General features: G+C 42.0%; 2 protein-coding genes across 3 annotated transcripts; both read left to right on the top strand.

Moving 5' to 3' along the window:
- Positions 1–13,417: 13,417 nt before the first annotated feature.
- Positions 13,418–24,722, top strand: LOC308437233 (nephrocan; the record flags this gene model as incomplete). The annotated part of the gene is made up of 3 exons (XM_080938315.1): positions 13,418–13,615; positions 20,450–21,351; positions 24,275–24,722. The coding sequence occupies 3 exons, from the start codon at positions 13,418–13,420 to the stop codon at positions 24,720–24,722; spliced, it is 1,548 nt and encodes a 515-aa protein (XP_080794441.1).
- Positions 24,723–36,233: 11,511 nt separating this feature from the next.
- On the top strand, positions 36,234–58,100 carry NUS1 (NUS1 dehydrodolichyl diphosphate synthase subunit). Of its 2 annotated transcripts, XR_013975534.1 has the most exons (6): positions 36,234–36,759; positions 47,512–47,637; positions 48,336–48,485; positions 52,474–52,573; positions 55,502–55,663; positions 56,421–58,100. XR_013975534.1 is itself a non-coding variant. In XM_080937629.1 (5 exons), exons 1-5 carry the CDS (start codon positions 36,345–36,347, stop codon positions 55,590–55,592), a joined length of 882 nt encoding a protein of 293 aa, XP_080793755.1. In that variant the 5' UTR covers positions 36,234–36,344; the 3' UTR covers positions 55,593–58,100. The 2 variants fall into 2 exon arrangements, 1 of the variants encoding a protein (XP_080793755.1); XM_080937629.1 differs by having other exon boundaries at positions 55,502–58,100.
- Positions 58,101–64,786: the final 6,686 nt, after the last annotated feature.

Raw genomic sequence — 64,786 nt, 5'->3', positions numbered from 1 at the left:
ATTTCTGGATCTTTTATTCTATTCCATTTATTCATGTGCCTATCTCTGTACCAGTACCATGTGGTTTTTAAGATGATTGCCTTCTGGGGTTGTAACTGATACAACCACTCTGGAAATCAGTCTGGTGGTTCCTCAGAAAAATGGACATAGTACTACCTGAAGACCCAGTTATTCCACTTCTGGGCATTTACCCCAGAGATGCTCCAACATACAACAAAGATACATGCACCACAATGTTCATTGCAGCTCTATTTATAATAGCCAGAAGCTGGAAAGAACCCAGATGTCCTTCAGTAGATGAATGAATACAAAAATTGTGGTACATTTACACAATGGAGTACTACTCATCTATCAGAAACAATGGCCTAATGAAATTCTCAAGAAAATGGATGCATCTAGAGAATACCATCCTGAGTGAGATAACCCAGTCACAAAAGAACAGACATAATATGCAGTCACTAGTAATTGGATGCTAACCCCAGAAAGCTCTGAACACCCCAGAAACAACCCACAGACTGTGTGAAGTTCAAGAAAAAAAGAAAAAAAAGAATATATTTTAATTAAAATAGAACTGTATCACATCCTCCTTTCCTTCCTACAGTCCCTCCCAGTTTCTCTCCTATCTCCTCAAATTAATAACCTCTTTTCCTATATTATTGTTACATATATACATATGTGTATGTATATTTACCCACAAATAATTAATTACAACCTTATAAAATGTATTTGTATACTTTTATGCAAAAATGCTTAAAAATCTGTACATTTATCTTTGTTTTTTAAAAAAAGTTTAAAAAAAAAGAAAAAGAAAAGACAATTGCCTTGTAATATAGCTTGAGGTCAGGGGTGGTGATTCCCACAGATGTTTACTTGTTGTTGAGGATGGATTTCGCTATTTTAGTTTTTTTGTTATTCCAGATGAAATTGCACATTGACCTTTCCAACTCTATGAAGAATTGAGTTGGATTTTGATGGGGATTGCATTGAATCTGAGATTCCTTATGGTAGATGGCCATTTTTACAATGTTGATCCTTCCAATCCATGAGCATGGGAGATCTTTCCATCTTCTGAGATCTTCCTTGATTTCCTTCTTTAGAGATTTGAAGTTCTTGTCATACATGTCCTTCACTTGCTTAGTTAGTGTCACACCAAGGTATTTCATATTGTTTGTGACTATTGTAAAGGGTACCTTTTCCCTAATTTCTTTCTCCACATGTTTGTCCTTTGAGTAGAGGAAGACTACTGATTTGTTTGAGTTGATTTTATATCCAGCCACTTTGCTGAACTTGTTTATCAGCTTTAGAAGTTCTCTGGTGGAATTTTTGGGGTCACTTACGTACACTATCAAGTCATCTGCAAATAGTGATATTTTAAATTCTTCCTTTCCAATTTGTGTCCCTTTGATTTCCTTTTGCTGTCTAGCTTCTCCGGCCAGGACTTCCAGTACTATGTTGAATAGGTAGGGGGAGAGTGGGCAGCCTTGTGTGGTCCCTGATTATAGTGGGATTGCTTCAAGTTTCTCACCGTTAAGGTAGATGTTGGCTGTTGGTTTGCTGTATATTGCTTTTATTATGTTTAGGTATGGCCTTGGATTCCTGTTCTTTCCAAGACTTTTAACATGAGGGGTGTTGAATTTTGTCAAATGCTTTCTCAGCATCTAGTGAGATGACGATGTGGTTTTTTTCTATGAGTTTGTTTATATGGTGGATTAGGCTGATGGATTTCTGTATATTAAACCATTCCTGCATCCCAAGGATGAAGCCTACTTTATCATGGTGAATGATCATTTTGATGTGTTTTTGGATTTGGTTTGCAACAATTTTGTTGAGTATTTTTGCATCAATGTTCATAAGTGAGATTGGACTGAAGTTTTCTTTCCTTGTAGGGTCTTTGTGTGGTTCAGGAATGAGTGTTATTGTGGCCTCGAAAAATGAGTTAGGTAGTGTTCCATCTGACTCTATTTTGTGGAATAGTTTGGAGAGTATTGGTATTAGGTTGTCAATAAATGTCTGATAAAATTCTGCAATGAACCCATCTGGACCTGGGCTTTTTTTAGTTGGGAGGCTTTTGATGACTGCTTCTATTTCTTTAGGTGTTATAGGATTATTTAGATGGTTTACTTGGTCCTGATTTAACTTCAGTTTCTGGTATCTGTCTAGAAATTCATCCATTTCCTCCAGATTTTCCAGCTTTGTTGAGTATAGCCTTTTGTAGTAGGATCTGATGATTTCTTAAATTTCTTCAGTTTCAGTTGTTATGACTTCACTTTCCTTTCTGATTTTGTTAATTTGGGTACTCTCTCTTTGCCCTCTATTTAGTCTGGCTAAGGGTTTATCAATCTTATTAATTTTCTCAAAGAACCAGCTCTTGGTTTTGTTGATTCTTTCAATGGTTCTTTTTGTTTCTATTTGGTCAATTTCTGCTCTGAGTTTGATTATTTCTTGCTGTCTACTCTTCTTGGGTGTATCTGCTTCCTTTTGTTCTAGAGCTTTCAACTGTGCTGTCCAGTTGCTAGTGTATGCTCTCTGCACTTCTTTTTGGAAGCACTCAGAGCTAAGAGTTTTCCTTTCAGTACTGATTTCATTGCATCCCATGGGTTTGGATAAGTTGTGTTTTCATTTTCAATAACTTCTAGAAAATTCTTAATTTCTTTCTTTATTTCTTCTTTGACCATGCTATCGTTTAATAGAGCATTGTTCAATTTTTATGTGTGTATGGGCTTTTTGTTGTCTTTGTTGTTATTAAAAACCAGCCTTCCAGTTGCATATGAAGCAGAGAACAGCATTGTCTGGTCTCAGTGAGAGAAGAGGCCTTTGTTCCAGTGAAGGCGTATTTTCCCTGTGTAGGGGAATGCCAAGGCACTGAGGTGGAATGGGTGATTGCGAGAGGGAGCAACTTTATGGAAGCAAGTGGAGGGGAGGGCGAATAGGAGGGGGCACGAAAGGGGGGATAACATTTGAAATGTATATACATAGAATTTTCAATAATATTAAAAAAACCAAACAGCCTTAGTCCATGGTGATCTGATAGGATGCATGGGAGTATTTCAATCTTCTTATATTTATTAAGGCTTGTTTCGTGACTGATTATATGGTCAGTTTTGGAGAAGGTGCCGTGAAGTGCTGAGAAGAAGGTGTATTCTTTTGTTTTAGGATGAAATGATCTGTAGATGTCTATTAATTTCAATTGGTTCATAACCTCTGCTAGTTTCACTGTGTCCTTGTTCAGTTTCTGCTTCCATGATCTGTCCATTAATGAGAGTGGAATGTTGAGGTCTCCCGCTATTATTGTGTGGGGTGCAATGTATTTTTTGAGCTTTAGTAGGGTTTCTTTTATGAATATGGGTGCTCTTGTATTTGGAGCATATATGTTAAGGATTGAGAGTTCATCCAGATAAATTTTTCCTGTAATGAGTAAAAAGTGTTCTTCATTATCTTTTTTGATAACTTTTGGTTGAAAATCTACTTTATTCGATATTAGAATGGCTAGGATGATATTTTCTAGTTTGCTTGCAAAGCTCAGGAAGTCCTTGTTCTTAATAGCTGAGCAGTATTCCATTGTGTAAATGAACCATATTTTCTGTATCCATTCTACTGTCATGAGATATCTGGGTTGTTTCCAGCTTCTGGCTATCACAAATAAGGCCACTGTGAACATAGCAGAACACCGGCTCCTGTGGCATGGTGAGGCATCATTTGGGTATATTCCCAACAGTGGTATTGCTGAGTTGTTAGGTAGATCTATTTCCAATTTTCTGAGAAACCTTCAAATTGATTTCCAGAGTGGTTGTACCAGTTTGCAATCCCACCAGCAATGGAGGAGTGTTCCTCTCTCCACATTCTTACTAATATGTATTGTTTCCTGAGTTTCTGGTCTAGCCATTCTTACTGGTGTAAGGAGTAATCTGGGGGTCATTTTGATTTGCATTTCTCTGATCACTTAGGACTTTGAACATTTCTTTAGGTGCTTCTCAGACATTCGAGATTCTTTTGTTATGAATTTTCTGTTTAGCTCTATACCCCATTTTTTGATTGGAATGTTTGGTTTTTTTGGTGGTTAGGTTCTTGAGTTCTTTACATCTTTTAGATGTTAGCCCTCTTTTGGATATGGGGTTTATGAAGATTTTTTTTTCCAATCTGTAGGTTGTCTAATTGACTATGTCCTTTGCCTTACAAAAGCTTTTCAGTTTCACGAGGTCCCATTTATCAATTCTTGATTTTAGAGCATAAGCCATTGGAGTTTTGTTTAGGGAATTTCCCCCTGTGCCTGTTGCAGTAAATATGTTCCTGAGAAAGAAATAAGAAAAACAACTCCCTTCACAATAGCCACAAATAATATAAAATATCTTGGGGTAACTCTAATTAAACAAGTGAAAGATCTATATGATAATAACTTTAAGCCTTTCAAGAAAGAAATAGAAGATCTCAGAAAATGGAGATATCTTCCATGCTCAGGGACTGGCAGAATTAACAGTAAAAATGGCCATCCTACCAAAGGTAATCTACAGATTCAATGCTATCCTCATCAAAATCACAACACAATTCTTCAAAGACATGGAAAAAGCAATTCTCAAATTCATCTGGAAAGACAAAAAACTCAGAATATCAAAAATAATCCTTAACAATAAAAGAACTGCTGGAGGAATGATGACCCTTGACCTCAAGCTCTGCTACAGAGCAATACTGATAAAAACTGCATGGCATTGGTACAGAGACAGACAGGTTGATCAATGGAATACAATTGAAGATCATTCGTAGAAAGGAAGGCTATTGATTTATTTTAGTTAACTTTATTTTTTTAATATTTTTATTTCATTATTATATTTATATTTAAGTACACTGTAGCTGTCTTCAGACACACTAGAAAACATCAGATCTCATTACAGATGGTTGTGAACCACCATGTGGTTGCTGGGATTTGAACTCAGGACCTCTGGAAGAGCAGTCAATGCTCTTAACCACTGAGCCATCTCTTCAGCCCTTGAGTTAACTTTATATTGGCCACTTTACTGAAGTTGTTTGTCAGCTGGAGAAGTTCTATGCTGATTGAGAGTTTTGCTGGGTATAGTAACCTGGGCTCGCATTTGTGTTCTCTTAGAGTCTGCATGACCTCTGACCAGGTTCTTCTGGCTTTCATAGTCTATGTTGAGAAGTCTGGTGTAATTCTGATAGGTCTACCTTTGTATGTTTCTTGGCCCCTTTCCCTTGAAGCTTTTAATATTTGTTCTTTGTTCTGTGTGCTTAGTGTTTTGATTATTATGTGACAAGAAGATTTTCTTTTCTGATCCCATTTGTTTGGTGTTCTATAGGCTTCTTGTACCTTTATGTTCATCTCTTTCTTTAGGTGGGGGAAGTTTTCTTCTATGATTTTGTTGAAGACGTTTTCAGGCCCTTTGAGCTGGGAATCTTTCTTCTCCTCTATTCTAGTTGTTCTTAGATTTGATCTTTTCATTGTATCCTGAGTTTCCTGGATGTTTTGGGTTAGGAGTTATTTTTTTGTTTTGAATTTTTTTGACAGTCTTGTCAATCTCTTCTAAGGTATCTTTTATAACTGAGATTCTCTCTTCTATCTATTGTATTCTGTTGATGATACATAATTTCTGACCTTTTTCTTTGGTTTTCCATTTTCAGGGTTGCCTCCATTTTGTTTTCTTTATTGTTTTTACTTGTACTTTTAGGTCTTGGACCACTTAATGCAATTCCTTCACCTGTTTGATTGTGTTTTCCTGTGTTTCTTTAAGGGATTTCTTTAAGTGATTGATTTGTTTCCTCTCTAAGGGCTTTTACCCGTTTACCTGTGTTTTCCTGTATTTCTTTCATTGAGTTATTTATATCTTCCTTAATGGTCTCTATTATCTTCATGACATAGGATTTTAGCTCAGCTTTCTGATTTTCAGGTGTGTTGGTGTGTTCAGGGCTTGCTGTGCTCGGAGAACTGGATTGTGATGATGCCCACATATATTGGCTTCTGTTGCTTATGGTCTTGTGCTTGCCTCTTGATATCTGGTTATCCCTGGTGTTTACTGGTCTGGGTGACTCAGACTGGAGTCTGCCTCTTTTTTTCCTGGGTTGCTTCAGGTCTCATGGTAGGCCTGCAGCTCCGGCTGCAGCAGATCTCTTGTGGGGCCTTCCACCTGGAGGATCTTCAGAGGAGCAGAGAAGCTGCTGATCTGTTGCCCTGGCTGCAGTAGATCTTCTGGGAGGCCTTCAGACTGCTGGGTCTTCAGAGGAGCAGTCGAGCTGTTGTCCTGTGTGAAGCTGTTCTCCAGTGGAGCCTATGCACTGTGGTTTCTGTTTCCCTGTGTGCAGCAGAACTCCAGAAAGGCTTTCAGTCTTTTGGGTCAGTTGCCCTGCATGCCACATAGCCTCCTGAGAGATCTTCAGACTGCGGTGTCAGTTGCCCATTTGCTCTCTGTACAGAAGAACTTCCGGAGTGGTTCAAGGTGTAGTGTCCTGAGTACAATAAATCTCCTGGGATGTTTCAGCGTATGGTGTCTTCTGGATAGCAGACTAGCTAGCGGTCTGTCCTAGCAGAAAGGACTGGGCAGCAGGGCAAAATTTCTTTTAAAATATCAAATTTACTACTAATTACGTGAGAGATTCTGAAGTATATTTTGTTCTTATCTGACCATTATTCTTATGGCTGGTGAATATCCTAATTTCGAGCATGAAAGAACCCAGCTTTGTTTCTGTCACAGCCTTCACAACTTCAAGTCATGTCTCAGGTTAGTTCTATGTCACACGGCCCCTTCCCATTATTATGTTACATAGCAGCTGCCATATCCTATGGGCTCATTATCTTGATGTTCAGTGATGACTTGAAATGCACACGAGGTTTCCTAATAGAACATTTCGCCTACTTTAATCCGGGATTTTGCAGTTGCAGAAGTCTCGATAAAACTCACCCGTGGAGGAAGAGGCTCAGTGGTCAAGTGCTGCCATCTGTTGACTGTGTGCTCTTTCTGCATCTGTTGCTTTGTCTTCGCTGGAATTTGGACCTGGATGTTTGGTACTTGTGACACTTGTTTTCACATGACTTAAAAAAACGACTGTTGGGTTGGGAAATACTTCCAACTCATAAATCATGCTTGTGTGATTTAAAATAAGACAATCTAACTAAAACTAGTCTGGCTTTAATACGTCGTTGTTTTGAGACAGGGTCTTGCTATGTATCTCTGGCTGGTTGGGATCTTGTTCATAGACTGGGGTGGGGGTTGGGAGAAATCGGTGGCCTAAAACCTCTAACAATCATCCTGTCTCTGCCCCCAACTGCTGAGATTCAGAAACTCTAGTTTAAGGAAACCAGAGAAAGAGGGAAGAAGCTGGCATAACCTCTGGTAGTTAGTTGGCAGCTGTGAAGTTAGTGAATGGTGTAGAGATTCCTCTAATGCTCCACCAATCGCAATGACACTGGGAACTATGGAAAACCTGCCTTGTACAGGCTAGTGAGACTATTAGTTTTAAGCTATGCTTGTCCCAAGTTTTATACTAAGCATCCTATGTTCCCATTTATTTCCTGCATCCCTGCCTAAGAGAAGAGATTAGGTCCTCTGGATTGTTTTAAACAGTTGTATGATGACTTAAATCCTGGGAAAGTCTATTCCCATTTTCTTTTAACAATGTAGGAAAAATATTGTACTTATTTTAGTCACTGCATCACATGAAATTACTATGATTTATAAATTTGAGAAATCCATACAAAGGATGTAAATTGTGCATTTTTCAGTGACTTATTGAGCCTCGTTCTTCCTGTTCTTTTAATAAATATGGAGAAACTGGTTGTTGTCTTATTAGAAATGTGAGAATTTTGGTGGAGTGACTTAGGACTAGCTCAGCCACCTGCCTTCCTCACGTGAAGCTATGGATTCCCTCCCCACTTAGGTTTCTGTAAGTGTCTGCTATGGTGGGAGCCATGAAGCCCCTTAGGAGGTAAGCCCTAAGCTGGAACCTGCTTATATTGAAATCTCAGGTGCTGACCTGGAGATGGCTCAGCAAATAAAGTGTTTGATGTCTAAGAATGAAGGCCTGAGCTGGGACCCTTAACACACTCATGAAGGAAGCCATTTGTGGTGGTCTGCCCCTATGGTCTCAGTGCTTGAGACAGGAGGGGTCTGGGGTCTTGCTGGTCAGTGCATCCAGATGAATCAATGAGTTCTAGTTTCAGTGAGAGACCCTGCTTCAAAAACTAAATCGTAGAATTACAAAAGACACTTAAGGTCACCCCCTGGCCTCTTTCTTTGTATGAACATGTGTGCTTTCGAAAGCACGCATGTGCACACACAAATTTTCTAAAATTAAATCCCAAAATCTATGGACTATGGGAGAAATGCTGTAACTGGATGACTTTGATGGTTAAGATAGTCCAGTGTTGGGCTGGAGAGATGGCTCAGTGGTTAAGAGCACTGTCTGCTCTTCCAAAGGTTCTGAGTTCAGTTCCCAGCAACCACATGGTGACTCACAACCATCTGTAATGGGACTGGATGTCCTTTTCTGGAGTGTCTGAAGACAGCTACAGTGTACTCATGGACATAAAATAAATAAATCTTAAAAAAATATAATCCACTATTTACCTAGGAAATTCTAAAAGCAGTTGCTTTTGAAACACCTTTGTTACGTGCAGCAGAGCATATATAAATAGATTTTTATACTAAGGGAGAGTAGACATATTTCTAAAATACATATTAGTCTTTAAAATTTAAATAACATATTTCCAACATAGAAAGGTTTATTTAGCAATGTTCTGTCTTATTTATTAAGCCCAACACAATTTAAGCTTTAAAAATTGTTCCCCCTGTTCCACAATTGAAGGGTCTCAGATGCTCTATTTTGTATGGTGAATGCAGACTTAGAGCAGGACCAACGTTTTCATTTCTGCATCTGTACCCTTGGCACCGTTAAACTAACTGTGGTTAGTCTTGAAGCTTAGTCCACACTGCCCATGGCCTTCCCCCCACGGCTCATCATCTTTCCATCAGGGGCTATCAGCGTTTACCGGTCATTGATTCTCCTTATTCACTGTCAACTTACTGTTTACTTCCCAGACTGTCACAGATCACACACGTACTCCCCTCATTAACCTCCTGCATTTAGGTTTCCAATAGATCACTTCTGTAAGACCCCCCCAGAGATACATTCCTAACACATCATCATTTCCTTGTACTTCGGTTTTTAGAATACAAGAACGCGTAGACAGAACTATTTATGACACTTGCTTTGTAGCTCAGGCTCCCTCTTCTACCTCAGCCTCCTGAGTGTTGGAGCTGGGTGTGCGCCCCACTATTCCCAGCTATCTTCTTCTACCTCAGCCTCCTGAGTGTTGGAGCTGGGTGTATGCCCCACTATTCCTAGCTATCTTCATCTACCTCAGCCTTCTGAGTGTTGGAGCTGGGTGTATGCCCCACTATTCCTAGCTATCCTCATCTTATAGGAGGAAACAAAACAAAAATAAAAATGAAATGTATTCTCTTCAGGTTTACTTTAGCTCCTGTATTCAACGTTTCAGAATAAACAATTTTGAAAGAATTGTGTGTTTATTTTAAAAAAATCCTTGAAGTATTTTTTAACCTGAGAAGTCTATGTGTTTTGTTTGTGAAAAGCTTTCTGTTAACTGCTGTGAGTTTATCGTCAGACCACGAACCAGATCAGGCCTGATTGAGAAAGCCAATTTCTTTTCTGGACTTTACTTTTCTATGGATAGTAGGAAAGAGGTTGAGAATATTATCTCTAAGCTAGCTCTCATGTGGTCATCCTGTGACACTAATTAAAATTCATCAAAATGTCAGAAATAAGAGCTAAGTCCTCCATTTAAAACATTAGGAACACTGATTTAAAAGCAATTCCTACAGTTCTTCATGGTGCCTTTTGTGATAATGTCTCCAAAAATATAATTTCAGAGCACATGCCAATTACTTTTGATCCTTGATTTTTAATAAATCAGAAAAAGTCAATATTCATTTGTGTCTCCTGTAGTTTTTCTGTTTTCCAACAATGACAACACTGACATCCTGGACTGTAAGAATTCCTTCCAATGGGTGACATCAATCCCTTCCTCTATAGCTCCTGTTTGGCAGGGCATCTCTGCCTGTTACCCACTAGAAGCCAATGACACCATCCCTCCCCCTATAGTTTCATGACAATCAGAAATGTTTTACTTTGCAGGCTGTTCCAGGAAGACCCATATGCTGTTTGCTCTTGATTCTGATCATAACTTAAGGAAAACTTTCACACCAAGCCTGGAGCCCTTGAAATCCTATAAACAAAGGAGGAGGAATTCCTTGCAGCAGGAATCCACCTAGGTGACACCTAGACAGAGCAATCACATCTATAAAGGAGAAGTGATGTTCTCTATGTCAGAAATCTGAATGGGACCTGGAGAAGCTGCTGCTGCTGCTGGACACTCAAACCATTGTTGCCCATGAGAACTCTGCCACTGTGAGGCTCGTCTCTTCTAGGAACATTGGCCAGTGAGTACTGAAACTCACTAACTGCCACCGAAGCCATTCCTGTTGCTGGTGGCTTCATTCCTAGGCCCTTCATTAACCCTATTCAAGCAACTTTCCAGGACATCAGTCTTCTAGTGGTGAAAGGTCCCAAGATGGACCAGCAACCCCTCACAGAGGCATCTTCTGTACATAGATTCTCATCTGCAATTTGAACATGGCCATTTCATGCAGCAAAAGAGCTCCCTCGGCTGCAGTGATGTGGTGAATGTTGGCTCGGGACAATCCGTGTGTGCACAGCACCATCTTCTGTAAGCACTCCTGAGAAGTCTTACATACCTCATGCAGATGATAAGGAGAGGGAAGGGGCTGCGATAAGGCTGTGATCAAGGAGAAAGGCCAGGGAGTGTAGGGTCTGTGTCAGTTCCTAAGTTTACTGTGGCTCATGCTGAGGTGGAAGACTGGTCGGCTAAGGCACTGGGGACTGGCTACTGAGTACTGGTCTATAACTCTCACTACTCAGGCCACTAGGTGACTTGGAACAACCATGAATTGGATGCAAGCTGCTCTGCAGACACTTAAGCAAAATAGAAAGATAATACGTCAGGAAGAAGCCTGGCTTGAGAAGCTGAACCAAAACCTAGTCCAAGCCCATTTCAAATCTGAAGACAATTGGTTCCTTGAGAATGTTGTTTGCTGTGCACAATGATTAAACCTAGATTTTGGTCTGCACATTGAGTAGAGCCGTTGGGTAAATCACTGTGTTTCTGTGCTTGGGAAATACATCATATCCCTTTACAAGCATTTCCTTCCCCCCAGGAAACCAGGTGAAAACATCAGAAGTGCATGGAATGAACTATAGGCCTTATTCTTGGTTTTAGGAACTCAAGTTCAATTACTAGAAATGTGAAACATAGGCTGGAGGGATGTCTCAGTGGTTAAGAGTGCTGACTGCTCTTCTAAAGGTCCTGAGTTCAATTCCCAGCAACTATGTGGTGGCTCACAACTATCTGTAATGGGAAGGATCTGATGCCCTCTTCTGGTGTATCTGAAGACAGCTACAGTGTACTTATATATAATAAATAAAAATCTTAAAAAAAAAAAAACTGAAACAAATATGGCTAGCCCTTAGTCGGCATACAGAAGCCCCAGATGTCAGCGGAAAGGAGCTGAGAAGCAGGGAGCTTTATGTGGCTATTTCTTTTTTCTTTTTGACAGAGTTTTCCTTTATAGAATACACTTACCTAAGAACTCACAGTCCTCCTGCCCCACTCTCCTGAGTTGAGATTATGGTGCTCCACCACGCCAGGTCTACAGCTACTTCATAGCACAATAAATACGGAAGCCAGCCCTTAAGTTCCAGATTAGATACTACAAAACCTGAAAGTAACTTAAAGTCATCTTTTTAGCAATATCCAGATGCACACAAAATGTGAGGTTGTTTCCCCCCCCCCCAAAGCCTAAGCATAGAAAAGGGCTAGAAAAACAATGTTTAACTTTGTGATACGACCAAAGCTGACTTCCCTGCTTTCTTCCTATCTTTCTCTAAGTTTTATTACATTTTGGTGTGTGTGTGTGTGTGTGTGTGTGTGTGTGTGTGTGAGGGGGGGGGGGAGGGGGAAGGGAAAGAGGGGGAAGGGAGGACACTTGGAAGTCAGAGGACAGCTCTTGAAAGTCAGCTCTCACCATGGAGCTTAGGTATTGAACTCAGATCATCAGGGTTGTAGGATTTGCCTAAAGAGCCACCTTGATTGCTCCTTTTCATTTTCTTCCAAATTATTAAAGTCAGTTATATACTTTGATATTGGGAAATTTAAAAAACTTAAAAAGTAACTATTATTAGACAAGAGCAACAAGGTATTTAAAATATTAATGAAAAGATTTTGTTATTCTTCGTCTCTGATAAAATAAAATAAAACCTAGCAAATAGAAAAAAAAAAAAAAAAAAAAAAAAAAAAAAAAAAAAAAAAAAAAAAAAAAAAACCAGAGAGATGCATAGGTACCAGTATCCTGAAAATCAAATCAGTTGGTTACTAAGTCAATGACACTGGTTTCAAGTGGCAATGGTGTCAAATGAGCTGGGGGTTGCTGAAGGAGCTTCTCTACAGCAGAGGCTTTGGAGCACTTGTAGAGGCTGAGCAGCACAGCAGAGCTCAGGTCCCTGTTAAACACTTCCAAAGGCCCCGGCACAGATGCCCGTGCAGGACAGAAAGCCACCCTGTCTAAAATGACCCTGTCCATTTACATCTTCACAAGATTTCACCTTCAGCAAATCTTCATGATGAATATAAAGAACCTTTGTACCATTGTTATGAGAAATTAAATGGGGCCATTCAGTGTTTTGTTTTTTAATAGACTTAACATTTTTGAATGAGAAAGATATTTTCCCAAAGATTGAATTTGGGTGAATTAAGAGATAGATAAACTAAACTCCTTATCTGTGACTCTAAATATTTTTCATTGCAACCCATTGTTTCATCTAGCAATAAAATGTCACCCAAACAGTAACAAATAGAGAACCTGCCTATTTCACCCTTAATAATTAATGTGAGAAGAAAACACCTGCTTGCTTAGGTCCTACAAAAATGGTTTTAATATAGGGTCACAGAAAATGCAAAGGTTTTATGGCCCACTATAAAACAGCTCTTTGTCTTTTCCCACTCATTCCTTAGTGTCACGTTTAACAAAACTGAGGAAACTCCAGATAATAGAAGTGTTTGCAATTCTTGCTAGCCATAAATAACATAGGGTTTTGTTCGCCTAGAGATATTAAGGCAGCTTATCAATGTTTACGCCCTTCCTCTTTGTAATGATTGTTAACCCAGACAAATGGAGCAAGTGAAGTTTTTTCCCCCCTCCCTGTCTTTTTACATGGACAAAGTACACATTCAAAAGAATCTGTTATCAGAGTCCCTGGTATAAAAAGTAAGGTGTCAGCCAAACAGTCACTTGCTACCTGCAGACCTCTGTGCTGGACGATGTACCTACTTTGGGCTTTTCTCTTTGGGCTTTTCTCTTTTGGCCTTAGCAATGGTCTCAGTGCACACTGTCCAGGACGATGCAGCTGTGACTCTGTGCAGTCCGTACAGTGCTACAGGCTCATGGAAGTCCCGTCAGGCATTCCTTCCACCACCAAGAGACTCTACATCAGCCACAGCAGAATCCAGCGCCTTCAGGTAACCATGCCGTTCCGCTATTGAAGCTGCTACAGTTTTATTCTTGGGGCCGGGTGTGGGATGAGTGTGGGAATTTTAAACTTGAATCATCCTAACTGAAAAGTGCTAATTCTCAAGTTAAGCTGTTGTACTTCCTGCTTACTGGGCATCACTGAGATGTTCTGTGCCTCTAGATATATATTTTTTGGGGACTTAGCCACATATACCTGGCCCTGAAAGTCAGTATTTTGTTTCAATTTCCATTCAACAATTTAAAAACGAAGCTGTGAGAACATACACACAATAACTAAGCTCTTTCTTCAGGAGCCCAATCGCCCTGCATGGGAAACAAATCATACCAAAGGAAAAGCTTTTGTTTTACCCCATAGGTAGAAGAACAGAGTGTCATAAGCCTGTTAAGATGACCTGGCTGAGCAGACCCATTCATTCAAATCCACATCCAGTCAGGTGCCTGATCTGTCTGAGAACCTAGATGAAGATACGAGGTTTTAAATTTGTCAAGTTCCTGGCAGTTCTTAGAACTTGAGCTATGCCTTGAATTACAACTTTGGTTGTCTTCCATATCCAGAGGACACTGGAAACAGTGCTCCTGATTTTTCTGACATGTACAAGTAAAAAGCAATTTACTTTTGATCGCTGGTGTTTGGGAAGGCGTCAGGAGACAAGGGTTTCTTTCTATCTTGATACACAACCATCTTAGACAAGCTACTAGCAGGTCTCCGTGTCTCACTTTTTATATTCCTGATGATGTGAGATGTTTTCTAAATAGAAAAGTCTACGATGGTTCTGTTTCCCTTTCAATATTCACTGCTATTGGCTCAGAGGTCCAAGCCCCGAGATAAGGAAGTAGCTCTCTAAAAACTAGAGAGCCAGCCTCTCTCTTCTGAGAGGCTTTAGGTTAAGCTATCTCGCTTCCAAACAGAGGCACCCATGCACTGCCATTCGGTCGATAATTTATCACTGGTGTCTTAGTTTAACATAAATGGCATGGTGTTCCTATCGAGGCTCAACAAGTAGGATCATCTCTGTTTGCTTTCCCCTTCTACTCTAATGGCACCTAATACCAGAGAGCAAATCTGACCTTGCCTATTCGGTCTTAGCATTTAAACAAGGCAGCTGGGTAAATGGGAGACAATTAAATATTTGTTCTGGGACCTAAGCTGCCTGCAGACTCTGGTAATAATCCTGTCCTGCCACTGGTTGTGAATTGATGACTTGTCAAATTCCGTTATTGAACGAGTCAATTTGTCAGCTGTTTGGGCTTATCAAAACAGAAGTATTAAAACTTCCAGGACTTTAACTTCTGTCAGCTGTCTCTTAGAAGGGCAGGTCACAGCAGAAAGACTGGTCAAAGAAGTTGTTTTGTTGAAGAAACAAAAAAACTCCAGGGGCCCATATTTCACTTGTATAGAGTGGATACAATGTATATTCTACAGTGGATACAATGTATATTCTACAGTAGATACAATGTATATTCTACATTTTTAGTTTGGATTTAACAGAACCAATGCCCATATATAAAAACAAATTATCTTTGGGGGAAGCCTCAGGTTATTAGTAACACAAATTTTATATGACTTAATGATAAACACTAGTATAAGCAGCACTTTAATAGATTTATGACTTGTTCATAAAAATTTAACTGTTTAGGATTACAAACGTCATTCTTGAGTGTTTCTGCCTTTAGGATTAGAGGACTTTTTTTAAAGAATTTTTTTTTTAAAACAGATTTGCTGTAAAAATTCCCACATCTCTGAGATTCATGGTTTTGGCCCATAATTGTCTATCTCTTCCTTTTCCCCACTTAACACTCTGTGTCTGGCCTCTTCCCTACTAGCTCATTGCCTTTCCCTCCATCCTAAGTCCTGTATCTTCTTGGATGTCTTTGGTCATTAGGCAGATGCCTAGTCTAATGGGGCAGCCGCATGCTTCCTTGTTTTCACAACGGATCTCTGTTCAACTCCACTTTACCTCAGGCATCTTAGTCACATCACTTGAATCTATGAAAAACTTGTCTCTTACCTCCTGTTACCACTGTGACCTTCTCCACTGAGAAAACCTTAACCTCGTCTCCACTTAGCTGCCTTTCTTTTTAACTTGTGCAGACACAGAGCCCTAAGTTTACAAAGCGTGCTCTCCCAGACACGCAGTTTATTTCCTGTCGTCCCTCTTTCTGTACCTCTTCCCTCCTTATCCTACATTAATTATCTAAACACCCTTCCAGAAAAGCCTCCATGTTAAAGGAGGGTGCTAATTCTCTTCTGTTTCTCCTATACCTCGACAAGTTGGTGCTGCTGCAGAGGGCCACACCACTGGATGGCTTGGAGCCACTGTGAATAGAGGTCTCTAGCCGTGTCTGCGTCTGCGTCTTGCTCATCCTTTTCTTCTTTGTGCTCAGGTCCCGCCCTCATTCTTCTAGTGTGGTTTGGGCTTGCTGGTCTCTCTACTACCTCATTTTCAGCAGACGCTGGTCTTGGGCTCTGCTGATAGATCAAGGTGAAACTCTTTTTCTTCATTCCTGCTCAGCGGGTGCTAACACTGCATCCTTCTCACCCCTCTCCAGGCCTTGCTTTGGTGTTCCCTTTTGTTTCAATAGTTAAGTCCCCATATTTCTGCTCCTCTTCTCCCTATGACCCTCTGTGAGTTTTCTAGACTCTGCTCGCATCAACGTTCTTGTTTATTGTTTAATTCACTGCTGTCTGACTCCTTCCCACTCTGTATAACTAAAATTCTAAATCCACATGGCTCTTTTTTTATTCTTTTGTTTATTTATTTTTCTCCACAGTTCTCCCTCCCCTTCGTTCTTTTTGGAGTTTCTCAATAAAGTACTAAACAATGCTCTTAAGTGACCTCAGTGTATCTCAGTGATGACAGCTCCTCTATCCAAATTTTTAATACACTGCTCCCCCAGATTTCAGATTTAGTCAGTTGCCATTAGGTTTCTTCACTTAAATACCAAGAAGGATCTCAAAACAATATGTTTCACGCTGAATTCAATCCTCCACCCTATACTTACAGTCTTCTGTGACTGGCTTCTTTCACTCAAGGTTCATCTATACTACACCCTATGTCAGGATTTCCTTTAAAAGGCTGTTTGGGTTTTACTCTATATATGATATATATTATATATACATATATATGATAGGCTGCTATTCACTATAGCCATCAGACAGTTGGATTGTTTCTTATTGTGAGCACAGAAGTTTTTATAGGGAACTAGACTGTCCCATTTCTTTGATATCTATATAGGAAGAATGTTTTTTCTTAAAATGGGGACTCTGCTGCCATTTTGAAGAGCTGTTGTCCTGTCTTCCACAGTGGATGCAGGAGTTTGCACTCCTGTAGGAAATTTGATGCTTTCAGCTTCTCCATATTCTCATCAACAGTCATTCTCTCTCTGTCTCTGTCTCTCTCTGTCTCTCACGATCTCACTCCTCTCGCTCTCTCTTAATGGATTCTAGGCAGTAGCTCACCGCAATTTTGATTTGTGCTTCCCCACTGGCTAATAACATTGAACGTTTTTTTAAAAATTTGCTTGCTGGTCGTTTGTATATTGTTTTTAGAGAGGCATAAATGCAGATGCTTTGTTTATTTTTAATTTAGATTACTTGTATCTTAATTATCACATTGTAAGCATTCTTTCAATATTCCAAACACAGGTCTCTTATTAGAGATATTACTTGCAAATGTTTTCTGCCAGTCTGTGGAATTAATTTTTTTTTTTTTTGGTAGTATCCTTTCAACACAGAAGTTTTTAGCTTTATATGAGTCTGGTTTCTTTTGTGTCTGTGCGTGTGTGTGTGTGTGTGTGTGTGTGTGTGTGTGTGTGTGATTCATCTGTGCCTCCAGTCTCATATCTAAGATGAATTACCTAAATCAAGGCCATGAGTATTTATGCCTATAATTTTCTCTGGGAGTTTGAAGTTTTGGCTTTTCCATTTTGGTCTACAGTCTATATCCAGTTAATTTTTACACGTGGGATGAGAAATGAGTTCTTTGTTCTATTTCTATTCTATTCAGCAACAGAGCTAAATTTACTTTACCATCGTCATTCAATACAAGTGTACAAGCCCAAGTGATGTATGTTCTTCTGTCAAGGGTCAAACGTGAATACAATCGCAGTAGTAAATTAAAATTATTCTAATGCACATTACTGCATATGTGTGTGTTTGTGTATGTAAGAGAAGTTATGTTGATTTTTACTGGGTAACTTTATAGTGAGATTACAGGCTATTTTCGTTATCTTTCTGTATTTCCCAGAGCTCTAAGGCAGTTTTTAGAGACTGAACGTTCCTTTCTTAATCAGAGAGGAATGTCATGATTGCGTTAGAAACTACGTGCTGCTTGCTTCATACAGGTCAGAAGCCGTCTCACTTTGGGGTTGACAGTTTTGTCATCTGTTGGACCTATAAAGAGTCCTAGAAGAGTTGTGTGTGGGTCCCTGAGGTTTGGACCTTAGCCTGCCCCAGACAGAAACCAGAAGCAAAGCCTCCAGGGAAGACAGTGGAAGCAAACCTGCAGCACACCTCGCCACTTCCTTTGTGTCATTAAGAAACCCTAATGAGCTGCCCTCCATGCCAAGGTTAGCTCTAGGGCAGAAGTGTCTCTGTTACCTTTGTGAGCACATTCTTGCTAAGGTCATGGACAGGGGACATCCAGTCAGGCAGCTTTGTTTTTTTCCATTGTCAGCTCAGCAACCCCATCCCCGGTGTTCAAAACCAGTGGACGTCTTCTTTACTGTAGGCATCAGAATTCTCCATTCTCTTCTTAAATGCACGTTATAGCCATGAGGTTCATGAAATATATGCTTGAATGAGAAACCTGTACTGGTATCTTTTCTACTTGCTGGCAACATATGCTTGGGTAGGCCATTTTACCTTATCTTGACCTATCTCGCTCTATTCATTTGTTTATTTTGAGATAGTTTCTCTGTGTAGCCTTGGCTGTCCTAGAACTCACTCTGTTGACCAGGCTGGCTTCAAACCCACAGAGATCCACCTGCCTCTGCCACCCTAGTGCTGGGATTAAAGACATGCGCTACCACTGCCAGGAAAGAAATTTCAATTTCTTAAGCCTGGCTTTCTTTCCTCACTGAAGAGTCAATAATCATACTTTGTAAAAAATTAAGCAGTAATTTTTAAAAAAAACTTGTGGCTATTTTAATTAATAGCCATTAGAACCAACCCTTGCTAACTCGGACAAAAAAACAAAAAAAGAATAAGAAAATATTTTCCATACTTACTACTGGGGAAAAGGCTATCTACTAGGTTCGGTTAGGATACAGCAGCATCTGCCTCTTATGCAGACAACTCTCTGCACTTCATAAGTAGAAATAAAAACAAAGAGAAACTTTGACAATGTGCTTTGTCTTGTCCCAAAATGAATAACCCATCTGGATCTATGCCATTCTTTAGACGACTCTTACAGAGTCATCAGGGTTTGTGGCCATTCTGGATGAGTGAACGTCTTAGTGACATCAGGTCTTCTTTTGGGGACTCTTGACTTCTTTAACAAGTCAGGAAGTGAAGGTCCGTGGATATTTTCAACTCGGCCTAAAAGATAAATACCTAGAATAGGTCATTTCGAATGTCAGATACAAATAAAACGGACTGTTTCTCTTTTGGGGGAGGCATTACTGAAATTTACCACTGAAATGGGAGACCAGGACAAGACCAGGACAAATATTTATAAAATACCCATGTTCTCCTAACAGTGAGTTGTTTTGTGTCCAGGTCTTGTTCTTTTTGGAACATATTGCTTATAGGCCAAACATGAGAAAAATGGTGTAGCTGAGGAAGGGCAGGCTTTGGAGGCCATAGGCCTTGGGGAACTTTCACTTTCTCCTTCCCAGTTTCCTCACCTTGATACCAATACTGGCAATCACAAACTTAAAGTGTTTTTGGGAGGTTCCTGAGAATATCTAAGAAAGTGTGTGGTAGTTGGAAATACTGAGCCAATACAACAAAAACCATGCTGGGAGGATTAGGACTAGTTAGTGTAGCAGATAGATCATTGAGAACTATCAGTGGAGATACATACCTCCGTGTCAATGTGTACTGTGAGGACACACGGACCAATCCATCTCTTCGGGAATCTTTCTCATTAGTCCAAGGTAAATTGGGGATAGAAAATAGTTAGGCTTATTTTCCAAATTCTGGCACAACTGAAAATATCTCAAGTAATATTTCAATGCCTGAAGAATCTATGACATTCAAGTTTTCACTTTTCATGGTTTTTCCTTTTTGTAATGTTAGTTTTTAGGGTTAGAAACTTTTCACAGTATGGTGAGACATTTGTAGGTTGTTTAATTTCTGTTGCAACACAACCAAAGAACACTCTAGGGTATGGAGCATTGTGCAATTTGTAAGCTCTACTTCCTAGACAGGAATTTTCTAGGTCAGAAATAAAAATGTGGTAAGAGTTGACTAATACTATATATCTGCCGGCAGTGTGTGAAAGAGCAGTGTGAATGTCCTCCACTGATGGGCGTCAGGTTTCTCAAGTCCTGAGTTGGGAGGCAGATGTGAAGGGGAACCCACAGAATCCACAGAGTTGGGGAGGGAGAAGGGAGGGGTGGTGATGATCTGAAAACATTATAAATTCCATTATAATGGAATTACCAAAGAAGCTTAAACATTATCTAGACTTGATTTTAAGGCATCCTTCTAAAAGGTAACTTTGAAAAGAATCTAAAGGGAAGTTTGAAATATTAGTATGATAATGATAATGTGGTTTCTTTTTTTTTTTTTTTTACAGAATCTTAATTTATTTTTCTCTTGTCTTGCTCACCCCCTCCTCTTTGTCCTTTCTTCTGTTCTTGTTGCTGTTTTGTAGCTCTCTAACCTCACCGGGTTGTTGGCTCTGGAAGATTTTATTCTGCTGGCCAGTGGAACAGAGTCTATTGAAAATGACACCTTCAAAACTCTGAGCACGTTAAAGACGCTAGAACTTTGGAAAAATAAATTGAGACGAGTCCCCACTGCCCTCCCAACCAACCTTGAGGTGTTGAAATTAAATGATAATTCCATATGTGTTCTACATGGATCAGATTTTGAAGGACTGAAGAACTTGAAAGTCCTTGAACTTAAAAACAACTTGATCTCATCCCTGTCTCCTAGCACGCTCTCCTCGCTCATCAGTTTGCAAAGTCTGATGGTGGACGGCAATAGCATAGAGTCTGTGGCTGGACCACTGAGCCTCCCGCATCTCAAGTACCTGAGTATGGAGAACAACAAACTCCACCTCATCCCAGGGAATGTCTTCACTTCTCTGCAGAATTTGCAGTTCCTCAGTTTCAGTGGTAACTTTCTGACTAAAATTCCTATAAACCTACCCAAATCCTTGCTATCCTTAAAGATGGAGAGAAACCAGCTCAAAGTGGTTAGGTTTCGAGATATGAGACACTTGGAGAACTTGTCCCATCTTTACCTGTCAGAGAACATCCTGTCTTCCATAGATGGGGCACAGCTGCTGACCAATTTAACAACTCTGGAGGTTTCCCAAAACAGGCTTCAAATGTTGCCTCCCAGGCTACCACCGAGGTTACAGAAGCTTGACTGTAGCGGTAACTTCATCCAGAGAGTCACAGCACCAGAATTCCAGGACCTCCGAGAGCTGAAACATTTGTTTCTAGACAACAATGTTGTCAGCTTGTTTGAGGCTGGGGCCCTTCAGAAGTGTTCTCAGCTGTCCAACCTGGCCCTGGAGCAGAATCTGCTGTTGTCCATCCCTCTGAGGTGAGTGTGCAGTGTCATTTACTGTAGACACCGGAAGTACCTGCCAGGCTCTGGGACACATCAGCTGCTTATGTGGAATTATCAGTCAGAAAGTAAAACTAGGGGTTAGGGACAGAAGCTTCAGTCAGTGGTTTAGAATTCCCAGCCTGCAAACCAAATCCATAGGAAATGACTTCTGGTGATGGAACAATACATACATGTAATGTCTACACTGACAAGCACAGTCTGAATACACGGTAAAAAGTATGTCTTGATTTCTAAGTATGCAAAACTGATGGACTGGGCGTGGGCAGCCACTGGGAGGAAACATCAATGAGGAAAATTTGGTCTGATACTTTTGTCTTAGAAAGTATCAAAGTCATACTTATATAGAGAAAATTGAATATATAATGTATTTACTTATTAGGGAGTCTCATATTCTTCCCAGAGCTATGACCTAACGGCTTAAGCAGGCTCTGCAAATCCATCAATGTCTATATGAGGGGGCACGTCCATCCTCAGCCTTGGTCTTACTGTCTGTTTTCAGCTAAGTATCTGCTTTTTTCCCATTATTTTGTCCTCTCTTCTTCTGGCCCCTCCCCTTCCTCCCTCTCCTTTCCTCTCTCTTCAACTCTTCCTTTCCCCTCCTTCTATTTTCCTCTTTCTCTTCCTCTCCACTCACCACTCACACTCCACAGTTCCCTCCCTCCATGCACAATGCACTTCACCTGTTTTCCTAACTACTCACCTGTCCCTTCACTACTCACCTGTCCCTTCACTACTCACCTGTTCCCTTCACTACTCACCTGTCCCTTCACTACTCACCTGTCCCTTCACTACTCACCTTTCCCTTCACTACTCACCTGTCCCTTCACTACTCACCTGTCCCCTTTACTACTCAACTGTCCCCTTCACTACTCACCTGTCCCTTTACTACTCACCTGTCCCTTTACTACTCAACTGTCCCTTTACTACTCAACTGTCCCTTTACTACTCAACTGTCCCTTCACTACTCAACTGTCCCTTTACTACTCAACTGTCCCTTTACTACTCAACTGTCCTCTTCACTACTCACCTGTCCCTTCACTACTCACCTGTCCCCTTCACTACTCACCTGTCCCTTTACTACTCACCTGTTCCTTTACTACTCAACCGTCCCTTCACTACTCAACTGTCCCTTTACTACTCAACTGTCCCTTTACTACTCAACTGTCCCTTTACTACTCAACTGTCCCTTTACTACTCAACTGTCCCTTCACTACTCACCTGTCCCTTCACTACTCACTTGTCCCTTCACTACTCACCTGTCCCCTTCACTACTCACCTGTCCCTTCACTACTCACCTGTCCCTTCACTACTCACCTGTCCCTTCACTACTCACCTGTCCCCTTCACTACTCACCTGTCCCTTCACTACTCACCTGTCCCTTTACTACTCACCTGTCCCTTTACTACTCACCTGTCCCTTCACTACTCACCTGTCCCTTCACTTTCAACTGTCCCCTTCACTACTCTACTGTCCCCTTAACAATCATCCCCTTAACTACTTAACCATCCCCTTAACTACTTGTGATCTCGTCATAGGTTTACATCTGTGCGCATGGTTGTCTAGGGCACGTGCCAAGGCTCCTGCATGGAGGTCAGAGAACAACTTGCCAGAGTTGGTTCTCCCCCTTCCATCATGTGAGTCCTGGGAATTGAATTCATCTTCACTGGCTGAGCCATCTTTCTGGCTTTCCATTAATTGACTTTTAAGAGATATCATGTTGTTTAAAAAAGTCTTAGAATCTTTCTAGCACTTCCTCTAAACACCAAACAAAACAGAAGGCTTTTATTGTCACCTGCATTATCTCTATCACGTTTCTTATAATTAACACACTTGCTTCTGGCTTCCATACATGTGCAAGGCTCCCACATTACCAATTCATTGTCGGTTACAGTGACAGTCAGAAAGGAAGAATTACCTCGGATATGCACAGTTTTATTTTTTTTCCTAACTGTGAAGGAACTTTTTATTGTATCAAAAACTGACCCCCCTCACGCATGCACAGAGAAGCTGACATTTATAATATAGTGATTTGAGAAGTGAACTTTTGTTTATTTTTTCCTGTCCAGTTTCTATGTTGTTTTAAAACTGGCCATGGCATAGCTGCCCTTCTTCTGTCTTCTGACTTTAAACATGCCTTTTGCCATACAAATTCTTACAAATCTATTTTATGAATGTGGATATTTCGTCTGCATGTACATCTATCTATTTGAACACCAGGAGTGGTCATATAATTCCATGAGGCTACAGTGATAGATGGTTGTGAGCCACCAAGTAGGTGCTGGGAATTGAATTCAGGACCTTCTGTTCAGGCTGAATAGAAGCCAGTGCTATTAACCACTGCACCGTCTCTCTATCCCTATACAAATATGTCTAAATGTATTGATTTATCAGTTTTTAATAGCTTCTAGATTTTTGAGTCATGGAAGCTCTTATAAAATAGAATTAACATTTTAAAATTTTTGATATTTTTATAATCATATTATAGCTCATTGTTTTATAGTTTTTAAAATATTGGACATTAGTGTTGTATTGCATTTTGCATTTATATTTCAAAATATTACAAATACTTGCAAATAAGTCTTTACTCATTTTTCATATTATTTCCCAACAGTAGTCATGGCTTTATTTAAATTTGCTACATATCATTACATTGTTTCTGAAATGGGACCAGCTGATGATTATTCAACATTTTCCTTTATACCTCTGGGAAAGGAACACTTTAAAGCTTAAAACCAAATCATTTTGTAATTCCATACATCAGATCACACAGCTTGTTTCCCACCCTGTGAGGGGAAGGGGCTCTATGGAGAAGCAGACGCTGAGTGTTGCACAGAAGGTTTGGAATGATGGCTCAGGGTCGCTGCCTTCCCTTTCATGCTGTTTCTTAACTTTGTAGGCTCCCTAAGACCCTGGCCAGGCTGGACCTTAAGGGCAACGCCATCCAGGACATGGCTGAAAGGGAGCTCAGGGACCTCAAACAGCTCCAGGTCCTCAACCTGAGGAACAACAAGATCTCTGCCTTAGACCTCAAGGCACTGGAGGGTCTGCCTCGGCTCAGGCATCTGTACCTGGATGGGAACCCCTGGAACTGCACTTGCAGTCTTCTGCGAGCCAGGGAAGTCCTGAAGGCCAAGGGCACGGATGTGAAAGGGGGACAGTGCGCAGCCCCAGCAGAGCGACAGGGGGAGAGCTGGATGTCCTCCAAGAAGATCCTGAGGCAGTGTGAGCATCACTTACAGCAGAATGAGAAAAGCAAAGAGACCAAGAAGAAGCCAAAGCCGGAAGACTCTCCCAGCATCAGACTCAACATGGACGACGACGATGATGATTATGAGATAGATTAGAGGTGAACTTTGTTTCTAGTTTAGACAATGATTTTTAATGTTCTCCCTCTTAAGCAGAAATACATTATCATTTAGATATTGTAAGCTTTTTTTAAAAAAGTGATTCTTGTTATTTTTGAAGATAAAATAAGGGTTAAGGATTAGTTAAAATGCGTGAGGAAAAAAATGTAGATGTGTTTACCAGTTTGATACTATTTGTGTTTTAGTCGGAAACGTAGGCAAATAACAATGCCAAATAAAATTATCATTTAAATCAAATTCCCACAAATAGAATATTTCATTTAACTAAATAGTTGACATTTTTATACAAAGCTGTTCTTAATGGCCTACCTTACAAACTTCTATAATGAACGAGAACAGACTGAGCAGGTGTGAAACAACTTGCTAGAACAATTCACAGTAATTCACAGAATCAAAGAAAACGCTGGAGAGTCGTTGAGAACTGTGTGTTCCCTTTCTAACCGATCAGCAGGGAAGACTTCATCTGGCTAATGGGTTTCAGAGACATTGGTGCACAGTTGTTGGATGGCAGCATATAGTGGAGGCCTTGTTCACCTCACGGTGACAGAAACGGAGACAGGGGGATGACTAACCTGATATAGCTTTAAACTAATCCCCCATCACCTGACTTCCTCCAACTAGTCTCTCCAGCTTGGGCATTCCATTTCAACAGTGTCTCGGGTGGGGGTAGGTGGGGAGCTCATGAGCCATTTCTGGTTCAAAGATGGGAGCCAGGAATGAGAACTACTTGAGGGCCTCACACAATGCAGTGCAGGCAATGGAGAAGCACTTTGTTTGTCCAGGGCTGTCCTCTCTGGAGAATAAAGTGCCTTCTAGCTTTTAGAGTCTGTGTTCCTCACCTCAAGATTCTACCCTTGGTGGTGGTGGGGAGGGAAGACATTTTGCCTAGTTTGACTTATCTGTTTGCCTCGGGACAGAAGGTCTTGCCCTTCTTATGAAAACCAAAAAGAAAAGTAAGAGAGAACGTGTACATTAGCACTGTGTTATCTATCGTCAAGATGTTTATGAAAACTGAAATTCTTTGAGAAGAGCCCCAGGTGTCTTTTGGTTTCTGAGACTCCTAGGTTTACCTTTATTCTAGGTGTATCTGTTTTTGAAAAGGAGTAACTCATATGCCAGGTTTTTCTCTTTTTATATCTAAGGCAAAGTATTATTTTGATACGCTCTCTAATCTCTTACTGGTTTCTTTGGAACTCAGTAGAGAGGATTTGATGTCATAGTCATTATGCAGATTTCCAAGTAGTCAGCTCAAGTGGATTGAAAATTGTGCAGGAGATTAAACCCCGGCCATGTCTGTGGGCATTTTGAAGAAGAATTAACTGGAGAGATTCACCCTGGATGTGGACCGCACCATCTCTAAGGCTTGGACCCAGACCCCCAAAAAGATCAAGTCAGGGCACCCTCTTTTCTGATCCTGAGCAAATAGCTCCCCTCTTGCACCAGCTGCTGTGCCTTCCCCACCACGAGGGAACACGGTCACAGCCGAAGTAAACGCTTTCGTAGATCCATGCCTAAGCTGTTTCTTATCAGGTACCCAGTAACAGAAAGAAGAGAAATAACTAAGACTGTCAGGGACAAATGTCTTTACAAGGCGGTGTTCATACCGGGTCTAATGTGGATTCAGAAAATGCTTTATGGTCATTCAGCTGCAACCATTTCCTTCCCAGGACCCTCCATCCCCCGTCCTGGACTGGGTCATGCTTTGTACAGCTACTCATTTCTGCTCGGCCACTTTTATTATGCATGTTTTCGTGATGGGGACTGAGCTCAAGGCCTTGTGCAAATCGGGCAGGTGGTCCACATCTGAGCTAACCCCTCAGCACCAATTTCTTTTAATAATCTCCGGAGTCACTGAAAATTACTTGACGACTCTGTGTCCGAGAGTTATCTAAAATGTAGCCCTTGTGAATAATGACTCACTGGAAATATAGTGAGATTCCAAAATAGGCGCTCTATCTTATGGGCTGTGTATTGCTAACTTTAAGTGATCAAAGGTTCTTTTTATTTAATTAATTGGTTTTAGGTATCATACAAATGAATGGGTTCCACTGTGAAGTTTTCATACACATCTGTTACTATACTTTGGTGCAGTGTCTACCTCTCTCCTGGCCCCTCCACCCTTCTTGTTGGACCTATTATCCCATCAAAGGCCCTCCTGCCTCCATGTTATTTGCACTTTGTCACCTTCTCTGTCACCTCTTTTCTTTCAGACCTTTTCTTCTTCTCCATGGTTCCCTATGGCTATATTTCACAAGAAAGTTCTCTCCTCCCACTGATGTATTAATTCCTAAGGAGTGAATTCTAGGCTGTTTCCCCATCATTTCCTTTGTTTAGGGGGCCTTTAAAAATGCAAAGACTGTAAGGACTCACCGTGATACTATTGCGTTTTATGGCTTACATATGTTGCATATGTCATTGTGATAAAATATAATTTAAGAGTTTTCATGGGGCTGGGGAGACTGCTCAGTGATTAAGAACACTGACTGCTCTTCCAAAGATCCTGAGTTTAATTCCCAGCAAACACATGGTGGCTCACCACCATCTGTGATAGGCTCAGATGCCCCTGTTCTGGTGTGTCTGAAAACAGCTACAGTGTGCTCATATAAAATAAATAAATCTTTAAAAAAGTTTTCATGAACTTATCTTCCTAGCAACTCCGTTTCTGGGAATGTATCCTATACTCAGCTGCATAAGAAACAAGCTACACATAGAGATATTCTTGTGATATTTGTAATAAAATAAAAACAATTTATCCACAGAAAACTAAACACATTTGTATACAGTGGGATTAATTAAAAAAAACAAGTTGTAAAGTATGTGAATGATGATTCTGTTACACACAAACACATAGACACACTAGACACAGACATACACACAGTCATATACACACAGAGAGACACAAGACACACAGAAACACCATACAAACATACACAGTCAGGCATTCACACACACACACACACACACACACACCCCTCTTTAAGTAGCTTACTTTCCCTCTCTATCCTGCCCTTCCAACCTACCCTATTTAACCTTCCCTGATCTGTTCTTCTTCATCCTTCCACATCCCCTGTTGGTATCTTACTAGTTTCTTGCCTACTATGGGTTTAAATGAGTTCCCCTATAACTGGAGGAATAATGCCACCCCCAGACACTATAGGTTATTGTATTTGTTTAAATGAGAGAAGCTCTCTACAGGGTCAGGTATTTGACTATGTGGTCCCCACTCGGTGGAGCTGTTTGGGGAGCTGGTACAGGCTTGCTGGAGGAAGTACATCACTTGGGGTGGGCATTGAGGGATAGCTTCTCATGGCATGCCTCTGTGCCATGCTGGATTATTCTCTCTCTGGAACCATAAGACATACTCTTTCCTCCATAAAGTTGCCTTGGTCATGGTATCTTATCACAGCAGTGTAGTCAAACTTAATTAACACAGCTATTAAATACAAAGCTCAATATCCGGTATGGAGTACCTCTTTTCAAGTTATTGATCAGCAGGGTTTCACAGACCTGCCCCGCCCCCATTACACGTTGTTGCTGTTACTCTTGGTTACCCATTGCTGGCGACTCCACAGACCTGAGTCCCAGGACGGAAGGACCACAGGCCCTAGGGGAGAAGCCAGTCCTGCGACTCTGCTAAACGGACACAGTGCTAAATCACCCTCGACGTTCTTATCTTTATACCTAGACTAGCGCATCTCTCAACCATACAAGAGAAGCTCTCTTATGCAGTAGATGGCAGTTAATACAGGGAGCCATATCTCTCCACTGTGGAAAGACAGAGAGACAGTGGAGTGCTCAACTCCAAAGGGAACATCTATACCACACTCTCCTCCACAAGGCTCAGGAACCATGGCAGAGGAGGGGACAGAAGGATTGTAAGAGCCAAAGGGAGTGGACATTTGCAAAATGGTGTTTTCCAGCCACAGTGAAATTGCACACACAAACTCACAATGGCTGGGGCTGCAGGCACGAGCCTTAGATGAAGGAGAGGGGAAATGATTCCATTTGTCCTTCTCTGGAGCGATGTATGTTTTTGCTTCATTTCCTTTTTGAGGCAGTGTCTCACGTATCCCAGGCTGGCCTTGGACTTAACCTTGCTATGTAGTTAAGGGGACTGTGACCTTTTGTTCTTCCTCTTTCTCTCTCCTGAGTGCTTGATTACAAGTGTGTCTGCTACACCCTGTTAATGCGCTGTGGTATCAATGTATGGGTTCATGCATGCCGGGCAGCCTACCAACTGAGTTACATCCCTACCCACCCTGGCATGGTTTTTCCTTTTTAATTTTTTTTTTATGCCCCCAAAGCCATTCTCTCCCACAGTTAGAAACTTTTGGTTTCAGCAAGGACAGACGATTAACAAAAATCTTTCTGTCAAAACACGGAGCTCATCCTTGGGACAAACTTTAGGAGTGGTTGAGATTTGACCCAAACCACAATGTTTATTCCATATCTACTAGTGGAGATTTTTTTTTCTACCAAATGTTTAGGAAACAAGTTATATTAATTTTCCACAATATTATTCAGCAGAAATAATCTTTCCTAACTCATCCTATGAAAGCAGAATTTCCCTTAACCTAGAACCAAATAGGACATTGTAAGAAAATTATAGTTTGGGGGGCTGGCTAGTGGCTTATCAGTTAAGTGCACTGGCTACTCTGCCAGAGCACCTAGGTTCAGTTACCAGCACCAAAATAGTGGCTCACAACCATGTCTCATTCTAGTTCCAGGAATATGATGCCCATTTCTGGTCTCTGTAGGCACCATGGATACTACATATGGTGTACAGACAAACATGCAGGCAAAACTTCCATACATAAGATAATAAAAAATTGAAAAAAAATATTGGCTAACATCTCTCATTAACGAAGATGTAAAATATTCACATCAGCAAGTCAAATAGAAGAATGTGAATAAAGAATCATAGGTCTTGATCATGTAAGACTTTCCCCAGGAGGCAGTTTGTTTAGAATTCAAAGATGAACGAATGGGCCAGGTGTAGTGACGTGCCAAGGGCCGTGCAGGAAATGGCAAATGGCTGTAGAAATCACAGACCGCAGCCCACTGGTTAGCACTGCCTCGATGGATGTGTCTCAGTGAGGCATGAGTCTGAGGACCACGCATCCTGAGGCTTCCTGCTGCTGTGGAGCTCTGCTGGCTGCCCTCACACCCCTCTGAATCCAGAGCTTGTATGGAAAGTCTAAGGGGGCTCCCAGCCTCTCACTGGGCAGTATCTCTGGCATTCACAAGAATAGTGCTTGATCTCTCTTTCAGGCCTTGCTGCTGGAGCAGGCTCATGATTCAATCACCACCCTAGGAAACACTGAGAAATGTAGATCGTCAGCAGTCACCACCACCCTTAGAAAATAAGGTTGTTAGCGAAGCTAGTTTAAAATGCTTCGTTATTTCAATATTCTTCATTGTATTTATTTGTTTGTTTTTATTCTTCAAGATCCGGAAGATGGGCCCTACCTCTCTATTTTATTTTATTTTATTTTATTTTTTCAGAGTGGAAATTTTTCTATCAACTAGTCTCAGCAAGAAAACAAGGGAATACGTAGGAACATGAACAGTGTTTCCAGGAACAGTGGGGAGGGGAGGGAGGATAAAGGGAAGCCTGTGGCCTTTACCCCTTTGTCAAAGCAGAACAGGACCCCAAAGAAAGGGCCCACTTCCCTCTATGCAGCTGGGAGCCGAGAGACCGCACTCATGTGAGTACAGGACAGCAGCTGAGGGCAGGGTGGAGGCAGCCAAAGGCTCGGCCAGAGCAGGGGAGGGCAGGAGTCCAGGAACCAACCTGTCAAGGTGTGGGAGCTGAGGACTCTGCAGAAAGGATGTCACCAAGGCATAAAGACACTCAGCGTATGTTCAGTGTCCTTGAAGTTCGGGGAGTCAGCAGAGCTAATGGAGGAACAGAAGATGGCCACCCAAGCACAGCACTTCAGCTTGAGCACAAGGCCTCTTGCAAGATTCAAGTAGTGGGGAAAGTCACAGGGCACCAATGTTGTAAAAAGATGACGTCCCGGGTTTTGGCACCAATGTTAGGGGAAGGATGAAGAGAGTGGGGGGCACATGGCCCATGGAGGTGCGGTGAGGCCTGGGGGCAAGGGAGATGCCTCTGGGGGCCCATGCTAGGAATCTCTTCCTCCTGAGGGACCAGCCACACGATGGTATAGTACAGAATAGAGTTTATTCGGGTCATGGGAGAGTTAAGAGGGTGGTATAGGCAGAGAGGGAGAGAGATAGAGAGGAATAGAGGAGTAGAGGCCGGCCATGAGCACATGGAGGGAGAGGGGGGAAGGGAAGGGAAAAAGAGGGGTAGGGGGTGGGAGAGTAAGAGAGGCAAGAGAAAGAGGAGGGGTCAAGCACCCCTTTATAGTGTCAGGTCACTGGGGTGGAGCAGACCTGGCTGTTGCTAGGTAACTGAGGGGTGGGGTTCACAGAATCCTCACAGTGGGGACGACCAATGCCAGGGTCACGGGGTGTGCAGCTCTGCACGACTTTGGTGGGCCTCCGTGGGTCTGGTCGGACATATTGTGGGGGGAAAGAGGGAGCTGGAGACCGTGCCGCGCCTCTTTTGTTACTCCTGCCTCTTTAGTTTTACTGATAGGGTTTTATCACTTAGTGGGAGGTAAAAAAATTATGTTAAAGATTATTTGTAGTTCAGCCATAAGGTTACAATTCTCTATAATAGAAATTCTCTCTCTCCCTTTCCCCCTCCCCCCTCTCTTTCTCCAGCCATTTACATTACTGAGAACTCACCTTAGATCAGATACAGGAAGCATCCCCAGCACACCACTGATTTAGTTCTTATAACAATCTGAAGAAGCCAGGGACAACAGTTACCAGGAACCCAGGAACATCATTAGGAACCACCACTGCGCTATCTCCACTCTGATGGGGTTGCAGGAACGAGAGTAAGGGGCTAGGTGGGCTTAAGCAGGTTTGTTAAGTCAGAGCCTGGCTTCTTATTCATTATTTTAAAAAATGTTTTAAAATTATTTTCAACATTTTATCATCATCATCACCACCACCACCACCACCATCATCATCACCACCACCATCATCATCACAACCACCATCATCATCACCACCACCACCGTCATCACCACCACCACCATCATCATCATCACCATCATCATCATCACCACCACCACCATCATCATCACCACCACCATCATCACCATCATCATCATCACCACCATCATCATCACCACCATCATCACTACCACCATCATCATCATCACCACCATCATCACCACCACCATCATCACCACCACCACCATCATCATCACCACCACCATCCTCCTCCTCCTCATCATCGTGTATGGGTGTTTTGCCTGCATTTATGTCTGTGTTCCACACGTATGCAGTGCCCACAGAGGTCAGAAGGTTGTGAGCTCCTGTGTGGTGTCAGGAACAGAACCCGAGTCCTCTGAAAGAGCAGCCAGTGCACTTAACTAACAAACCATCTCCCGTCTCCCCAGTTCTTTTGTTCATTCTTCTTATTAACTATAAACTTTTTTTTTTTTGTCAAAGCAAAATGGTTCCATCTGGAATACACAGATTATTCGTTCCATGTAATAATTACATCAGACAATGAATTTCATAAAGCAAAAGTAAAGAAAAAAGGACCTGTAATATTTGGAACTTGGTGCGTATCTGAGACAGCACTACGACATTTACTGTTTGCTTCTAGCCAAATTTAGGGTGTCTTAGGTTAAACCAAGACTGTATTTCCTGAAATTCGAATTCTCTTATAAGTGACATTACTGCCTCTTGGGGGGAGGTGACAAAATAAGATGATGCAGCATGGACATCCATTGTGTCTTCTCTGCTCCTTTAGAGTAGCAGCTGAGCGTGAAAGACATTCTCTGAGCAGAGGGACTGGCCTGGGATTGGGAACCAGGACCCGACGTCAATTCACAGGGCTTCAGCCTCGGTGCCTCGGTGCCTCGGTGCCTCGGTGCCTCGGTGCCTCGGTGCCTCGGACGCACTTCTACCATTGCCCCAGTCGAGCGAGGCAACACTGAACCCGCGGCGCACATCTGCCTAGACAAGGTGCTTTTATGCTATAGGTAGGCAGGCGACGGAAGTCAAGGATGCACCACGTATCTGTCCCAAAAAGCTGCCCAGAGAGGATGGAATCTCCTTTTCAAATATCTCACTTCCGCTGCAGACCAGGCACCACAGAAGGTGGCCTGTGTAGCTTTTCTGATCTGGACCGCTTGCACGGTTATAGTGCTGAGGAACATCATTTCTAGTGGTGTATTAGGACAAAGACCGAGTTGTTCAAGTACTTCAGTGTCCCAAGATGTTCCATTCCAAACACATTTACAGTTATCTCTAAGAACTCTAGGGAAGCAGGAGAACTCTACTGGTCCAAAGTGATGCGGAGAACTGCATAAGACAATTCTGTCCCTAGTCTACTGAGAGCCACAAAAGCGGAACAGTGGTCCTCTGCTGCTCTGTCCCATTAGGAGGCTGGGCATCCTTAATATAAGGGAGTTGTGTACCTGCTTCCGTGAGTCTAGAAGGAAAACAGGCGCCTACAGGTGAAGGATCCACGTATCAGAGGGCAGTGTCACATGGAGATGGGTCAGCAACCTCTTGCTTTGAGTTTGTAATCCAAAGCAGTACCTGGATGCAGCTCACAGGCGGTGGCAGATCTGAGAATCGGCCAAAAGGACAGGAGATCAATGGCTTTAATCTGGCCAGAGTCAGGAGCATGGGAGCAAAGAACTGAACACATCTGAGAAACAAGATAGGGCGGTAGCTGGGATGGTCATGTTTGGTGCCCCTGGAACCAAACATGTCAGGTCTTAAAAAGCCTCCTAAAGAGATCATCTGGGTTGCAGAAGGTGAAGCTGCAGCCGATGCAGGAGACTGCATTTTGCTGTTCATGTTTTTTTCTTTTCTCCTTTCTCCCACTACTTGATCTACCCCCAGAAGAGCTGTGACTAGCAGACCAAGAGGGAGAGAAATATGTAGGGTGTGCCTCAGTCCAAGCTGATACTTTTTGATTTCCTCATGGGAAGGGAGGAGGTGGGAGCTGTACCCAGGCTATATGACTACACGGCTTGGGCTGAGTACAGTGTTGCACTTCTCTTTTCTAAACAGCCCTGGACCTATGTAGGCCTGGGAGCCTCCAAACAATCTAATCTTCCAAACTGATTGATTCAGTCTGGCTTCTGACTGAATTGCTCTGGCCGGCTTCATACTAACCTTGGCAATGTGCTGTAATCTTCTGGCTTTCTCATTCTCTGGATCATTCTGTCTTCATCTTTATCCAGCTGTTCTCTCTGTAACCAGTTTCAGTAAAACTGCCATCTACACCACCCACCACACACCTTCCCCCACTTCTCTTCTCTTCTTCTCTTCTCTTCTTCTCTTCTCTCTTCCCTTCCCTTCCCCTCCCCTCCCTCTTCTCTTCTCTCTTTCCTTCCCTTCCCATCCCCTCCCCTCCTTCTTCTTCTCTTCTCTCTTCTTTTTTCTTCTCTTCTCTTTCTCTCTGCCTTTAAGTAGCCTCTCTTTCCTGTCTGTTTTTCTGTGAGTTAGGCATATCCTCTCTCTGACTCATTCTGTCAAATCTTTCTCTGATTCATCACTCTGTCTGCCCTTCAAATTAAACATCATTTTCAAACATGGCTGTTTCCTTCTACAAACTAACCTCATTTCTCATCGTCAGGAATTAAAGGTATGTGCCAAGGGAGTGTCTGTATTTCAGCCAGATCAGATCATATCTTTGGCTACAGTTTTCAAGAGGAGCCATGTTGACTGATTAAAATTCCTCTACAGGCATTTCCTGCCTTTGGTGGGAAAACTTGCAGATGGACATGAGACTCAGGTTTTAAACTAAAGCAAAGCCAGTCTTACTAACAGAAATGAGACCAATCAGAAAAGGTAACAACGGTCAAAACATTAAGGCCTGCCAGCATTTCCCAGTGGGAAAAGGGGCTATACAGATAGGAATCTGGTTGTGTTACACAGATCCAATTGTATACTTTATACATATGCATGAAAATATAATACACACATATGCTATGAGTACACAAGGCAAGCCTCGAGAAACGGATTGGAATTTGAGTAACACCAAGTTGGGAAACAGGAATTCAGAAGGAAGAGTCTGAGCAAAAGAGGCAGTAACTATCTGGAACCCTTGCAGGGTAAGCTCAGAGGGCCTGGAGGATTAGATTAAGTGAAGATCAGCTAGAACTTGAGGCTGTAAAATAACAAGGCTAGAGGTCACTTTACATCAGAGGCAGAGGTGACTAAGCGTAAGCATCCTGTCCAGTTCCATCCACTGCAAACCTAACTCATAACTGGGAGTCAGAATTTCTTGAATGACTGGGCCACCAGGTGGTGGACATCCTTTTATACAGAAGCAGTGGGCAGCCAGTAAGGAATCTACCTATTCTGGCAAGAATGAAGATATTCTGAGACACTTCCACCTTCCACCCTGACCTTGGCTGTTAGATTATGGAAACAAAATGGGCCCCAAGAAATTGAACTTTCCACAAGGATCGCATGTTGAGAGAAAGAAAAGGCTGGAACTTGTCTCCGGGGAAAAAGACTTCATACAACGTGCTAGACCCTTTTTGTGGAAGAGATTGGGGCTCGGAGAGTGATGGGTAAGTGGTATATCACCTTGACCAGGATTTCTTAGCTACACAAACCTCCTGTTTTCTATCTGTTCTTAAACTTCATCTCAGGACCCTGAAGATGGACACCAGGTACGTGTGCGTACATCCGGGCACTGGATCTCTTCTCAGTGCGGCCACACTGAATTGGTTTCCGGTTTCTGCACTCACAGTCTATTGTTTCATTGGTCTATGAAGGAAAGGTGGCAGAGCTTAATTTGTTAGGGATGCTAGGGTCTGATTCTGACCCTAACAGTGTCATGGTAGGGTGTTTCCAGGTCCTTTGATGCAGGACTTCATTCCCACTCTGGGAAGTTTTATTCTCGTCGGAAGACTGGACAAAGAAGTGTGATTGAGACCTCTCCAAGAACTTCCGAACCTTTGGGGACATTTATTTGGGGACCCCAGTTGATTTCCAGCATCTGCACTCGCTGACGCGGTCGATTCTCTGTGTAACTTCCAGTTCCTTTAGATGACTTTTTAACTCCTTGGGAATCCTTTCTGTCACGGCCTTTGAGAGGAGATGGGCAACACATCCCAAGATGCAGATCCTCCTCAGTAGGCTAGTAGAACAGCCTGATCCTTCCACCAGAAAAAGGATAAAGGCATTAGCGTGACGCCCTCCTCACCCCCAGGGGGCGCCAGGGGCCGGAAGCCAGCCTCATTCTCAAGCTCACGCTCTCTTTAGCCGTGCCCTGGCGGCTCCAGCCACGACTCCCAGTCACGTCAGCGTTCCCCGACAGCCAATCAGAACTGTCCATGTACTAACGGGGGCGGGGCTGCCGAGGGCGGAGGAAGATGGCGGCGGGGGCTAAGTGAGGTGTTGGCAGTGGCCAGGGGCTCGGGCGCGGGGGGTGGGGGGACGCGGAGCGATGGCCCGCGCCGGCCGCTGGGGCGGATAAGACCCCGTCGCGCCGCGAGTGTGGGCCGGAGGGAGGGGACGGTGCCCGAGCGCCACAGGAGTATGACGGGGCTGTACGAGCTGGTGTGGCGGGTGCTGCACGCGCTCCTCTGTCTGCACCGCACGCTCACCTCCAGGCTCCGCGTTCGCTTCGGCACCTGGAACTGGATCTGGCGGCGCTGCTGTCGCGCCGCCTCCGCCGCGGTCCTAGCGCCGCTCGGCTTCACGCTCCGCAAGCCCCCGGCCGTCTGCAAGAACCGGCGTCATCACCGGCACCCGCACCGGGGACCCGGACCGGCCGCCACCCACCCCCGGCTGCGCTGGCGCGCGGACGGCCGGTCCCTGCAGAAGCTGCCGGTGCACATGGGCCTGCTGGTCACCGAGGAAGTGCAGGAGCCCAGCTTCTCAGACATCGCCAGCCTCGTGGTGTGGTGTATGGCCGTGGGGATCTCCTACATTAGCGTCTACGACCACCAAGGTGAGGCCGGGTGGGAGGTGGGGGTGACCGAGTATGAGGACTACGTTTCTAGCTAGTTTGTTCCTGGTCGCTGTGCGAGGCCGCCGCCCTCTCCAGGCCCTGCGAGCGGTAGCCCTTTGGCCCTTAAGGAAAAAAAAATCATGGTACCTGTGCTTTCGAGGAAGGGAGATCAGTTTTATTGAACACTTGACTAAGACTTTGGATTTAATCAGTGCTTGTAACGTTTAAAAGATATTTATTGTAGCCCGTTAAGGGAGATGGTTTTCTCTGGCTTTGTTTCACAAACGAGGGAGTTGACGTTCAAAATATTAACTGATTTGCCCAAGGTCACAAAAGTAACGGGTAAATAATTGTCCAGCCTGTGTGTTCTTGAAAGTGTCTCTTCAAGGGGATCCAATGAACTCATCTTAAGGGCGACCAGGCAGTGGAGAAATTAAACAGGAGCCGCATTGTAGGTCTTCCAAATGAGCTCTTGGAGTTAGGTCGCATTTGAATTGGGTTTCTGAAAAGTATGTAAGAGTTTAGATAGGCCTGGAACAAGGCCTGAAATCACGTGTTACCATTTCTCCTTCGTGGCCTGTACAGTACTTGATGCACTTTTCTTCCTGCAAGTTCTAATCAAGGCACTGGATTTCACCACGGTTTTGTTAAGTACAGTACTCAACACTTACCGCATGACAGACAACAAACCAAATGTATTTCTTGGAATTTTGCCCTCATCTCTGGCTGGCGGGGAGAAAGGGACACACTCCCATAGGTGATGGATAACATTTGGGGTGTGAAGTTTCCACTAGAAAGGAGAGAGATTCTAAAGAGAGGAACTTGAGAGTTCTCGTAGAGGAGTAGGGCATTGAAGAATGGGAGAGAGGTAAAGTGGAGGCTCCAAAGGCAGCCTTGGATTTCTGTCAGTCCTAAATGCATTGGCGTTTCCTTAAAGCTAGAGGTGTGAGAAGGATGAGTCAGGAGGGTTGAAATGCAGGAAAGAAAAATGACTGTTCTATTCTGTGGTAAATGCCTGCATGCTCTGGAGAAGCAATTGAGTCTTCCCTTTAAATCTTTATCAGCTACGTATTTGCGTTGGGGCAATAGTAACCTGACCACTTTAACCTATTTTCTACAGCTAGCAAGGAGTATGGCTCCCCAGGACCCTGTCCTCTGAATTGATTTGCTCTATAGGGTAAAGTACAATATATTCAGAGACTGACAATACAGAATTTCCTGAAGGACTCAGGAAACCACTAGAAGTCTGGGAGGTGACGTGGCCCTTGCCTGAACCATTGCAGTCAGTAGTGTGGGATATAATAAGGCAATAAAATATGAAAGTCAAAGGCATTAAGTCGAAGGAAAAGAGAGCTGAGTTGTTTGACAAGACTGCTTCCAAGTAGGAGTTCACAATGCAGCCACACTTCCTTGTTCCTGCAATTCCTGTTATTGAATTTCTGATGTGACTCAAGTCCTGTGTCATATGCTCTTAGAGGGAAAATTATTGGCAATGAAAAGAAGTCAACTTAAACCTTAAGTTTTGACCTAGAACTAAATGGGAATTTAAGGGGCTTTTTTTTTTTTTTTTTTTTTTTTAACTGAATAGACTTCAAGGATTCCGTGTACTGCTATAAAAACATTTTTTTTATGCTATAATTTCATAGTTTGAATACGAGATCTTTACGTATCCTAACTTTACTGGTTCCTTCTTTCAGCAAGCCAGAGTTGGATGTCTATGAAATACCATAGCTTTCTAAGCAGGAGTAAATGAAAACAGAACATCACTAATACTGTAGGGAAAGGCTTGACATTTAATATAAATGTGTTGGAAAATATATAGTTTGAGATGCACAATGGGGAAAAATAGGGGAGGGGAGGAGAGATGACAGCCGAAAGGTCGAGCTCAGGTTTAAAAGTGGGTGGTCGAGGACAAAGACCTTTGAATAAAGATGTTTAAGCTTTATTCTGCTTCCTCTAGTATGCCTCTATTTAAGATTGTTTTCCTATAAACATTTAGAAATTTGTGTATTGACAGGCACGTAAATGATAAAACATTCAAGGAGGGATGTCTACTATACATTAATGTAGGCTGATATGTAAGTCATGACACATGAGTATGAAAGACCAGGGAGAGAAGAGGGGAAACTCCTTTAGAAGTGTTGTCCCCTGGTGGCTCTAGGAAGTCGGAAAAGTGACCTTTGCGTCGGAACTGCCGAAGGTACATAGGATTTGGAGCTCCTATGTACTACCTGCCCCTTCCTGTATGTGAATTGGAAATGCACCTCTTTGGTGGCATTCCCATTGGATTTTACTTAAACAATAGCGTTGAGTGGCGCATTGGGAACAGAGAATATAACAGGTAGGCTTCAGTAACAGACTGTTGGGAAACAAGGTAAGATGAATGCTCAGGCAGCTTTGTAGAAATTTACCCCAAAGTTCAGTGTTTTAAAATAATTAAGTGTTTACTCAGTACAGTTGGGCAATTTTCCTTGGAGCCACTTCCATACATAGATTGCAGTCAGTTAACTGGCAGGGATATAAAGATTGCCATGTGTCATCCATTTTATGCCTGGTTTGTAATGGCTGGAGTGGGTCATCTGTCTTCATAAGGCTACTGTGGACTTTCTTATATAACAGAGGATTTAATAACCCACTCGCCTCCAGATCAAAGGGTCCCAGACTCAGAGCAAAGCTGCAAGGCCTTAGGACTTCGGTTAAGCAGCAGTCACACATCTGTCTGCCTGGAATGAAGGAAGTAGATTTAGTAGAGCTCAGGGGAGTTGATAGCAGCCGCTGTGGAGACAAGCCTAAGATGTAGTTTCGCCATAGCCCACATTTCTTCATCCTCAGATCTGTGAATACCGCTCACTCTGACTTTGATGGGCTGTAGGTTGCTTTTAATCCTTAGGCTAAAATACCCATTGACATTTGCTGTCATTTGTCTCTTCCTGTGAGCTGATGGCCAAGTTTGTTTGCTTCTGTCCTCGGTAGCCTGGCCTTCAACTTAAGTCTCTTGTTAGCTTCTCTACTCTTGGGATTCCAGGCATGTAATCCAAGCCTGGCATTAGTTAATTCATTCATTAATTAATTTAGAAGTGAGTTCTGAATACCTGGAGTTTCTTGTTTTTTTGGTGGTCATTCAGGGGATCAAACTCTGGGCCTCTTGGCAAGTTGAGCACTGTAGCCCTGAGCGATTCAGTTAAGACTGTCTACTTTTTCATTATACTTGGAAACTTTTTTGATTATGTTAACTTCTGTTGTATTTATTCATCAGAAATTGAAGTTTTCTTAGAAGATTGGTCGGGAATATTTGAGCTCACAGGTCTCATAAGAAGAATTGACTATTTTGTCTGCATGACTATGATTTAGAAAATGATTATGATAGGAATTGTGTCAAAAAAGTGTTTCTTAAATGTATTTGATGTTGCACTCTTGGGGTACTTACGCTTTTTTGTGTTCTCTTGAGGTACACAGTGCTCCAAATAGTTGGGATGAGTACCCCCTTGTTGCCCAGTTATGCAGGTACCACTCTTACAGTCGGTTTGTTGAGGAAAGTTTGAGAATGAGTCCTTGAATGTTCATAGGAAATACTGATTCATCACACTTACTGGTCAGCTGAATTAAGGTATCCAACCCGGGCATCTCTGCACACTGGAGTTTGACCTTAACACAGAACAAAAGGTACTCTGCCACTGCCTTATATAAATGAGTTATCATGGGCTGGAGATGTACTGGATATGCTACTGAGACCCTACACGCACACAAACACGCATACATGCACTGTACTTCAGCTTTTAACATTCTTAGTCACATGTGAGTACAATTTGGGGATAGTGCTACTTACTATAAATAGAAATGAGTCAGCAAGGTATTATTTTCTGTACGAGATTCAGCAACAGGACAGCAAAATATTTTGTTGTTCCTTCTGCTTGTATCTCTTTATTTGTAAATCTGTGCTGTACCATAGATTTTGAGTAATTATTTCTCACTAGCCCTAAAGGGATTGCCCAGTGCTACCTCAGCCTTCACAACATATTTCTCCCCCACCTCTGTACCTCATATCTTGTCCACAGTTAGGCTCTTGGCTACCACCTCTTTCTGGAGTATTTGCTTTCTGTTTATAAATGACTCTGATCCTTGTGAGTCTGCTGCTTCTGCTAGTGTTTCCTGCCTTTTGTTAGTCAGTCTTGCCTCTGCCTGACTCTGTTCCTGGATCTCCTAAGAACCTTGGGCACTTCTAAAGATACTTCTTCCAGGGTGAGCTTGGTGTTAATGCCTGCTGTGCTCACTCCTTGTCTCCAGAGGGGCTGCGTCTGCTGGTACACAGGCATAAGGACCTGAGTTGCAGCTCTTGTTTCCCAAGAGTGGAACCTTAGAATCCTTCAGGAGAGTAAACTAGTCAGTTCTAGTTTGACCTATGACTTTGATACTAGCCGGAGGCATAACTTTTAATGTGATTGTTCTCCTTGTGTTGAATTAGATGTCAGACGGGTTGAATGTCCACATACACTCAGGGTTGTATTTGGTATACAGAACAATGTACCTGTACTGTTTGTTTTTCCATATGTAGAAACTAGTGGAATGGAACCTCTGTCCCTGCACCCCACCTTTGTATAGCTCACTTTCCTAGAACTTTGCATTTTATCTTAGTATCTCCTTTTTCTAGCAAAGGATTCTTTACCCAAATTCTGTCATGTCCTAGAGTATCAAGCCAAGCCCACTTCCTCAGTGTGTTGGTTCTTAGTGTCCAGCCAAGACTGGCTCCTTAGCAGCTCTTCAGGTTATATCATCCCTGTCCAGTTTCATCTCCAAAAGGTTCTCTCCTGCTTTCTTTTGTTTTTTTATGTGAGGAATAATTTTGTTCTTAATACTCTTCTGTTAAACCAGTACTAGATCTATGCATTAAGCCTTTTAAAGAAAGATTTATTTTTATTTTGTGTGTGTGCTCCTTAAGTGCTGGTGTTCTCAGAGGTGGAGGCCACAAAAGGAGGCCAGAAGAGGGCAGTATACTCCGAAGCGGGAGTTAAAGGCATCTGTATTGGTGATGGAAAGGGAACTTGGGTCCCCTGCAAGAACTGTGCATGCTTAACCACTGAGCTGTCTCTTCAGCCTCACGTATTACGTTTTTATAGAGACAGCTATTTTGTGTTAAATTCTTTGGTTTGGAGGCATGTATATCACAGCACGCTCATGGAGGTCAGAGAACAGCTTGTAGGAGTTGGCTCTCTTCTCCCGCCACGTGTGGCTCAGGTCTCCAGGTTCAAAGACAAGGAGATCCTCAACTTACTGAGCCATCTCGCCGCCCCCTTTACTGATTCCTGTTGTGGTCTACTGCTGTGCAAAAATGTAGTAAGTCTAAAAGATTTCCAGCTCAAGAAGCAGAATCAGAAAGCCAAGAGACATACCTCCCAAGGAGCCAGGTTTAGAATTTGGACCAGTTTTTTAAAAAGCTTTTGTTCTTAGAGCTTATGTTGGTTTTCACCATTTAGAGAACGGACAATGGTCCCTTTATGGACTGACATATTGCATCATCTTCAGGTTGTGGTTTCAGGGTACTGACTTACAGGTGATAGAAACGTTTTATAAAAGGCAGAGTTTTCCTTATTGCATCTCGCTGATCTGAACATCCACCCGGAGCTGTAGGATACCTGTGTTATCACTGCAGCTTAACTTTGTGGAGCTTTTGCTGTCCACTGAGCCATGTGTCAGATAAGCAGACTTATGAAGACATTCTTGTTTGAGAATGTGTAGCTTCAGCTGGAGATGTTGCTGGGTCGGCGGGGGGGCAGTGGAGTGGGTTGGGGAGAGGGTGTGCCTGCCTCATTTGTGAAGCTCTACACTTGGTTCTGCATGTTGATGAAACAGACAGACACATAAAATATAATGTAGCTGAGTTTATTACTGTGGTAGTCATGTAAAATTTTAATATAATTGTAGTATCAAGTATGTTTTCTTCTCCAAAGATTCTCCTCTAGTAGTGTGATGGTTGTGAGCTTCAAAGGTCAAATAAAAGGTAACCAACAGGTAATTTACTTAGGTCTTGATGCATTGTATATAAGTAAATATTGCTTTAATTGCATAGCTTAGAGGAGCTTAATAACTAGGAGACTGTTTTAGTTTATTTTTCTTTTTCTTGTCCTATAAATCCTTTTTGCTAGATGTTTCTTGAAAGGCCTTCTTCTATAAAAGGAACAATTGTAAAAATTCTTATGTCAAAAGATATGGTAACTATATATTTTAAAAGTCATTTTGAGTATATATTTCGCATGAGTTTTGAAGAACCTTTAAGAAGTACAGGCAAGATTTGTTGAAAGAATACTTGTTTAAGTTTCTTGTTTCCTGTTTCTCTTAATTTGGAAAGGTCATGTCATGTCTGATTGTTGTTAGTGTACACATGCTTGGGTGAGAGGCGGGCAGAATGTTGAGACCTCTATACAATTCCAGAATGTCATTTCCCTTTCGGAGCAGAGATCTTTTTCTTTTCTGTGTGTAGCCCTGGTTGTCCTGGAGTTCTCTATGTAGGTCAGGCTGGCCTCAAACAGAGATCTGTGTGCTTCTGTCTCCTGAGTTAGAGCTGGGATTAAAGGCAGCATGGCTGCCCTTACACCACCACCTTTGTTTGGTGTTGCTGCTGCCATCAGGGCCAGTGCAGAGATTTCAAGACTCCAAAAGGAGTCTGAGATGAGTTTGTAATCTTATCTGTAGACTGGCAGACTTATTTCTGTTTGAAATGTAGGATCCCTGGTTTCTGTAACACCATGTTTGCTTGGATGTCTTGACATCTGTACCTACTGCGTCTCATGCCTGGCTTCTCCTGTGTTTCTCTTCTGAACGTGATATGTATGAGTCCTTGTCTTTCTGCTCACCCTGGCCATGAACAGCTGGCTGAGTGGGTATAGATTTAGTGCTGCCTCGTGTGTCTCTTGTGATTTTAGTATAACTGTATGTTGACCTCTAGCCCCATTGCTTCGAAACTCGAGACTCTATCTCCAGTATTAATGTCTAAAACAGTACTCTTGAAAATCCCTCTAAATCTGTCCTCTCATATTTTCCTCCATGCTAGAAAACAGGAGTCACTTTCATCAAGTTGTTAATGTTGAAAGCTCAGCTGAGTATCTTTTACGTTCTGTGGAAGTTGTAGCCTTGTGTGGAGTGTCTGAAGTGTCCCCCTTGTACTGGTGTCTGTCCCACCCACGTTTCAGTGACAGTACCTTTCACTTGTGTTACTAGCTGCCCCTCCCCTGGTTGGCCTTTATTTAGATTCTGACCTCTCTGTAATCTACTCTTCACTTATCAGCGAAGTAATTTTCTGGGGAGGACATGGATTTGGATTAAGTCCAGAGCCCGTGAATACCCTGCCACCAAGCCAAGGTTTTAGTGCGTGGTGTTTCTAAGAAAGCATCTCACTCTAGCTCAGGCTAGCTTGTTGCCTAGGCTGGCCTTGAACTCAACATCTTTCAGCATCCCATTCCTAACATAAGTTAAAACAGTCAAACCTGGCTATGATCCATTTTATTTCAAAATAACATCATTCAAACTGAATAAAACTATCTGGTAGACCCCTGTTGAAGCCAGAATGCTACCAGGACTCAGTGGCCTCCTCAAGTTGTGTTTTTCAATGTCTCCTGTCTCACATAACATCCCAGTTCCAGTTTAATCACTGTTGTAATAAAGTACTGTGACCAAAAGCAACTCAGGGAGGAAAAGTTTTATTTGGTTTATACTTAAAACAATTCAGTCCATCATTGGGGGAAGTCAGGGCAGAAACTCAGACTGGAACCAAGGGGAACATTCGCTTGCTGGTTCTATGACAGGTTCATGCTTAACTACCTTCTTAGGGACCAGGACCACTGCTTAGGGAATGATTCCACCCACTGTGTGCTGGACCTTCCTATATCTGTTAACAATCAAGATAGTTTCCCACAGACTTGTCCGTAGGTCATTCCAATCCGGGTGATTCCTTTGCAGGTGACTCTTGGATGTGTCAAAATGAAAGTTAAGGCAGCTGGGACAATTCCTTTTTCCACTTTCTTGTAAATGCTCACAGTGATTTCTTTTCTTTTCTTTAAAAGGTGAACTCTGAGTGCTGAGAGAATATACAACAGAGCTATCTCTTTAATAACCCGCAGCCGAGGAAATCCTGATTTCTTTGTTGGCTAATATGTGGTGACTGGGATTCGAACCCAGGGCCTTAAAGCATGCTAAGCAGGTGCTCTACCTCTGAACTACATTATTCAGTTCCAGAAATACCAGCTTCTCCATTTTGAGACTTGAACAGAATCAGGAGAGTGGAACAGGCATGTGTGTTGTATCAGTGACAGCAGGCGCACTGCACTGCTGCCATCCCAGGACATGTGGAGACACGAATCCGGGGCAGGCCCAGAGCAGAACAGCTGTGTTACATGTGATAGGGTAGGAGCGTGCTCCTGTGTTACCATGCTAGGTCAGGGAACATGCTTTTGTTGTCTAAACTTTGCACTTAGTTTTTAGTACCACAGTTCCAAATACTTCTTAGACTATAAAAAGAAACACGTTTGGCTCTCAACATATATAGTTCATGTTTACTAAGAAACACTAAAAAATTATGTTTTTTTTTTTCTGAGATGCAGATTCCTTAGCATAAGTTTTATTCTTTCATGGAAATGGACATTGCTACACATAGTTCCTGATGTTAGCCACTTTCCTCTGAAATTATTGTATACATTTTTGTGTGTGTGTATGTGTGTATATATGTATATATTTTTGTATATATTTGAATTTTTTAAATTCAAACTTGCTTGAATATGGGTATTCTAAACAACCACTTTTTGGGTATGGGTGTGATGTTGTCCTTTTTACATAGCCTAAGCTAGTTCTGAACTTTGTAGGAAGGCTGATCTTGAATTCTTGGTCCTGCTGCCTCCACCTTTCAAGTTCTGGGATTATAGGGTACTCTACCACTCTCAGATCTTAGGTTCACTCTTATATTTCCTAATTTACAGTCTCTCAGAGAACATGCCCAAGTAAGAGAACTGCTGAGCCACCCTAGGCCCCGCCTGCTTTCTGGCAGAAAGATAGAGCCAGCCCCTCTAAAGTTGTCTTCTGACATCCACATGCATGTGCTGTGGCACGCATGTGCCCCATGGCAGACAGGCATTCCTGCCCTAATACGTACTTTTTAAGAACTGTGGTTCCCTGCTGCCTCGTATAAAAGCCATGGGATGGTCCACAGTTTCCTTTCTGTCATGTTCTCTATACTCAGCTTGCTTATAGCTGTCCTTAGCATAACTGAATTATCTACAGACTAATAGGAGGAGTCCCACAGTAGTGTCCTGCCCTTCTATACGTGGCGTGTAAACTGGTTGGCACCTGTTGGCAAGCATTCTGAAGTAGAACTCCCTCACTCAGCAGCAGCTTTTGGGTGTGTTGCACATTCCACATTCCACTTTGTTCTGAGCATTTGCCCTATCTGATGCCCTCTATGTCTCTATGTAGCTTTTTAATGTCTTAGATTCAGTTCCACTTACGTTATTTATGTAGTGGATGTGTGTGTGTGTGTGTGTGTGTGTGTGTGTGTGTGTGTGTTGGTGGTGGTGGTGGTGAATATGTGCCAGGTGAATATGTGTGTGGGAGTTGGCTCTTTTCAGCATCTGGGCTTTGAACTTGGAACTTACAGCAAGCACTTTTGCCCTCCTGCTGAGACACCTTGTGGACTGTCATGTCTTACTTCTTATAATAAGCCTTCTTCCTCTGGAAGACATTGCTTTTTATTACTTGTCTTGGTTTTCTCTTGCTGTGAAGAGACATCCTAGCATTCTTGTGAAGGGAAACATTTAACTGGGGCCGGTTCATGTTTTGGAGGTTTAGTTCTTTCTGGTCATGGTGGGAAGCATGGCGGTGTCCAGGCAGACACGGCGCTTGAGAGGATCTGGGTTCTGCATCTGCATCAGCAGGCAGCAGGGAGAGAGAATAAGCCCTGGGCCTGGCTTGAGCTTCTGAAAACTCAAAACCCACCCCTGGTGACACACTTCCTCTAAGAATTCCACAAGGTCACACATCCTAATTTCAAATAATGCCACTCCCTGGGAATTACAGGGTCAGCCAGCTTAACATTTGTATACAGCAGATTCTCTCCCTCTCTTTCCCTTCTTGCTCTATCATTTTCTCCACTTCTTTTTACTTTTTATTTAAGGTTAGATCATTAAATGTATGCATAGTTTTGTTTTCTTTCTTAGGTGTGTAGTGGTAACAAACCTTAGCTTCTGCATATGGCTGGAAGATCACATTTTACTTTTGTACTTCTGTACTTGAATTTCTTAATTTTGTTTTTATTTTAGCTTTTACTTTGTGCATACTTTATACTACTTTTATTATAAAACAAATCAGCATTCAATGTGTATAATATATCTGCAAAGAAAAGATGTTAGACTGGGAATCAGGAGCAAAGTCCAGCTCCTTCCAAACACTGGATTTCAGTTTTTTACTATGTAAATAAAGGTTTCAAGTGAGGGGCCTGTTAATGCCTTCACAGGTCTTAGTCTTTCCACTCGCATGTTCACTTGCTTCAAGTGGATAGCCCTGGCCCTTTTTATGACTGAGAATAAAGCCAGACTCTGGTATTAATCAGCTCTGCTCTCATGTTTTCTTTTCGGTTCCAGTTTGAGGTTAGTCATTTCTGCTTTACTCGAAATGCACCTTGGGTCTAGTGTATCCGAAGCAGAAATCCATTAGTCATTGAAGAGCATCACCTAATCTGACTGTGATTTATTTGTTCATAATATTATTTTTAAGGTATATTCAAGAGAAATAATTCCAGATTGATGGATGAAATTTTAAAACAACAGCAGGAACTTTTGGGCCAAGATTGTTCCAAATATTCACCAGAGTTTGCAAATAGTAAGGACAAAGACGATCAGGGTAAGTGCGTGGATCAGAGCAGATTTGTCATGGCTTTTATTTATCCTGGTAGTCTTTGCTCTTAATATGTTATCGTGCTTGAAAATAATGTTCAGAAAACGATAAAATAACAATTGTCATTACATTAAATGAATCCATGTTAAAGATTTTATTTAGCCAGACAGCTTTTATAGTCAGTGAGCAGAGAAGCCCAGGAATGGATAATTTGTATTAGTGAGTCGGTGAGTATGTAAATTCTGGTTTTCCTATAGGGCAGTATGAAAGAATGTTTATAAATAATACTTAGGCATTGTTATCAGTTAGCTAGAGTCCTGACATTCATAAGTTAGCTTCAGGAAGGCGAGCACATACTCTGTGGAAACAGTTTCCTTTAGTCTGTAGTTTTCTTTTATGTTCCTACTAAATTGACTTTGAGTGTAGATAGCATTTTTAGATAAACAAAAATTTAGGTGCCTCTTTTATAGAGGGTTTACTCACTATATAAAGATACTTTTAGGATTTGGAAAAGGTGTTTATAAAAATAGGCCTCATTTCTTACAGTCCTGGGTGTAGGGTGCTAAGACAGCGGCTCGGAAGAGCTTGAATGGTTCCTTGTTCTCACAACTGTATCTTTATTTCCCTCTGAATGTGTCATAAACCTGGCTTTGAAATAAATATGGAAGTGTTTTAAATTTTATCTTGTCTGTTCTTTTTTCTAGTTTTAGATTGCCCTTCGGAAGTGAAGGTGCTGTCCCCAGAAGATGGAAAAGCAGACATTGTGAGAGCTGCCCAGGACTTTTGCCAGTTAGTAGCTCAGCAGCAGAGGAGGCCCACAGATCTGGATGTAGATCTGCTGGACAGCTTACTTAGTAAGTCCGCCATGTTTCCCCTTAGTCTCCCAGACACACAGGTGAAAGCACATTTACTTCTTTTCATTCTGTACTAGAGCTAGCCAGGCCTACATACGAAGACACTGTTGTGGGGAGGGGAGTCAGGGAGGCTTTTATTGCTCTACTCTTACAGAAAGATTTAATAAAAGAAAGATTTGTTTAGTTATTTTAATTTGGGCACATGGGCAGGGGTCAGAAGGTAGCTTTCTGGAATTGTTTCTCTTATTCCACTGAGTGAATGTGAATTTAGCTCACCAGGCTGGGTGGAGCTCCCTTCCTCCATCTTGGTGGCTCAAGGGAAGGGTTCTTGAGGATTAAAAAAAAAAAAAAAAGAGTATTCTTGGAAGTTGGGATTTCAGTGGGCTGTTTCTCCTTTCTCTCCTTTTCTATTCCTTCTCCCTTGTTAGCTTAAACAACTCACTGAGGCCAGCTCCTTAATGAAGCCTGTTCATCTCTCCTTTTTGCATTCATTCAATATGCAACACAGACAAAACTACTGTATGTGCTATATTTTGCTAAAACACAGCATTGCATGTAAATGCTCATACATAAATATGTCTGCATCTCTCACCTCACCCCATACTGCTTATGATAGTCTTTGGTGTGCTGTTTCTCACTCGCTGGGACCTTTCGCCCTAACCCGGTGATTATCTTTAATGTTTTTAATCTTCCTAACAAACGGATGTTCACTGATGGCTTGTGATACCAAGACATTCATGTTCCATCAATCCCCATAGAGTACCACATACTATGTACCACATACTGTGCTCACTCACTGCGTGTTTCCTGCCTCAGTTACTAGCTTAGCTCTTCCCTTGGGTCCTTTGCCTCACTGATGACGGCTTCCGTGGACGCTCCCCTCTTGCTTTCTGTCATTGGCTAACTGTGGGCTCAGTGAGTTCAGTGAGCAGCAGGCCATGTTAGAACTCACCAGAGCTACTGAGATACTGGCCATTGCTTGGGCAGTTTGAAGTTAATCAGAGAGGAATTTATGAATATGTCATAGATAGTAGCCTGGGGTGGCCCTGTATGTAGATAGCCTTCATATAGCCCATAGGAAAGTACGTACAGCAGAGCTAGGAGCTTCAGGGTTTGTTAATTTATAATGAAAATGTATACAGATTTTTAAAATTATTTTTATCATTTATATTTTATGTCTCCTTACACATACATACACACATAGATAGATAGATAGATAGATAGATAGATAGATAGATAGATAGGTAGGTAGGTAGATAGATAGATAGATAGATAGATAGGTAGGTAGGTAGGTAGATAGGTAGGTAGGTAGGTAGGTAGGTAGGTAGGTAGATAGATAGATAGATAGATAGATAGATAGATAGATAGATAGATAGATAGTTTCTAGGCAGAGTTTCTCTGCTTAGCCCTGGCTGTCCTGGAACTCCCTCTGTAGACCAGGCTGGTCTCAAATCAAGAGATCCGCCCGCCTCTGTCCCCTAGTGCTGGGATTAAAAGTGTGCTTCCACTGCCCAGCTTTCTTTCATTCTGTGAGTTTAGTATTTCTCCCACTCTTTCCTCCAAATCCCCTCATATTACCCCACCACACTTTCTTTAACATTTATGGTTTTTGGTTTTTTGTTTTGTTTTGTTGTCACATCAGTTGTTCCCTCTCTCTCCCCATCCCTCTCTCTTCCTGCCCACGTTACTGCCCCTAAATATAATCCGCTCAGTCTGTATAATGAATGTTACTTGTATGTATGTTTTTGGGACTGACCATTTGGTGTTGGCTAACCAGTTGGTGTGCTCTTCCTTAGGGAAGACTATGTCTCCTCTTAGCATTCTTGGGTGCCTGTAGTTCTTTGTGTAACTGAGGCCTCCTGGGCTTTCCTCCGTGCACGTTGGCATGACTTTTACTGTTGCTCCTGTTGGCTCATGTTTAGGCAGTTACACTGATAACATTTTATGGATGTAGTTTTTCAGATTACTAGGAAATTACTAGGATTACTAGGAGACACTCTCAGCAGACTCTGATTCTCTTGATCTTACAGTCTTCTTAACTTAGTTAACAGATAGGTTTTTAACAACTGTGTTCAGACTACTCATGGGTGCCCACCCCACCAAAACCAGAAGACCACCACTGGTTTGCTTCTTGACTAAATTTTGTATTTATTAGAGATTGTATATAGTATGTAGATTTTCATTTCCTGCCTAATACTGAGCATGTATGCACTCAGCATAATTTGTTTGTTTTCTTTTTGAAGTGAGTCTCACTACAATACCAGGATTGGTCTGAAACTCACAATTTCAGAGCAGGTTGACCTCAAACTCATAGAGATCCACCTGCCTTTCCCTTCTGAGCGCGGGGGTTAAAGGCAGTGATATAATACCCAACAAGCAGAATACTTCTTAGGTTTGTGTGTGTTTAGTGTATTAGTTGATCACTCTGGCTTCTTTCCTTGAGTAGTGTATTCTGTTCTGTGGATATAGCTCATTTTATCCATTCAGCAGTTGATAGACATTTTGTGTAGTTTTTGATAATATCGCTGTGTTTTTATGTGGGTATGTTTTCTCTAAGGTAGATACTAGTAATGGAATTGTGTCATGTGGTAAATGAGTATTTCATCTGTTTCATATCCTTGTCAGAAAGGTAGGCGGCATTATCTCCTCAATCTTGCTGAAGTATGTGATAGTGTTTTAACTCATTTTTCTACTGGGTAATGATGCTGACAATCTTTTATGTGCTCACTTGCCACCTGTAATTTATTTGATAAAGTGTGTGCTTAAATATTTTGTCTATTTTTATTATATGCTAATTTACAGTGTGTGTTGTACATTTGTAGAGATGAGGACACAACTTGTAGCAGTTATTTCTTTCCTTCCACCGCATGCATTCCCGTATCAGTCTGAGGAGCTCAGGAGTGGCAGCAGGCACCGTTACTCTTAGTGTTGAGTTTTACGATGATACCCTTTGAGAGTCTGGATGCACGCGTAAAAAAAAAGTGATAAAATACAGGGTTAAAAATACCTACTTGGCTTACTTTTTTATTGTTAAAAATGGTTTCTTTAACATGTTAATTTTTATGAGCTTAATTTTTTATTGTGTGAATGCATATATATTTGTTTTCCTATGCAAGAGCTCTTTGCCTAACCCAAAGTTTCAATTATTTCTTTGTGTATTTTCTTCTTTTACAAGTTTTATAGGTTACATTCATCCATTTTGACTTAACTTTTGTAAGAGTAAAAGACTCAAGATTTCAGATGTTCTTTTATGTCACTGTTGTTTGGCCCCTCATTTTATTTGAGGCTATTTTAGATCAGTGGAGCAATGAAGACGATTTATAAGGTGTAGCTAGGAAATGGTCTTCTAGGCTTTTTGGCTAAGAAATGGGCATGGAATGAAAGGAGATAGATTTTTTGAGATAGGGTCTCACTATTTAGACCAGGCTGACCACAAACTCACAGAGATTTACTTGCTTTTCTTTCTGAGTTCTCTTTTGTCATTTTTAAAAAAGATTTATTTATTTAGGCTGTTAAGCACAAAAGTGTAGGTACCTTGGGAACCTAGAAGGTGTCAGATCCCCTAGAACTGCAGTTGTGGGTCTGGTCCTCTCAAATAGCATTATGGGCTCTTTGTCACTGTGCTGCCTGTCCAGCCCAGAGATGGCTAATTCTTGACAAGCTTTTTCTTTTTTACAATTACTCAGTTCTGGGGCCAGTGTAAGCAGTTATGTTCCCAAAGCAATGTTTTTCCCAAAATGCTAAGACAAAAGGGGTTTTGGAGGGTAAGAATTGAGTTACTTCATAAGGTAATCGATATAGCTGAACGGACTTTTGAGAATTTGCACATTTGAGTGAGCATGGTTATGTCACTGTTTGTTTGGAGGGGGTGGGGCTAGAGTTATTCAGATGAGGCTTCTGAAGAGAACAGGCAAGGAAACCCAAGCAGCCTTTGAATGTTTGTGTGTAAATGGTACTTGGTAACTTTATATATGTCTTCATTCCCAAGGTTCACATGGTTTCCCTGATCCTGACTTGGTGTTGAAGTTTGGTCCTGTGGACAGCACGTTAGGCTTTCTTCCCTGGCAAATCAGATTGACTGAGATCATGTAAGTAACTGAAGGGATGTCGGCTTTGTTCTCTGGTCCCAGCACTGCTCTAGGTCTAGTGCTAATACCTCCTCCTTTATCTTGGGTGCTTAAGTATGAGTGGCAAAGTGAAGGCCTGTAGATGACTTGGGCGTGAGTGATCATGCACGTTTGGCATTGACGTTAGTTACCTTGGCGGATCATGAGTGGATGCTGAGCTCTGGAGTTGTTGTTCCACAGAAAAAGTAGGAATATACTCACGCATGAGACTCATCGAAATTTTGTATCACAGTGACAGCTAGAACGTTGTGAGTGGGAGGAGAAGCAACAGAAAGACTGGTGTGTGGGGATGCGGGGCGCTGGCTCTTTTGGGGCAGTAGTGTGAATGGAGTGAAGATGGTTTTGGTAACACAGTAAGGAAACAGCTTGAAGCATGAGTAGTAGTATGATTGGAATGGTGACTTTGGAAGGTTTATTTGGTCATTATGGCTAGAGCTGACTGGAGAAAGCAAATGAGAGGACAGTTGAAGGGCGCATTGACAGGAATAAGAGCACTCATGTAGAACAGGGTCAGCAGACTTTATGACAGCCAGAAAACGAGAGTCTTAGACTTTTCAGGTCAGCTATCTTCGGCTGACCTAACTCAGCAAGTGCAGCTAACTCACAGACCACTCACAAGCAAGTATGACTGTTACTTATAAAAATATACTGTCAAGTTGGGCATACTTATAATTCCTGTACTCAGGAGGCTAAGGCAGGAGGAACAGGTCAAAGCTACTCTGGCCTATATGACTGAGTTCTGAACAAGCCTGAAACCCTGTCTAACAAAACAAACAAGTAAACAAAAGCAGATTGTTATTTGTTGACCCCTGCTTTAGAATAAAAGAGCCCCCCACCCCCAAAACAGGGTTTCTCTGTGTAGCTTTGACTGCCCTGGATCTCGATCTGTAGACCAGGCTGTCCTCAAAACTCGAGATCTGTCTGGTATGTGCTACCATGCCAACTAGAATAAGAGAGAGATTTAATAGATTTAAGTTACTCAGCTTCTACGTTGTGAGTGAAAAATACTAGAACTCATTTGTTCTCATTGTGAGATTTTACTGGATGTGACTACATCATAGCACTTTACTAACTGTAGTAAAGTTGTAGTAAAAAGGTGGGGCTAGAGATACTAGACGAGGAAGAGAAATGATTTAAGCTGAGTTGACTGGAAGAATTGTTTTGAGAGGAAATCTGAGAGTAAAGGGAATCCTCACTTAGGGGACATGCAGATGACCTCAAGGCTGTACACAACTCTTTAATGGAAACACTTAGCAGGACACACATGCACAGAACTGGTGATGGGATAAGAAAGGACCACCTGTGCCCTACTTCTGTCCTCGTCAGAACAGGAGCTCTCCAAAGTGTCCTTTAAGAACCGCAGGTTTGAGAGTAGAAGAAAAGGTGAAGTGAAGAGACTCTGGGCACACCAGCTGGTGCGGCCATGGTACAGGGAGCAGAGGGAAGCAGACTTGGTGCAGTCGGCTCTCCAGGCCTGCTCATCGTTCTGAGAGGCCTGTGTCTGTCTGCTCCCAGGTTTACTAGAGTCTTTTCAGGAACTTCTCAGGTCAGTGCCAAGAAGTTAGCTGGAAAGTGGAGAAAAGACTGTTCGGTCTTGAGTCTCAGCTGTGCTGCTCAGTAATGTAGCTTGGGAAAGTTGGATTAATCTACTATTGCTATTATTATTGTTACTATTGTTGTTGTTATCATTATTATGATTATGATTATTATTATTGTTATTGAGACAGGGTCTCTCTAGTCTTGGTACTTTCTGTGTAGACCAGGCTGGCCTTAAACTCACCAAGAGATCTATCTGTCTCTCAAGTAATAGAATTAAAGGCATTAGAATTAGTATTATTTTTTAAATAGGCATTTAATGCAGAGTTGAGGATTTGGGTAGAGCAGTACAGACTCCTATCACACAACAGGTTGTCCATTGTACTTTTGTGTAAATTTCTCTTCTTGTTTGTATTTGCTTGAGGATTGTCTGTGTTTGTCTGTTCAGAAGACTAAGACTATCATGTCAGGTAACCTGAGGGGACAGAAGCCAAGAAGCTTCAGCAGTGTCAGACTCAGAGGGTTGTGGCAAAGAGTAGACACACACTGGTAGATAGGGCAGGTGCTAAAATGTGGAAGCCATAGGGGTATTTGAAACCTCATCCATGGGTCATCCAAAGGAGCATGGACAATTTAAGGATTTAAGCAGATTTAAGGAACAGTGCCATCAAATTCGTTTGAATAGAGACAGGCAAGGTTGGCAGCAGACACTTTCATTTCCCTCATTTCCTGTTGAGAGATTAGAGGGAAAGTTGGCCACTTTCAAGATTGTTGGCAGCTGGAGGAAGGATAGGAAGAGCTATAGGAAGAGTCCTAAGGTTAGGTCAGGCAGGGATGTTTTTAATGGTAGGTGTGTGTGTGTGTGTGTGTGTGTGTGTGTGTGTGTGTGTGTGTGTGTGTGTACTTCCTTTCCTATGTGTGTCTTCACAGGACAATGTTCCCACAGCAGTTGGTGGGGGTGGGTTACACAGTCATGTGTCGGTTGTTTACTGTGTCACAGTGTGGGACTTGTATACAGCTCTGGCCAAGGCTAAACCCAGCTTCCATGAGCTGTTAGAACTGGTTTTACCATGAATATACAGAGTTCTTACAGTGAATTTGGGTACATTGTTAACACACAGATTTCGAACTTTAACATAGGTTTTTGTGTCAATACATTGTGAATCTAACCCACTGTATATGGATTTTTTTCTTGTACAAAGATTATTTTTTGCTTGAGAAGTCTCACAGTACATTTGGCAAGATTAGCCTATTCTGTGTACAGATTACTTTTTTCTGCCCTTGCCTTCCTTTGGACCCCTACCCCATATTATAGTGTGTTATTTAACCTTTCCCCTTGTGTTCTCTTCTCAGCTCTTTGCCTTCTCACCTAAACATCAGCTATGAGGTCTTTTTCTCCGCCCTTCGGCAGTATGCAGCTTGTGAACAGCGTCTGGGAAAGTAATGGTCCCTGGTTGCATAATTTGACTTCAGGCTTTTGGAGAAAAGGACCCAAGTGACCCTGATGTTTACAAAGTACCTATAAAACCCTGTACACACCTAGTTCATATTCCTCATAATTTATCAACAAACACAAAAAAGTGTCTTACTTGAGCGAATGAGTGTGTGCGTGTGTGTGTGTGTGCACGTGTGTGTGGAAATAAATTTATAAATGGGGGCACATTAGAGAACGGAGCGCATAGACTGGAGTTGAAGTGTGTAGCTGCAGTGTGTCTTAGGAACTGAGACTTCGGGTATAGGGGCTTCAGTTCCTGCTACTTCCCTGTTTGGGGAGTAGGGGGTGCGTAGGACGGCTTTATTGTCTATGGTTGGGGGAGAAGTTTTGTTCTGTCTTTTTTAGTGACCAAACTTTAATTTTTAAGAATAATATATTGACATACTAAGGGGAAGTATTCTCATTTTGAGTGACATTCAAAGGCTTTGATTATTCACGTGCTGAGCATTTGCTTACCTGCTGAGCAAAAGGAACGTCCTCAGATTTCCGTCCGATCCATTTCTTCACTAAACAGTGTGACTTGAGAGTATTGCCCTGCTGTCTGTTCTGGACTATAGAGGTCATTTGAAAGAAAAAAAATCTTACTTGACATACAGAATATAAAAGGTTTAAACATTGAATTAGGTACTCAAAACCCAACAAAGTGAATAAGCAATGATTAAAGATGGAAAACCCCTTAAAGGACAGTTTTGATTCCCATCTTCCATGAAGAGTAGTGTGCTGGATAGTACCCAAAGCATTCACACATGTTTCCTTTTCCTTTTCTCTAAAAATAAGCATTTGAGAGACGTCTCCAAGGCAGCTCCTGTCCTCAGAAGTAACCTGCTCCTCTAGAGTGGCACCTGGGCTTTCCTCTCCCAGTGCGTCTCTGCACCGTCATGATGGTTAAGTACGGTGCAGGCCTGTATTACCAAAGTCTGTAAACATAGTTGAACTTGGTCTTCTGTGTTCCAGAGAACAGCACTGGCTCTGACAGGATTGAATTCTTGATGAATGGTTGATATGTTTTTCTCACACTGCTAATCTTTGGGTGGAAACCGTTCTTTATACTTTATGGACAGTTTTCAGAAAACTTTTATTAACAGGTGTACAAGAGTCATGTACATTTAGAATAGAGCAATTTAAATACTAGGCCTCAGAAATCTGAAAAAAAAGCAAAGAAAATGGGTTTGCAATGTATGGTCTGGAATTGCTTGTCAGACTCTGGAGAAGATGTGCTTCACTCTGGATTACAAACCCCATTCATGATTTTTAAATATACTTGAAATAAAACAATTAAAATGAATTTTGATTCGGTGACATTACTTTGCACTTCAGGTTTTTTTTTTTTTTTTTTTTTTTTTTTTGTACAAAAATTTAAAGACTTAATTTATTGCCAAAATTCTGTGTAAAGCTACAGTGTATCTAAAGGTTGTTAGAGAACTCCCCATTTCTGTTCCCCTGTGTTATGTGTGGTCTGTTCCTCTGGTTTTATTCCCTCTGGGGCTGGGGGAGGGGGCAGAGTGGTGTGTATTTAAGGCAATTTAAGGCCTTTTATAAACACAATGGGTATAAATGCCCTTTATAGACCTTCTGGGATATGCACAGCTTTAATGAGTTAAATTTACTAGACTCAATTGAAATAAGTGGACTCAAGGTTTGTTTAATGAAGCATGTCAAATTACCCTTTGGAATAGAGCCAAAATCCTAGAGTTGACTTTTTATACTTCCTTCCATACAACAAAACAAATGCATATGACCCAAGACTGTGGCCTTAGGAACAATTGCTTAAGCAAGTAAAGTGTTTTAAACTTAAATATAGGCCTTTAGGATCTTCTCACATGAGACCAACTACTAATGCAATCTCTACCCTTCGCAAAGCACTGATCATTCCTCAGTTCCTGCCAAGATCCTCCCAAGTCGGATATCATCAAAACTCTCTCTGCTCCCCAAAACGTCGTGCTCATGTGTTTCAAAGGGTATACCCTTTAAATTGTTTCTCCTTGACTCGCTCCTCGATGGCAAATACACCAAGTCAAACCTACTCAACAGATGGCCTGGGGCATAGGAAGAAATGGAGGATTAACGTCATTCTAACGCCCGATTGTAGATTGCTTCTTAAAACTGAACAGTTGGAAGTCAAAATGCTAATGATAATGTGAATAGCAAATTCTGGTATGTTGTGACTAAGGCCTGTTTCTGACAATGTTCCAATATTAATGAACAGTGCCAAACATACTGTGCATATCTAATTTTCCATTTGAATGTATGTCAGTTAGTCACCCCAGGATGTGATGGTCCCATGCTTAGAGTCAGTGAAGTCCTTGTGCTGTTTGTTATGCTTGTAGATTTCGGCAACCTGTAAATAATGTGTACAGCAGGTTTTTATGATTAAGGAATCAAATTTATTGAATTTTATTATTGAAAGTTGAAATAAGATGTATGAACAAAAAAAAATCAATAAAAAGCTATACTCTTTTCACGGACTGTGGTGGTTTGTGAATGTTACATTTACTTTGAACAGCTGGGGACTCAGAAGTGTAAGGAGAAGTGTGACCAGACAGTAGTCCTGCTTTTAGACAGTGTGCTCTTGGTGGAATGCATTTTCATTTTATCTGCTTAAACATTTACAATCGTACATTTGTTTTTTATTTAATGCCAGAGAGATTCAGCTTTGTCTTCCTGGGATTTTCAGGTCCCACAGTAACTACAAGCTGCATTTTCACTGAACATAGGGATGCTAAGTTAAAAACAAGTATGTAGCTTTTTAAGAAGTACTGTAATTGAAAGGTAAGAACTTTGATGTCTTGTGCAGTGTAGTGTTCCTTTTCTGAAGACCTCACTGTAAGACAGCTTTACATGCGTAGCGTCCTTCTGTATCTAGGACTCACCAAATGTCGCCTTTTAATGCTTTATAGGAAATGCCTTTAACAAAAGTGACTGTAGGTGACTTCCCCGTGTAACAGTAGAGCATCTCCGTGTGACTGCCGGATGGTTGGAAGGAAAACCCAGGGCCCCTGATAGCAGTTGCCCAAGATTCTAACCAGTATCTGTAACGTAATAAAATCGGCGGAGGAGAATGTGAAAAGAATTTGCTCGAGGCTTAGTATTTTTGGTACAGACGAATCAAGTTTAAGAAACTAAAAGGAAGAGCCCTGGGTTACTTTTGGGTGATGGTCCTTTCAGGACTCTGGTACTTGTACTTTAAAATGTGGTACTGTTGTCAGGCTTAATAAAGATATTCTTTTAAGCTATACACCTAGAATTTGAGTTTTTCTGTTTGGTATTTGGTTATTTTGTGGATATAAACAGTAGTATCAGTTCATTAGCCACATGGAAAAAGGACTGTCTACATTCACTTAAATGAGTATTTAATCATTGTCCAAATTCTTTCTATCCTGTAACATTTTAGGGACTAGAAACTAATTTTAGCATTAAATATAAAGGAGTGCAGAAAAGAAAGATAATCTCCGGTTCTTTGTTGTTGACCATTTCTTTTCTTTAGAAATAGTGATTTAAGTTTGTCTGTTAGGAAGACAAACTCTAGAGCTTGAAAAAAGAAGTAAACAGTCGGAAGATGGATAGTCAGCTCAGGTCTAGAAGATCGGTATGGAGGTTTGAATAGGAGTAAACACATGTATTTGAATGCTTGGCCCAGAAGGAATGGCATTATTAGGAGGCATGGTCTTGGAGGAAATGCATCACTGTGGGGTCAGGCATTGAGGTCTTAGATGTTCAAGCCAGACCTTTGGATCAAGATGTAGAACTCTCAGCTCTTCCTCCAACACCATGTCTGCCTGGACACTGCTATATTTCCCACCATGATGATAATGGACTAAATTGAAACCATAAGCCAGCCCCTGTGGAATGTTTTCCTTTGTAGGAATTGCCGTGGTCATGTCTCTCCACAGCAATAGAAACCCTAACTAAGAAAATGGGTGTCAGCTCCAGTCTGTAGAAGACGGGTGTCAGCTCAAGTTTGTGTTCTGTCAAGGAGTATGCCCATTGTGGTAGTTGATGTATTTCAGTAGGTGTGTTCTGTATGGGTTTGGTTGTAGGAGTCTATTGTAAGTACCCCTTGCAGTACTAGTTAATCCTTAGGCTATACAGGGTGGTATTAAATATATTCTATTTATTGGTTGAAAGTGGGGGTTGGTAATAGTAACAGTGACCAAGTGTTTCTGCAATCAATTTCAGGTCATCTGAAAGAAAATCGGACGTTGAGAAAACTTTATCTGGAGATGTTAGATATAGGATTTGTCCTGTGTTTATCATGTCTGTGGAGACATTTGTCAGTTTGTCAAGGAGGGTGTGACTGTCTTTATTAGAAGACAAAGAGGCTAGGCATGCACAGGGCAGCCTCCTAACAGTTTCATCTACCCTTAGGGCTGAGTGGTATGGTGCTTCAGAATCTTCGCTCTAATTACGATTTGTAGAGTTTTGTCTTTTTCCCCCTAATTTGGAGAAAAGTGATACTGGATGTTGCCCAAAGTCATCTATTGGGTAGCTTGGTTCATACTAAACTGTATTTTAAAAAGATGAACTACACTTGGTAGTTAGGCCTAACTTCCACCGTGAGAACAAAGGATCTCTTGTTTAAATGCATTGTGTGACATTTGTCTGTGTTTGTGTGCTGCCTCACTCGTGGTCAGAGGGCAGCGTTGAGAAGTCTGCTGTGCGGATCCAGGGATGCAGCGCAAATCCTTAAGCTTGGTAGTGGTCACCTTCACACACTTAGCCATCTTGCTGGCCCCGAATCTTTTCTCAGCTAATGACTTCTAATATGATCTGTTCCTTTTGTCAGGAACGTTTCCCCTTTCTATTTTCTGTCTGGAAAATTCTTACCTCCTGCTTCAAAGGAGCTTGGGCTTTCAGTGTTTCATGGCTTGTGTGTCACCTTTCACTGGAAAAGCACCCCCAAGACTCTCTTCCTTACTGCCTCAGAATTCTTGATCCATTAACTCATCCTGGTATCATACACCATCTAATTCAGTTCTGTGTGATTCAGCTAATTATGCGGCTGTTTATACAGCCCACTTGTTGATAGAATGCAACAATGTGATTTGATATGTGTGTTCACTGGAATGGCTGAATGAGGCTGATTGATTGACATATTCTCTCTCTCTCTCTCTCTCTCTCTCTCTCTCTCTCTCTCTCTCTCTCTGTAGTAGTAGTAGTAGTGGTAGTGGTGGTGGTAGTAGTAGTAGTAGTAGTAGTAGTAGTAGGTAGTTTTCAAGAATATAACACATTACTATTAACTCAGGTCACCATGTCATACAATAGTTGAGTCTATTTTTTTTAATTATGAGTCTTTTGCTTATTTGTATTTGTGAACAGTATGCACACCTAGTCCCCAAGAAGTCCAGGAAACACATGGAAGCCCCCAGTACTGGAGTTACACGTGGTTGTGAGCTACCATATGGGTTCTGGGAATGGAATCCAGGTTCTCTGAGAGAGCAGCCAGTGAGTGCTCTTTAACAGCTTAAGCCACCTCAGGGCCAACCAGTCTCTTTCCCACCTCACCTCCCACTGCGCCTGGCTGAGCAGCACTCCACTCCCTACATCTTTGAGCACAACTTTGTATACACTACATAGAATCGAGATCATGCCACATGTGTGCTTTTGTGCCTGTTTGATTTCACACCACGGCTCCTACGTTATCATCTTGGCACACAGAAATAAAGACCTTAGATAAGAACTGGTACTGAATTGTGCATTTGTACCATGGGTGGCTGGTGAGTATGGACATGCTGGTGCTTCAGTGTACTTCTTCCCTTTGATACAAGCCCCGAGCTGGGATTGCTGGATCACTACCTTTCACCATGCTTCTAGGAACTTGTGCTACCACCAGCATGGAAGGCTTTTGTTTTTCACTCATTTAGTTTTCTGTCTCCCTTCCTCCTTCCCTCCTTGTTTCTGTCTCACCGTCCCTGTCTCTCTGACTTTTTCTCTCCTCCCTCTCTATCTCTCTGTCTCTGTGTCCCTCTCTTCTTTCCTTCCCTCCCTATCTCTGTCTGACACTCTTTCTCTCTCTCACTCTGCCTGTCTGTCGTCTCTCCCCTCCAAGTAATGTGGACGTTTTATCAGTGTTAATGACTCCAGTCTACAGACACGGAGTGTCTTGCCATCCTGTTTGTATCCCTTTTTTAAACGTTTTGGCAGTTTTAAATGTACAAATCCTTTATCTCCTTGGTTGAACTTTTCTCAAGTACTTATTTCTTATAGTTGTGTAGTGAGATTGTTTTCTGTATTTTTTTTTTTTTTTATAGCTAATTGTTGGTGTATGGGGACACCACTAAATGCTTTTATGCTGACCTTTATGTTTACAGGACAGGGGCTTATCTTGTTCAGGTGTCAAGTGCTTGGTATTTGTTTAATTAATGAAAGTATAAGGACTAGTTGAAATCTAATTGCTAACTTGCAATGTTAGCCTGGATATTACTAAAGCCAGCTCTATTTTTGTTCTTTCTTTTGAGCCAGGGTCTCATGATGTATTCCTGGCTGGCCATCCATCTCATAGAGATCTGATTGTGTGTTTTGTGGCTCCCAGGTGCTGGGGTTAAAGGCACGGACACTGTCAACTTGTGCCATTTTACATTCCTCTGTGCCTCTGAGTTCTTAAATTATTCTTAGTTTCTATACTTACATTTATTGGAATTTATTATCCACTTGCTTTGCTAAAAATTGAACTCCAAAGAACGGCTAGGATTGTCTTTAACCTCCTTGTGTTCATGGGCAGCCCTCCTGGCAGCCATGACATCTCTGACTGAGGTGGGTTTGTTTAGTTTTGTTTTTTAAGATCACGTATTAGCTACAAAGTATTGTACTTGTCTCAATGGGAATGGTGTAAAAAAAAAAAAAAAGAAAAGAAAAAATAAAAAGAAGGTGTTTGTTTTGTTTGCACACAGTATCACAGTTTACCAGTGAAAGCTGTCAGGGCAGGAACTCAAGGCAGTGGCTGATGTTGAGGTCATGGAGGTTCTGCTTACCAGACTGCTCTATTCTTCTGGCTTGGTCAGCCCAAAGGGGGGCACCGGCCACGATGATCTGCGCCCTCCCACACCTAACACGAAGAAAAAGCTTGTGGAGGCATTTTCTCAAATGAGGTTCTCTCTCAGCTGACTCTAGCTTGTGTAGACGTAACATAAAAACTAGCCAGCATACTTGCTTAGCATCACCATTTTCAAAAGACTGAGAGAGTGTCGTTCTGTAATTTTATTTTTATTCCCTTGAGTCATTCTGGCTTAAAAAAATCTACGTTTTATTAGAACTGCACATGCCCTGGCCCGCAGATGTACCTTGTTGCTGGATTGTAATAAATTTCTCATTTCCAAAGCTGTTTTTCTCTACTTGTTCTGTTCAGTGCTGTATTCATTGTGTTGTTTCACTCCCAGTTCATATCCTGAAGCAGGTCCTCCACCCGACTTTCCTCATGGAGTCATGTGGAAATAGCACCCGCAGGGGAGGTAATTAAAGTTAAGTAGGTGGGCCCCAATCCAGCCGAATTGCTGTGCTCTGAAGAGGAAGGTATGTCAGAACTGGAGATGGCAGCCATCTGATGCAAAGAAGAGAGCCCTCAGCCGGATGTTGCTTGCATCTGAGAGCCCCCGTTTCCAGAAAAGGAAACCTGATTTTTTTTTTTAAATACACTCCATGTATGGTATTTTGTTGTGGCAGCCCAAGGAGACTGATATACCTCTCAACATCTGTCCTGCCACCTTAGTTACTGTTCTATTACTGTTATTACATGGGGGAAGTGACACTGTGACCAAAGAAGCTTATAGAAGAAAGCATTCCATTGGGGTCTTAGAGGACAAGTCTGTGACCATCACAGTGCGGAGTCCAGCAGCAGGCAGGGAGGCATGGTGTTGGAACAGCAGCTGAGAGTTTACACCTTACCCACAAATTGGAGACAGTGGGAGGGAATACGGAGGGAGGGTAGACTGATGGGGCATGACATTGGCTTTTGAAATTTCAAAGTCCACTCCTAGTGACACACCACCAACAAGGCCACACCCAATTCTTTCTAGACAGTCCACTAACTAGAAACAAACATTCAGATCTGTGAACCTAGGTGGGGTATTCTCACTACTCACTTCTCCTCTCCTCTGTATGTTCTACAAACCATTGCAGAAAAACTTCCTGCAGCACAGCTTTGCCCTCTTCATTCCTGATGTAAAGCTTCCCAAGTCCTGTGTTGTAGGTTCAGCCTTTGTAATGCAAGTAAGGAGCCCTATATATGGTTGAAGCCTCCACATCCAACGTATTTCCCCTTTTCTTAAAAACACTAGGAGCTGGGTTTGTTGTCTCTAACCTGTAATCCTAGCCCTTGGATGGGTCAGGAATTCAAAGCCAGTCCATGCTACCAGGGACCCTGTCTCAAAAACCAGACAACACCCAAAAATAACCATAGCTTTACTGTAATCATGTACCATTTGCTCGTGTTTATGGTATACTGCAACTTTGCTCAAATTGCTGGATTTAGTAGGAATGCAGTTTCATTTTTGCCTGTTAAGGCTTTAACCTTTTGTGACCTATGGCTGCTGCTGCTGCTTCTGTGACATCTGGACACAGGAAGGCACAGCTAACACTAAAGTTCTTTTCAAAAGCCGTATAAACACCTTCTGTAAAAAATGTAAGTTATATGCATATATGAAAGCACTTATCATATGATGGTGGAGACAGTGGTCTAGCTACACATTTCATGCCACCAAGTAAAACATCCAGTGCCAGGAATGAGTTACATTGAGTCACTGGCCTAAGAGTTCCCATGGACCCACCCCTAACCCCCAGCGTCACAGGCAGTTGTCAAGGCTATTGGCTCTTCTCCACAACTTGATGCTAAGGTTCTATTGCTGAAGACAACACTTAACCTTTGTTGTCTGACATGGAAAAGTCAAGTTTGTACATAACTAGACTAACACCGACTCATGTTCATGGTGCTGGAAGGCACTCTGTGCTCCCTGAGGAGAAAAGCAATCATTTGCCCTGTGATCTACAGCAGCCACCTGCCTTCCAGATAAAATGGTACAAATATCACAGTCACAGCCCACCACCTTTTGATTGGCTTTCATGGTCACTTCAGGAGATAGAACCCATACCTGAAACTACTAAGGTGTCCAGAGACGAGAAACTAGTTATGCTGCTGAAGAAAAGGACTCCTG

The sequence above is a fragment of the Micromys minutus genome (genome assembly GCF_963924665.1).
Source record: "Micromys minutus genome assembly, chromosome: 25".
NCBI classification, from domain to species: Eukaryota; Metazoa; Chordata; class Mammalia; order Rodentia; family Muridae; genus Micromys; species Micromys minutus.
The sequence above is the reverse complement of the archived record's forward strand: the minus strand, read 5'-3'. Positions and strand labels throughout refer to the sequence as shown.

Coding starts and splice junctions, on each gene's coding strand:
- NUS1 (XM_080937629.1), top strand. CDS start 36,345: ATGACGGGGCTGTACGAGCTGGTGTGGCGGGTGCTGCACGCGCTCCTC. Junction 36,760..47,511: donor TAGCGTCTACGACCACCAAG/GTGAGGCCGGGT, acceptor ATTATTTTTAAG/GTATATTCAAGAGAAATAAT. Junction 52,574..55,501: donor ATCAGATTGACTGAGATCAT/GTAAGTAACTGA, acceptor TTCTCTTCTCAG/CTCTTTGCCTTCTCACCTAA.